The 69210-nt window shown below is 35.0% G+C and overlaps 12 protein-coding genes, 2 non-coding genes and 2 pseudogenes across 15 annotated transcripts; 9 read left to right on the forward strand and 7 right to left on the reverse strand.

The window, feature by feature from the left end:
- Window positions 1–4461: 4461 nt before the first annotated feature.
- LOC111430188 (protein P21-like) lies at window positions 4462–5302 on the reverse strand. Its single transcript, XM_023066353.1, has one exon. The coding sequence runs from the start codon at window positions 5270–5272 to the stop codon at window positions 4607–4609; it is 666 nt and encodes a 221-aa protein (XP_022922121.1). The 5' UTR covers window positions 5273–5302; the 3' UTR covers window positions 4462–4606.
- Window positions 5303–6734: 1432 nt separating this feature from the next.
- On the reverse strand, window positions 6735–7435 carry LOC111430189 (protein P21-like; the record flags this gene model as incomplete). The annotated part of the gene is made up of 1 exon (XM_023066354.1): window positions 6735–7435. A coding segment is annotated over one exon (654 nt), but the record flags the coding sequence as incomplete, so codon positions are not given.
- Window positions 7436–10059: 2624 nt separating this feature from the next.
- Window positions 10060–12052, reverse strand: LOC111430341 (annotated as a pseudogene).
- A 969-nt stretch (window positions 12053–13021) lies between these two features.
- On the reverse strand, window positions 13022–14027 carry LOC111430357 (protein P21-like). The gene is made up of 2 exons (XM_023066576.1): window positions 13562–14027; window positions 13022–13381 (listed from the first exon to the last, which is right to left on the reverse strand). The coding sequence occupies exons 1-2, from the start codon at window positions 14011–14013 to the stop codon at window positions 13126–13128; spliced, it is 708 nt and encodes a 235-aa protein (XP_022922344.1). The 5' UTR covers window positions 14014–14027; the 3' UTR covers window positions 13022–13125.
- Window positions 14028–14870: 843 nt separating this feature from the next.
- Window positions 14871–14942, forward strand: TRNAM-CAU. The gene has a single exon. It is a non-coding gene; the product is annotated as a tRNA-Met (tRNA).
- Window positions 14943–15678: 736 nt separating this feature from the next.
- Window positions 15679–25210, reverse strand: LOC111430220. Its single transcript, XM_023066390.1, has 6 exons — window positions 25170–25210; window positions 24789–24881; window positions 19159–19575; window positions 18779–19020; window positions 16298–16655; window positions 15679–15973 (listed from the first exon to the last, which is right to left on the reverse strand). Exons 1-6 carry the CDS (start codon window positions 25208–25210, stop codon window positions 15709–15711), a joined length of 1416 nt encoding a protein of 471 aa, XP_022922158.1. The 3' UTR covers window positions 15679–15708.
- LOC111430332 (bifunctional UDP-glucose 4-epimerase and UDP-xylose 4-epimerase 1) lies at window positions 22089–24400 on the forward strand. The gene is made up of 9 exons (XM_023066548.1): window positions 22089–22496; window positions 22574–22623; window positions 22703–22838; window positions 22934–23035; window positions 23156–23383; window positions 23471–23552; window positions 23643–23725; window positions 23816–23907; window positions 23999–24400. The coding sequence occupies exons 1-9, from the start codon at window positions 22302–22304 to the stop codon at window positions 24081–24083; spliced, it is 1053 nt and encodes a 350-aa protein (XP_022922316.1). The 5' UTR covers window positions 22089–22301; the 3' UTR covers window positions 24084–24400.
- Window positions 25211–25286: 76 nt separating the features above from the next.
- LOC111430331 (heat stress transcription factor B-2b-like) lies at window positions 25287–27286 on the forward strand. Of its 2 annotated transcripts, none has more exons than XM_023066546.1 (3): window positions 25287–25438; window positions 25633–25995; window positions 26103–27286. In XM_023066546.1, exons 2-3 carry the CDS (start codon window positions 25747–25749, stop codon window positions 26907–26909), a joined length of 1056 nt encoding a protein of 351 aa, XP_022922314.1. In that variant the 5' UTR covers window positions 25287–25438; window positions 25633–25746; the 3' UTR covers window positions 26910–27286. The 2 variants fall into 2 exon arrangements, with proteins under 2 accessions (XP_022922314.1, XP_022922315.1); XM_023066547.1 differs by having other exon boundaries at window positions 25686–25995.
- A 1583-nt stretch (window positions 27287–28869) lies between these two features.
- Window positions 28870–30743, forward strand: LOC111430348 (annotated as a pseudogene).
- Window positions 30744–30973: 230 nt separating this feature from the next.
- On the reverse strand, window positions 30974–32582 carry LOC111430221 (protein IQ-DOMAIN 31-like). The gene is made up of 2 exons (XM_023066392.1): window positions 32210–32582; window positions 30974–31492 (listed from the first exon to the last, which is right to left on the reverse strand). Exons 1-2 carry the CDS (start codon window positions 32489–32491, stop codon window positions 30974–30976), a joined length of 801 nt encoding a protein of 266 aa, XP_022922160.1. The 5' UTR covers window positions 32492–32582.
- Window positions 32583–35854: 3272 nt separating this feature from the next.
- On the forward strand, window positions 35855–35926 carry TRNAM-CAU. Its single transcript has one exon. It is a non-coding gene; the product is annotated as a tRNA-Met (tRNA).
- Window positions 35927–37661: 1735 nt separating this feature from the next.
- Window positions 37662–41534, forward strand: LOC111430347 (protein HAPLESS 2). The gene is made up of 18 exons (XM_023066568.1): window positions 37662–37838; window positions 37909–38052; window positions 38140–38228; window positions 38313–38352; window positions 38443–38500; window positions 38603–38663; window positions 38753–38831; window positions 38908–39042; window positions 39121–39315; window positions 39395–39475; window positions 39735–39835; window positions 39914–40031; window positions 40098–40130; window positions 40209–40302; window positions 40386–40474; window positions 40543–40658; window positions 41034–41134; window positions 41205–41534. The coding sequence occupies exons 1-18, from the start codon at window positions 37662–37664 to the stop codon at window positions 41504–41506; spliced, it is 2013 nt and encodes a 670-aa protein (XP_022922336.1). The 3' UTR covers window positions 41507–41534.
- A 4149-nt stretch (window positions 41535–45683) lies between these two features.
- LOC111430342 (protein DETOXIFICATION 49-like) lies at window positions 45684–47562 on the reverse strand. Its single transcript, XM_023066563.1, has one exon. The coding sequence runs from the start codon at window positions 47344–47346 to the stop codon at window positions 45847–45849; it is 1500 nt and encodes a 499-aa protein (XP_022922331.1). The 5' UTR covers window positions 47347–47562; the 3' UTR covers window positions 45684–45846.
- Window positions 47563–55443: 7881 nt separating this feature from the next.
- Window positions 55444–56635, forward strand: LOC111430369 (ethylene-responsive transcription factor ERF027-like). The gene has a single exon (XM_023066586.1). The coding sequence runs from the start codon at window positions 55708–55710 to the stop codon at window positions 56449–56451; it is 744 nt and encodes a 247-aa protein (XP_022922354.1). The 5' UTR covers window positions 55444–55707; the 3' UTR covers window positions 56452–56635.
- A 5919-nt stretch (window positions 56636–62554) lies between these two features.
- On the forward strand, window positions 62555–63277 carry LOC111430380 (dehydration-responsive element-binding protein 1A-like). Its single transcript, XM_023066602.1, has one exon. It carries the CDS (start codon window positions 62567–62569, stop codon window positions 63254–63256), a length of 690 nt encoding a protein of 229 aa, XP_022922370.1. The 5' UTR covers window positions 62555–62566; the 3' UTR covers window positions 63257–63277.
- Window positions 63278–65042: 1765 nt separating this feature from the next.
- LOC111430353 lies at window positions 65043–67949 on the forward strand. The gene is made up of 3 exons (XM_023066572.1): window positions 65043–66007; window positions 66849–66969; window positions 67237–67949. Exons 1-3 carry the CDS (start codon window positions 65228–65230, stop codon window positions 67734–67736), a joined length of 1401 nt encoding a protein of 466 aa, XP_022922340.1. The 5' UTR covers window positions 65043–65227; the 3' UTR covers window positions 67737–67949.
- The last annotated feature ends 1261 nt before the right edge of the window (window positions 67950–69210 follow it).

Raw genomic sequence — 69210 nt, forward strand, 5'->3', positions numbered from 1 at the left:
TTTTTTTTTTTTTTTTTTTTTTTTTTTTTTTTTTTTTTTTTTTTTTTTTTTTTACTTTATTTGATTTATTTATTTATTTATTTTTATTATATGTATATATATTTCTTCCTTTCTTTCCCGGGTCGTTACATGGCAGGCCTATTGAGTCGGCGAACTAGAGCCACTCTCACCCATGCAAATGTAAGGATAATTCCGAATAAACAGGAGTTCATGATTAGCTCAGAATTAAAATCGAGTTACCTAGGTTATTGAATGAAAAGAAAATCAGTCTCAATAGTAAACGACATTATAAAGTAAAAGTGGTTTTCTTCATGGTCCGATCTTATGCAATACTCATTGCATAAGACGCCCCCACTCCCATGTCTTCACATGTACAATTTAGTGATCACATTGTTTATATCATATACAAAAGTGGGCCGCATCCATAGTGTCCCCAGAATAAGGTACTCAACGTTATCCTTATACTATAGATCATTTTGACTATATACACTACTTGATCCACTCTTATGTCTCTACATATAGTTCAAGTAATATTACAGCCAGAGTGTTCTTAGTTTATTGGATTTAGATTAATGATCGTAAAGTTCACTTTATTCAATAACAATCTTTACTGAATAAACAACAATAATAACTTTATTGAAAATAGAATATGTTTTTGTTTACAAACTATGAGTTTTAGGACATAAAACCCAACACATTTACGGTGTATTATAGACTTATAGTTAATATAATCAATACAAAAAATACTCTGAGACTTGGGTCGATACGCTGATGGTGCAATTAGTTAATGCATCATATAATTAAAAAAAATTCAAAAATTCACTTCTAACCATTATTATGGCTTTGAGTATATATTAAAGATTTGTAAAATTATAAAATTGATATAATATAAACGATTTAGTTGACAAAATCTAAAAGAAAAAAAAAAGAGTTTTGGCGAAACAATACGAGTTTTATTAATATCATGAGAGTCGATTATTTAGTAAAGTTGTCGGGATAAATTTGTAAAAAAATATTTAAAGTGGAGTATATGGGGAGGAGTTTAATTATGAAGAGCATATTTTGAGGTCTTAAATCTCATATCAATTGGAGCAGGATGAATCGAAAAGAATCACCAAAAACATCCATGCTCTCTCAAAACACCCATGATAAGGACTTATAAGATATAAAATCGAACAAGAGAAGGAAGAAAAAAAAAAGGCGAACACCACCCATTTTTATTAATATAATATCATGTAAAAACACTTAAAAAAAAGTTATGAAAATTGTAGAACATAAACCAACCTCGTAAGAATAACAGAAGGATCCATGTTACCTGATCAAATCAAAATGTTTAATAAACACCATAATGGCTTGGAAAATAGGACTGAAATTAAAAATGATCTATCGATTGATCTCAAAAGGAAGTGAGAATTTACAGAGATAATTCGTATTTTCGAGCCCGTGGGCCGAAATAAGAAGAACTTAGAGTTCCAACTGGCATTTTCAAGATGTTTGAAAGAAAGATATTCCAAATTGTGATCTCATCGTTTTTGTAAGAGAATTGTTTGTGCAAACATATATATATATATATATATATATATATATATTTATTTATTTATTTATATGCGTCGAAAGGATCTAACGAGCTGCACGGACAATGCTCCGCCATAAAAGCAGCAATTAGACCGGTCTTGCAGTGACTTGTCATTTGTTGAAGGTCTTTCTTTGTTTGATCCAAACAATCATTATGTCCCATTTAGTCAATAGAGAAAATTTTATTCCAATTTTTTCTCTTATTTCTTATTTAAGTAGAAATTTTCTAAAAAAATGTATGTGATTTGAAATAGGAAGAGTGTTTGGACTGGTCCATGATAACGACATATAGAATATAAATTGAGCAATGACAATAAATTTTTATTAGCCATACTATGGTAAATAAAAAAATAGAAAAAGAGTTTAGGTGAACACCACCACTAATGTTGATTGACACCATAAAGAGTTCATTAGTAAATTGATGAGGATAATTTCTCAAATACATATTTAGAACCGAGCAGGTGGAAGAGGATCACGGTTATGAATTGGGTCTGGACCCACTGGGACTACGGGTAGAGATCTTCCAAAAAAATCAACACTACCCATCTACATCTCTGTGGATATTCCCCCAAAACGTCGGTAAAACAAGCTCTGGTCAGAAGTGACCGCCGGGACATGGGTGACGACCATGAGAAGTCCTATGAAAATGACAAAATGATGAGCCGCCATGAATTCCAATTATAAAAAACCAGAGGTATTTAATAGAAGAAAATAGATGATGAATATTATAAAGAGAATATTCAAGATATTGAGAAAATAATTAATTTTTGAATCAATAAAATAAACAAAATAAACAAAATCTTCTCCTAATGGTAGAATTCTTCATCACTTTAAATATGTTAACGGTTATATCTGACTGTAGAAAATAATTAATTTCTAAATCAACAAAATCTTCTCCTAATGGTAGAATTCTTCATCACTTTTAATATCTTACCTGTCATATCTTAATTGTTATATCTTCGTTGTTATGTATATACCTTATGAACCTTTGTGGTGCGCTAGTCTATATAAAAAAATATTGTTCTTACTAAGATTATATTATAAATCTTCGCTAATATGGTACCATATTTTTATCTTATCAAAATATAGAATAATATATATGTCTCGCATAGTTTCTAATACTATATTTATATAAAATTTTGATGCGAAGATTAAAAATTTTAGAAAATATTTAATTAATACAACTGAGTGCTAAAGATTTATAAGATATAAAATTGAACATACGACTATATAATTCTATTAACGACCAATCCAATAAAAAAAGAGAAAAAACCCGATAATGAATATTATAACAAGATTATTGAAGTATTTAGAGGGAAATTAGGGGACTTAAGTAAAGAAGTAGGCTCTCTTCTCATTGTTGAATTATTGGTCATTTTAATAATTTAACTATTTTTTTCATCTAAAAATCAATGTATTTAAAATTAAATAGAAAACTATATACCAAAATAACATATTTTTAGTGTATACAATATTTATGAATAATACTAATATGAACACAAAAATCTAAAATTTAATACATTTTACTATAATTATTAATAAATGAAAATTAAATTAAAATTTAAGGTATATTATTATTTTATTAATAAATTATTATAATGATATAAAATTTATTATTATATATGATAACTGTGGACTTGAACTATTACAGTTTGGACTCGTCCATTGGAACTTAACGGAGAGAATCACCAAAAACATTCATTCTCTCTCGTAACACCCATGATAACTATTTATAAGATATAAAATTTATCACATGTAACATTGAACTAGAAAAAAATAAGGTTTCCGTGAAAAACACCACCAATTTTTTTTAATATAATATCATAAAGAATCCATCAGTAAATTGGTGGGAATAATTTAGAAGATGGGGAGGAACTTGATTATGAATTGAATTTGATCCCTTAATAACTTCGTGCAGAGAGCTTTCAAAGAAAATAAACACCATCCGTCTTCATCTCGGTTGATATACCCCCCAAAGCGTCGATAAAACAAGCTCTGGTCAGAAGCGACCATCGAGGTGTGAGTGACGACGACAAGAAGTCCGATGAATATGACGAGTTGATAGTTTAGAATATAAGTCGCCATAAATTTCAGTTATCACAGACGAAATGTATTTTGGTAGAAGATTATAGGTAATGAAGTGTAAGGACAATATTTAAATATTTATAGAAAAAATAATTAACTTTAAATTACCAAATTTCTCTTGAATATTAAATTATTGACTATTATATATATTTTAGTTATTTTTCATCTCTAAATTAATTTTTTTTTTTTTTTTTTTTTTTTTTTTTTGCTCTTTAAATCTTAATTATAAGGTTATAAATATTTTAGCCGTTATGGTAAAGAAACAACGCCGGAAACATCGTCGGAAAATCGTGTGAAAACGGGTGAAGAAGATGAAGTCCACCGGACTCGGATCCGGGTCGGACTCAACCCACGGCGTAAGCCTATCTGTACATACGGCCTAGAAACGTTGACGGCCCAATGGGATAAACAGCCCAGAAGCGTGCAGCCCAGTCGGAGATTCGGATGCACCAACCAGTGAGTAGGCCGAGCAGAAGTCAATCCGAAGCCCACCTGAGGATACGGCCCAACCCACAGCCGCCTGCAACCCGAAACCTGAAGACGCGACCCGGAGTCCACCTTGACTCGGAACGACACTGACACGCGTCACCTCCTTAGAGTGAAACGTGTCACGCATGGAGACGCCGACTCCCTCATCTCGCATGACATTAATATTTCGTTTCTTAGATTTTTGACCCTTCGGAAGCCCAGGTAAATGATGTTTGTATAAGGTCCGAGTTTACTTCCTCAATTTAAATTGAATTAAATTAGAAAAATGATGTTTACTAAGAGAGTTAGGTGAATTGTTAATAGGGTCGACCATAGTTGAAACAGGCTCACACATGTGTATATTATCTTTAAAAACACAAAGCATACCACGTAATAAGGATTAAACATCATATATGAAGGGCGGATGAGCGCACCATTATTTATTTTTGCATGTTTGGTTTAAGGGCACCCCTAGATATTAAGGGCAGAAAACAACCCTATAATTGGTTCCGCCGGGGCAAGTGAAGGTGCTGGTTGGATTGTCGTTGGGGTAACTGTAAGCGCTGGGGCACCTGTCCTTGAAAAATCTCGAGTACCAGGTGGCTCCACAGTTGCCGGAGTTGCAGCAATACCGGTCGCTCTTGAAGACAGTGCACGGGTTGTTACAGCCTCCCGGAGCCCTCAGCTCGTTCGGGCACTGTGCGTTGATGTCAAACCGACAGCTGATGCCCCTGCACCGACCAGAAGTGGGACTGAACTCCATTGGAACGTTAAACCCATCGACAAGCGAGATATCAAAGAAGTCCAAGTTGTTCCATTGGTTCAATGCGTATTCAGCTAGGGTGTTGGGCGGAGCGCCGTAGCCTTGGCATTGGAGGCGACCACCACAGTCCCCAGTTTGACATCGTCCGTTGCCAGACTGGTCAAAGTTGCAGTTGGTTCGAGCCCAAATGCGAGCGGCAGCAGTGCCGGGGTTAACCCAGAATGTCCATACCTCATTACGGTTGAGCCTTCGTCCGCCGCCCGGTACAGCGGCCGCCCAAACGGTGAAAGGGCAATTGTTGCGGACTTTAAAAGTGGCTGCATCCGCATATTTGACGCAGAAAAGCGTGGAGCAAAGGAGAAAGAAAATGGTGATCTTCATAAGCTTTGTGCTTAAACAACCGATCTAATGAGGTTTATGTAGGAAATTAGAGAACATCACGAGCTTAAAGTGGGTTTGGAATATAAACACAAATCCCATTTGGAAAAGAGTTCCCCACTAACCAAAAATAGTGGTCCACGTCGATAAATTAATATCAATTTTATAATAATTTAGTACTTCTTTTTTCTTTTTTCTTTTTTTTTTTTAATGTTTTAATCAAAATTTAAAATATATATAGTACATATAGAAATAAAAGTAAAAATAATTTTTTTTTTAGAGAAAAAGCTTGTTCCCAGTTAATATTCTTAACTAAATTTTAAAGACAAAAATAAGAATTAAAAATAATGTTTATAAGATTAATTTTTTAATAAAAATCAAAACAAAAAATCTATTGTTCTTCAAAATTTAAGAATATAAAATAAAAAAATAGAAAATCTTATGAGAATTAAATTATTTTGTTAGTTTTCAAATTTTGATTAAGATTTTTAAAATATTAACTTTAAAAATCAAATGATTACAAATTTAAAATATTAACTTTAAAAATCAAATGAATTCTTCTTTAAATATTTATGTACCTAAGATTGCTTGGAAATTTAGAAAACGACTTATCGTCTGGCTTGACTGGGTACAGTGAATTAGGAGGACGACTTATCGTCTGGCTTTGACCTGGTACAGTCCACAAGCCACCACAAAGAAAAATATATATATATTTTTTTTTTCAAAATGTAATGAGTAAAATAAGATAATAATACTATAATTTATCTAAAATAGTTGGATGAATAAAATATTAATTACAATTTTAATGCTCAATTAACTCAATTTTCACACACAATTATGCTAAAAGAAATGATTTTGAGACATAACAAGTATTTTTTTTTAAATATACAACTAAATATTTTAAAATTTAGTACTTTGAATAAGTATAAAAAAAACAATATGTTCAAATTATGTGGTCCTGGTAAACGCATAATTAGATGGATAAAATATTAATCATTATCTTAAATATTTGATGGTTTAATCTTTATCTATCTGATTAAATTTCTAAAAATTTCAATATAAAATATTTTTACTGTCATCTCTCGTAGACCATTTCCATCTTCAATTTTAATAATTAGGAGTAAATATTTTTTCACTTTTTTCTAAATATTTAAGAGTATTAACGTTAGTTTCGAAAGTTTAGAAGTATTTTTTAAACATGAAATTAAGAGTTTCCTCCCTATACTAATCATAAATGTATTTGTTTTATTTTATTTTCTTATTATTATTATTATTATTATTATCATCGTCCAAAATTAAAATGGAAAACTTTAATATATATAAAAGAGACGAGATTACTGTTGAAATCGAAATATAATTAACTTATTACAATCACTCAAATACTCGCATACATATATAATAGAAGAAAACTAATGCATACGGAAATGAAGCAAGACTCATATATATATATATATATATATGAGCTCTTAATTATTTAGACTATAGTTTTGTGATTATTATAAATATATTTTTTTAAGGGCAAAACACAACCTTATAGTTAGTTCCACCGGGGCAAGTAAAGGTGCTGGTTGGATCGTCCTTGGGGTAGCTATACGCATCGGGGCAACGATCCTTGAAGAACCTAGACAAAGGGGTCGGCCCACAGTTGCCGGAGTTGCAGCAGAATTCGTCCGTTTTGAACACGGTGCAAGGATTGTTGCAGCCTCCAGGAGCCCTCAGCTCGTTGGGGCATTGTCCCTTGATGTCTACGCCGCACCGGATGCCCCTGCACCCACCAGAAGTCGGACTAAAATCCATTGGAACGTTGAACCCATCCACAAGAGAGATATCGAAGAAGTCCATGTTGTTGAATTGGTTTAACGCGTATTCGGCCAGGGTGTTCGGCGGAGCACCGTAACCTTGACATTGGAGGAGGCCTCCACAGTCTCCGGTTTCGCAACTGCCACGACCAGAACCGTCGAAGTTGCAGTTGGTTCGAGCCCAAATGCGAGCTCCAGCAGTGCCGGGATTCACGTCGAATGTCCAATCCTGATTGGAATCGAGTTGTCGTCCTCCGCCGGGAGAAGCAGCTGCCCAAACAGTGAAGGGGCAGTTGTTGTGGACTTGGAAAGTAGCTGCATTGGTGTGAGAATAAAGGGAGAGAAGAGAAAGAAAGTATCGGAAATGTTTTATGATAATATTTCAAATAATTATTTTAGCAGAAAATGATTATGTTATATATACGGTAGCGACTTTAAGTTAAATAAAAATTTAGGATGGCTACATTATAGTGTCATCATAGAGTATGATGATAATAGGATGATGGTTAGTTAGGATGTCAGTTTAGAACTAACACAAACTTCTGACATCATTTAGGATGACTGTAACGCCCCATGCCCCAGCTCAGAATCGGTATATGACGATCCAGACATTCTCTTGCAACACGAGTCATTCTAGCATGCTTTGTCTTCACTCACATGCATCTTAAGAAAATTTCTATTAGGTCGCCCAACATAGAATTGCTCCAAATAAAACATTAATCATAAAGTTTTTATGATTGAGCCACCGAAAAGGAAGGTGCAGCTCATTAGTACAAGTAGTGGTTTTCAATTATTTTAACTCTATTTTAATAATTCTATTCTCGGCATCGCTCTCATTTGAATCTGGTCTCTGACTCTCTATTCATTAATGTATTCCTCGTTTACTCGAGTGTCACAATTACTATTTGCAACAATGTCAATTTTCAACTAACCATGGTATTTGTTAAAATTTAATCAATAATATTGAAAAATAATAATAATAAAACCAAAATTAACAATATATATACATTTAAATTAATAAATAAATATTTTACAATTTTTAGAATACATTATAATACTTGATATTAACTTGAAGAGAGAGAGGGAAAAAGGGGAAGAAGAGATAACAAAGTTACAAATTGAGCAACAAATTGATACTTAATAATTTAGAAACATATTTATTTCTTAAAATTTGAGAAACAAAACAAAGTTACAAATTGATAACAACAACATCACAATAATTGATCTACGTAAGCTCGCCACCGGAGGAGGCTGCCACGGCCACGATCCACATAAGCTTGCCACTGGAGGAGGCCGCCGGGGTCCCTAGTTCCGACCGAAATCCAGGAGCTACCGGAGCTGGGATCCACGACGAATGCCCAATTATTATCTTTGTCACTTATAAGCTGCCGTAAGGTTTGAGTGTCGGAAATGGCTTGAGACGAAGCTGCGTTGGAGTGGACATGGAAGGAGAAGAGATAAAGGAGGAAGATGAGGAAGCAATTAATGGAGGCTCCCATGCCCAAGTTTGGTGCTCGGAAAGACAAAAATGGGCTGGGATTTAAAGATGAACTAGTACAATCAACGCGTTAAGAGTATTAAATGCTTTGAATTTTCATTGAGAGTGAAATTTGGGGTATTGGCTTGACTTGGACTATGTCTTGGTCTTTGGATTCATCCAAACAAGGTGCGGACCTTTCCACGTTGAACCAAATAATATTTCTATATAGTTTATATCGACATTATATAGTAATTTAGATATACTAATATCTAGTCATCATATCGACATTATAATAATATATTATTTATTCATAAAAAAAATGGATGCAACATCAAATACAATTTTTTGAATTTCAATTACTCTAAAATGGGAACAACTAACACAAATAACATCATCTTCACTAAATTGTGGTTAGTCAAGTTATTTAATTGGTTGGACACATATTTGGCGATGTCCTCAGAGTAAGAGTAAGCTCGCCACCAGAGGAGGCTGCCACGGCCATCGGTGTCAGAGTAAGAGTAAGCTTGGCGCTGGAGGAGGCCATCGGTGTCCCTATTTCCGACCGGAATGCAGGAGCAACCAGAACTGGGATCAATGTGGAATGTCCGACTATTATTATTGTCATTTATAAGCTGCCGTAGGTTTTGAGTGTCGGAAATGGCTTGGGAAGAAGCTGCATGGGAATGGAAATGGAAGGAGAAAAGATGAAGGAGGAAGAGGAGGAAGAAAACAATGGAGGCTTCCATGCCCAAATTTGGTGCTGGGAAGGAGAAAAATGGGGGAAGGATTTAAAGATGAACTAATACAATGAACACGCTAAGAGTATTAAATGCTTTCAAGTTTTCATTGATTTGACTCCGACAAAGTCTTGGTCTTTTGATTCACTTAAACATGGCGTGGAAAATTATTTCCCACTTATATTATAGCCTACTCCAACTTCATTGGGTCGTGTCCATTTATTAATTGTCTTAAATCACAGTTTAAACAAACGAGTGTAGAAAGGTTTTTCTTTATTAGCTTAATAGGATCGAAAGTACAAATTATATTTTATGTCCTTAACCGGTCTCTAATCCCACGTTATATACATATATATACTTTTTTTTTTCTTTCCGAAGTAAAAAAGAGTAATTATATATACTTTTTTTTTTCAGTGAGTGCTAGCCCAATAAGCTAGGTTTAGGGTGATTTAACTCGAAGGTAATTCGGGTTGTGGGATACTTTCAAAAAATTTCAATCTTCCAAGAAAATATGTCAAACATTTCATACCAAAAGTCTAATAATTGTATGGATACATTACTTTATTGTTCATATTATTTTGTGTTCTATAAAGATAAATACAATTATTAGCTACATCCACAAAATTTAAAGTCTAAATCGAGTTAAAAAAAGTGTTTATTGTTTATTGAAGATATCATATGTGCTAATTTTCGAATCTATCAAGCTCTTATTACAATTGCTCCATATGGGAGCTCTTATTATGAGCCAAGTTTTGGTTTTTATATTGTAGCGTTCTAAGGGCAGAAAACGACCCTATAGTTGGTTCCTCCCAGGCAAGTAAAGGTGCTGGTGGCATCGTCTTTTAGGTAACTGTACGCATCTGGGCACCGATTCTTGAAGAATATGGAGTATTCTGTTGGCCCGCAGCTGCTGTTTGGGGGCAGTGCAGCAGTACCGATCGCCACCAAACGTCGTGCAAGGGTTGTTGCAGCCTCCGGGAGCCCTCAGCTCGTTTGGGCACTCTCTGTTCATGTCAGCTGAGCACCTTTATTAAGAATATGAATAAACCACCAAACTTTTTAAAAGTTTAAAATATTTAAAAATAAAAATATATTTAAAGTTTACGACTATTTTTATTATTTCAAATTAATATAATATACCTGATGCCACGAGTACATCCGCCAGAGGTCGGGCTGAACTCCATCGAAACGTTAAATCCATCAACGAGAGAAATATCAAAGAAGTCCAAGTTATTGAATTGGTTCAACGCGTACTCGGTTAGGGTGTTCGGGGGAGTACCGTAAGCTTGACACTGGAGGAGGCCACCACAGTCGCCAGTTTGACATCGACCGCAACCCGACGCATCGAAGTTGCAGTTGGTTCGAGCCCAAATACGAGCGGCAACAGTGCCAAGATTCACGTTGAATGTCCAAACATCATTTTGATTAAGCCGTCGTCCACCGCCGGGCACTGCGGCAGCCCAAACAGTGAAGGGACAGTTGTTGCGGACTTGAAAAGCAGATGATTATGAACATGGGTTTCTATGGAGTTTTTAAATATGTAGAAGATAATATTTTTAGTGTTCGTCTTAAATTTTTTATAAGAACGTGTTAATTTCTTTAATTTAACCGTTTTTACTTCAACAAAAGCTTAAATCGTAAAATATTGTTGCTACTCGAATCCCTGAATATGAGAGTACTCATTTGAGAATAAAGAATTTATTATCCATTGAAAATATCATATGTGCTAGTTTTCCAACCCATCACGCTCTTATTCCAACTACTCCATATATATAAATATGTGAGCTCTTACTTACTCTGAGCAAAGCGTTGGTTTTTATATTGTAGGGTTCTAAGGGCAGAAGACGACTTTATAGTTATAGTTGGTTCCTCTAGGACAAGTAAATACATTTTTGGCAACGTCGTCACGATAACTATATGCATCTGGGCATAGATTTTTAAAGAATCTAGAGTAACTTGTAGACCCACAACTGCTGTCTGGGGCAGTGCAGCAGTATCGATCGCCACCGAACACGGTGCAAGGATTGTTGCAGCCTCCAGGAGCCCTCAACTCCTTTGGGCACTGTCCGTTGATGTCCGCCGTGCAGCTTTATAAGAATATGAATAACACAATAAATTTACTCTATAACTTATTCAACCTAACTTAACCTTAATTTAATATGTTAAATTAATTAAAAAAAATTAAATTTTGTATTTCATCTAAAATTATATTAAAAAAAAAATTTAGTAATAATCTTTTAAATAAAATATAAAGTTGAGAGGTATTTTATTAACTTAATCTAATTTAATATACCTGATGCTGCCACCAGTACACTTGCGAGAAGTGGGGCTGAACTCCATCGGAACATTAAACCCATCGATGAGAGAAATATCACCGATGTCAAAGTTCATGATATCGAACAGGTACGATGTATATTCGGCGAGGGTGTTCGGGGGAGTACCATAAGCTTGGCATTGGAGGAGGCCTCCACAGTCACCAGTCTCACATCTACCGCGACCAAACACATCGAAGTTGCATTTGGTTCGAGCCCAAATTCGAACACCCTGGAGGGCAGGTTTCACTTTGAATGTCCAAACATCTGTTTGATTAAGCTGTCGTCCACCGCTTGGTACTGCGGCAGCCCAAATAGTGAAGAGACAATTGTTGTGGACTTCAAAAGTAACTGTACGAGTGTGGGAACAAAAAGAAAGAAGAGAAAAAAGAAGGAAACAAATAGTCATAATTATTGCCTTCATCCCCGTCCTCGTTCCCATCTTCCTAACTTGCATCTTTACACGGTCGTAAGTCGTAGTTAACTAGAGATGAAGAACATTTTAATAGTCTAATCCAAAACAATTATTTAATTTGATATTTATTAGAGATAAATAACATTACTTTATAATTTATAATAATAATAATAATAATGTCTTTGAATTATATTTACAATTCTTCTACGATGACGATCATCCTTTGGTGGGAATGAATTAAAAAAATTCTATCTTTCTAGACTTTTAGTGAGTCATGGTTAACTAGAGATGAAGATCTTTAAAGAAAGTTGAGTTGGAAACTGATATTGAGTTTGATCTTTATTTGAGATGTGAGGTTAAAACTTTCAAGTTATGATAATAATATTTTTTTGAATTATATTCATATCAACGATAGAGTCCGTTGGAGGACAAAACGAAGTTGCTCGCTAGAGTAAGAATCTCATAAAACAACGACGTGCACGAGACTAAAGAAAGGATAACTATTTCCCATCAATCAATTTGGTTGATTCAATTGGACCAGTCCAATTTAGTTCGAGACAAAAGAACGGTGCAAGACTAAGACATCTCACCAAGCAAACCAAGCACACAATATATTTAGAGATTTGGAATGACCCTTTGGAGTTTTGGAAGTCAAAGTTTGCAAGGTTGAAGTGCAACTTAGGTTGTCATAAATAGCGATATTTTATTTATTATTTTAATTTCATAAATTATGGCATGAGTATTTGAAAGGTGGTGTGTGTTGGATGAAAGTCCCACACATCGGCTAATTTAGGGAATGATCCTGAGTTTATAATTAAAGAATACTATCTTCATTGGCACAAGGTCTCCTGGAGAAACACAGAATAGTCATAACTTCTTTCAATGGGTATTTTAAGGCAGTTTCTCTTGCAAGAAGAGGTAAATTACATGAGATTCAATAAAAATCAAGTTCAATTAGGATTATGGTTTGATCTAAAAGGATAATCTAGTTCTAATATTGTGTGAAATATTGTTGCTACTCACCCATCCAGCTCTTATTACAACCACTCTATATATAAATATGTGAGCTCTTACTTATTCTAAGCAAAGTGTTGGCTTTTATATTATAGGGTTCTAAGGGCAGAAGATGACTGTATAGTTATAGTTGGTTCCTCCGGGACAAGTAAACACAACGGGGGCAATGTCTTTTGGGTAACTGTACGCATATGGGCACATATTCTTGAAGAATCTGGAGTAACCTGTCGACCCGCAGCTACTGTCTCGGGCAGTGCAGCAATATCGATCACCACCGAACACAGTGCAAGGATTGTTGCAGCCTCCAGGAGCCTTCAGCTCCTTCGGGCACTGTCTGTTGATGTCCGCCTTGCAACTTTATAAGAATAAATAACACAATAAATCTACTATATAACTTATCCAACCTACCTTAACCTTTTGAATTGTCGTATGCTAAATTAATAAATAAAAAATAATAATAATAGTAATTTTAAATAAAATATAAAATTTAGAGGTATTTTATTAATTTAATTTAATTTAATTTAATTTAATTTACCTGATATTGCCACCCGTACACTCGCTAGAAGTGGGGCTGAACTCTATCGGAACATTAAACCCATCGGTGAGAGAAATATCACCAATGTCTAAGTTCAAGATATCAAACTGGTAGGATATATATTCGGCGAGGGTGGTGGGCGGAGTACCATAAGCTTGGCAGTGGAGGAGGCCACCACAATCACCAGTCTCACATCTACCACGACCTGACGCATCGAAGTTGCAGTTGGTTCGAGCCCAAATACGAGCATTCGTAACGTCGGGTTTCACTTCGAGTGTCCAAACATCAGTTTGATTAAGCTGTTGTCCACCGCCTGGCACTGCGGCAGCCCAAACAGTGAAGTCACAATTGTTCCGGATTTCAAAGATAGCTGCATGGGTGTGGGAACAAAAAGAAAGAAGAGAAAAAAGAAAACAAATATTCATAATTATCATCTTCATCTTTGTTTCCATATTCCTAACTTGCATCTTGACACGATCCTAAGTCGTAGTTAACTAGAGATCGAAGAACATTTCAATCTTTTAAAGAAAGTCCAACCAATTATTTGATTTGATATTTATTAAAGAGGAATAATATTAGGGAGAGAACATTCAAACTTTCAAATTTATAATAATAATAATAATTTCTTGAATTATATATATCAATAATAAAGTGCTCTTTTTATAAATTATTACTTCTATAATTCTTATTAAATATATAGAAGGCTACGTATATCTTATTATAATGGTCAAAATAATTTAAAATAAAAATGGTTGATATTTAATTTACTGTGTATTTAGTCAAGGTAATATTTGAAAAATTGAAAACTACTTTTAAATAATAATAATAATAATAATAATTCTCAACCATCTATGATCTATAATCGATCGAAGACTCTAATAGAGACTTTCTTCCCATTTTGTCCCTTTTTAATCAATACTGTTCAATATTTAAATAATTGAAAGTTTATTTAATAAATATATAATTATTACGACAGTTAGATAACTTTCTTGAAAAAATATATTATAAATTAATTAAATTCAATTTTTTTTAAAAAAATCATTAATTTGAATAATAAAGAAATAATTGAGTTTAGTTTATAAAAGGTTAAATTAATAAAAATATTCAATTTTGTATGAAGCAAGAACCAGGAATATAAAATGTTAGTAAAAAATATATATAATAGAAATAAATAATTGGAGGTGAAAAAAGGATTTAATTTTGTTCTCACTTTGTTTAGATTTATAGACAAATACGTGAAATTCAACGAATTTTCATATTTCTAAATTAAAATATATTTATATAATAATTTTAACCATATAGTCAACAAATCAGAGTGGCGCAGCGGAAGCGTGGTGGGCCCATAACCCACAGGTCCCAGGATCGAAACCTGGCTCTGATAGAGAAAAGCTTCCGAACTCTATTTTTGCTTTACCTTGCCTGTTTTGGGTTTTGACGAAACATGGCCCATTTGGGCCTGTACATATTGGGCTAGGCTTGGTCTGATCTCTTTTGGGCTTTAACAAAAGTGGGCATATTGGGCTTCTATATATTGGTATGGGTTTAGGAATGGGCTCAAAACTGGGCCCAATATAATGGGAAGGGTTTCGTCTGCTCTGTTTTTGGTTTTAACGAAAGTGGGCCCATTGAGCTTATATATTGGACTCGGCTTAGTCCTTCGGCTCGAAATTAGGCCCATTCGAGCAGCGCGTATTGGACTTGGGCTAGTCTGATCTGTTTTGGATTTTACGAAAGTAGGCCCATTTGGGCGTATAGGTATTGGGCTGGGCTTTGTCTGATATTTTTTGGGTTTTAACGAAAGTGGGTCGTTGTACTTATATATTGGGCTGGGCTTAACCTAGACTCGAAACTGGGCCTTGTGTTTTTCAATTTTGTACAAGGTAATTAACGTTCTTGATTCAATAAATACTTGAATTGTGAAGTATATTGCTACTCCGTTTAGATTAGATTGATACAATTTTAGTTTGAAATTTCAATATATACTTATAAATTGAGGAAAAATAAATGTTTTTATGCTCCATTTGAAAATATTATAATGTCCTAATTTTTCAACTCAACTGGCTCTTATTACAACTCCTCCATATATATATAAATATGAGGGCTCTTACTTGTTCGGAGCAAAGTGTTGGTTTATACATTGTAAGGTTCTAAGGGCAGAAGACGACTGTATACTTATAGTTGGTTCCTTTGGGACAAGTAAATACATGAGTGGCAATGTCTTCTGAGTAACTGTACGCATTTGGGCACAAATTCTTGAAGAATCTAGAGTAACTTGTCGACCCACAGCTGCTGTCCGGGACAGTGCAGCAGTATCGATCGCCACCGAACACGGTGCAAGGATTGTTGCAGCCTCCAAGAGCCCTCAACTCCTTTGGGCACTGTCGGTTGATGTCCGCTGTGCAGCTTAGCTTTATAAGAACATCAATAAGACAATAAATTTATTTACTATATAACTTACCCAACGTTACTTGACCTTTTGAATGGGAGGATAATTTAATAGGCTAAATTAATAAAAATAACAATTTTATATTTTATATTTCTTCTAAAAAAATATTTTTCAAAAGGGTTCGAGATATGAATGAAATTTTAAGAGAACTTAATTTTTAATTGTTTTGAAAATTAAAAAGTTAATTTTCATCCAAACAATAGATCAGGGAAACTTTTGAAAATTTAAAGATATTTTTTAATAAAATATAGATATATTTTATTAATTTAATGTACCGGATACTGCCGCCAGAGCATTTGCTAGAAGTGGGGCTGAACTCTATCGGAACATTAAATCCATCGATGAGAGAAATATCACCCATCTCCAAGTTCGTGATATCATATTCGTATGATAAATATTCTGCGAGGGTGTTCGGCGGAGTACCGTAATCTTGGCACTGGAGGAGGCCACCACAGTCACCAGTCTCACATCTACCACGACCCGATGCATCGAAGTTGCAGTTGGTTCGAGCCCAAATACGAGCACCCTTAATGTCGGGTTTCATTTCGAGTGTCCAAACATCTGTTTGATTAAGCTGTCGTCCGTCGCCTGGCACTACGGCAGCCCAAACAGTGAAGAGACAATTGTTGCGTACTTCAAAGATAGCCGCATGGACATGGAAACAAAAAGAAAGAAGAGATAAAAGAAGAAAACAAATATTCACAACTATCATCCTCGTCTTGGTCTTCATCATCTTCCTAAACTTACATCTTTACAGAATCGTAGTTAAATAGATATTATGAACATTTAGATCTTTAAAGAAAGTCGAAACAATTATTTAATTTGATATTTATTAGAGAGGAGTAACATTATTGACGGAAGATTTAAACTTTCACATTTATAATAATAATAATAATTTCTTGAATTATATTCATATCAATAATGGAGAATTTTGGTATTTTCTCTCTTTTTATGAATTAATACTTTTATAATTCTTATTAAATATATAGAAGGCTACGTATATCTTATTATAAAAGGTGTTTTGTTCTCCTCTCCAACTAACGAAACTGATTGCAAAAGAGGGAAAATCGGCCACATTAAAATTACCTTATGGAGAGGTCCATTTGATATCCAAAAATTGCTCAACAACAGTCGGACAAGTGGGGAATGCAGGGTAAACCAGAAAAGTTTGGGTAGAACCGGATCTAAATGTTGGCTAGGTAAGCGTCCTATAGTAAGAGGAGTAGTTATGAACCCTGTAGACCATCCCCTAGGGGGTGGTGAAGGGAGGGCCCCCAATTGGTAGAAAAAATCCGCAACCCGAGTTATTCTGTATGGAAGAATAAGTAGAAAAAGGAATAAATATAGTAACTGTGTTTTGTTCTCCTCTCCCACGAATGTGGGACATCATAACTAGGGGTATAGATGGTCCGGGTTGGGTTGGGTTGAGGGATTTTTTTGACCCAACCCAAAAGTTCGGGTTGGTTGGATTGGTAATCCAACCCAACCCAAAACTTTTCACAACCCAACCCAACCCAACCCTTTATTTTCGGGTTGGGTTCGAGTTGGGTTGTTAATTTTTTTTTTTTTAAGTTTTATTAATCCACGATTTATAATTGTTTGGATACAATTTTTATCTAAAATATATTAAAAGTTCACAAACAGACACAAATCAATTTATAATTATTCACAAACAAAAATAAATAAATTCAGTAAAAAACAAGGAGAGAAAATTCTTAAATATTAACATAGTTAAACATTATCACAAAACTAAAGACGACTAGATAGCTATATTTTTTTAGAATTGGTTAAGGTAACAAAAATAGAACGATAGAGCATACAATTAAATAAACAATAAAAATGATTAATTTAAAGATATTGTATATAACAAAAATAAAAAATATATAAAAATATTTGAATCGAAATATGTGCATGTGACGTCACCCAATCCTAAATTATTAAAAAACTAAAAATGTATATAAATTGGGATATAATAATATTATAAAAATAGATAATAAATCTATTAAAATTTAGATTACGCTTTAAAATTATTTATGTATATATAATTTATAACCCAAACCTTTAACAAAATAATAGGTAAGAAATTAAACAAAATAATAAAAAGAAAAGAAATAGGTATAAAAAGAAATTAAACAAAATAATAAAAAGAACCAATACAACAGAATTCTTAATATAATTTATATATTGTAATTTGAATCGGGTTGCTCGGGTCAACCCGAGGGTTGTGTCCCACAAACCCGAAATCAAATCGATTCAGTTCGGGTTCATAAAAATGAACCCAACTCTACCCGAAATGTTAATCCAATCCAACCCAACCCTTATAGTTCGGGTTGTCCTGTTGCCCGGTTGAATGTACACCCCTAATCATAACCTCTGAATCATGAAATTAGATTCTAACACGGCTCAAATTTAAAACAAGATTCTAATTTTAGTATTGTTAGTTGATCTCAATTTTGTAGGAAATGTTAATTTTTTTAATTTAATTGTTCTTACTTCAATAAAAGCTTAAATCCTGAAGTATGGGGGTTAACTCTGAATGTGTACGAGAGTTGCTTAAAGTTTAGATTGATATAATTATTAGTTCGAAATTTCAATATATGCATATAAATTGAGGAAAAAAAAATATTTTTATGGTCCGTTGAAAATATTATATGTGCTAATTTTCCATCCCATCCCGCTCTTATTACAACTGCTCCATATATATATGAATATGGGAGCGGTTACTTATTCTGAGCAAAGTTGTGGTTTTAATATTGTAGGGTTCTAAAGGCAGAAGACGACTCTATAGTTGGTTCCTCCAGGGCAAGTAAAGGTGCTGGAGGCACCGTCTTTTGCGTAACTGTAAACATGTGGACACCGACTCTTGAAGAATCTGGAGTAATTTGTCGACCCGCATTTGCTGTGTCGGGCAGTGCAGCAGTATCGATCGCTACCAAACACTGTGCAAGGGCTGTTGCAGCCTCCAGGAGCTCTCAGCTCCGTTGGGCACTGTCTGTTGATGTCCGCTGTGCAGCTTTGTAAGAATATGAATAAAACAATAAGGCTTTTGAAATAAAGTACGAGAGGTGTATATTTGAAAACTTTTATTATAATTTTTAAATAAAATATAAAGTTTAGGAATATTTTATTAATTTAACCTAATTTAATATACCTGATGCCACTGACCCCACCACCAGTGCATCTGCAAGAAGTTGGGCTGAACTCCGTGGGAACATTAAAGCCATGGGCGAGAGATATATCAAAGAGGTCCAGTTTGAACAAATTGAATTGGGTCGATGTGTATTCGGCGAGGGTGGTGGGCGGAGTACCGTAAGCTTGGCACTCGAGGAGGCCACCACAATCACCAGTCTCACATCTACCGCGACCTGATTCATCGAAGCTGCAGTTGGTTCGAGCCCAAATACGAACATCCTTAAGGTCGGGTTTCACTTCGAATGTCCAAACATCTGTTTGATTAAGCTGTCGTCCACCGCCCGGTACTGCGGCAGCCCAAACAGTGAAGACACAATTATTGCGGACTTCAAACGTAGCTGCATGGGTGTGGAAAAAAAAAAGAAAGAAGAGAAAAAAGAAGAAAACAAATATTTATAATTATCGCCCCCAACTTGTATTTTTACACGATCATAAGCCATATTTAACTAGAGATGAAGAATGTTTTGATCATTAAAGAAAGTCGGAGTGGAAAACAATTATTTAGTTTGATATTTATTGGATATTAATAGCATTATTGTTGGGATTCAAATTTCAAACTTATAATAATAATAGTAATAATAATAATAATAATAATAATAATTTCTTGAATTATATTGTATAGGTAGAATTTTGGTTTTTTCTCTCTTTTTAGTATCAATAATTTTATAAATAATAATAATAATACTAACATATATGTTGCAATATTTGTCAACCATTTATAATTTATATTATTCAATATTTGAATAATTGAAAGTTAATTTAAAATTTATTATATATATATAATTGTTGCAACAATTAGATAACTTTCGGTGAAATGTCAAAAATATGTTATAAAATTAATTAAATTTAATTAAAAAAAATCTCATTAATTTGAAATAATTAAATTTAGTTTATAAAATGTTAAATTAATAAAAATAGCCATTTTGTCCTAAAAATTCCCAAACGTCACTATTGGATCGAATTATTAATACTTTATTTTAAATATATTCCAAAACTTTCATTAATATTTTAAATATTTTTTAAAAAAATTACAAAAATACCATTGTTGTAAGTACGTAGTTAGTTGAGTCAAACTATAAATTTTGGGGTTGGATTGATGACTCCAATGATAGGGTTTGACAACTTAATCCAAACTAATCCAACTCCACCTTCTATTTTCGGATTGAATTGGATTAGGTCATGAAGCTGTTAATTTTTTTATTATACTATTTTGCTATATTTATTTTATATGAATATTTCAAAGTAATTATTAAAATTTTAAAAATAGAAAATATTGAAAAACTTGCCATGTAATTTTAATTATTTTTAGTTAACATTAATTAAAATATTTTAAATTATTCTGCCATATTTATTTGATACAAGTATTTTAAATTTATTATTAAAATTATAAAATGGACAATTTTGAAAAACTTACCATGTAAATTTTAATTATTTTTAGTTTAATCATATAACATTTTAAGTTAATTCCAGAGATACTCAAGAGCCTTTACCCCTTTTTTTTTTTTTTGATTTAATAATGTCTTAATTATATAATACTAATTAATTAAATTATTAAAATGTATTTTTAAAAACTCTTTTAATTTATGCGTTAAAAAATATCACATGTAAGTTATTTGCAATTTAAAAATATATATTTAACATTACCACTCCATAAACACATAAATAACATGTAAATAATTCAGTTTCATTTTTCAATTAAAATATATTAATAATTTATTTCAATTTAATTATTAATGTTAATTTAAAACAATCATATACTTAATTCTAAAATTTGAAAAAAAAAATTGAATTTATAAATACGTACCCAAATATTTAATTTTTTTGAATAATAATTAATATTAATCTAAAATGGACATATCATTATGATTTTCAAATATTATTAACGAATAAATTATTCTACATTGGTAATTACAAATCATTTTAAAAGTTTTTAGAATAATATTTTTAAAATTATTTAAGATTTTATGTATCAAAATTTTATTCCATTTTGGCTCGAGTAATTTTACTTATGGTCTAAAAATGTGAACTACAAATATATAAACTAAAATAAATTAAAAGATATACCGTTTTAAATATTATTTTAACTTTAGGTACAACACTAAATACATTACCCTAAGAGTGCCTCAAAGTTTCCTCGTCGTCTCGTTCGCTATTATAATAGAGCTTAAACTCTTACGATCCATTATCTAAGAATTTTTCGATAAACTATTTATAGTTTAATATATATTTATAAATAGGCAGAAAAAATGATTCTATATTATAACAAGTTACCATCTTTATTTAAATACTATAATAATTATATTTTTTTATGGCATGTGAAACATGTGGTTTTATATCATTAGAATTATTAAGAAAGGAGGAATCTAAAATATTTTTTATGGCATGTGAAACATGTGATCTGACCTGGTAGAGGATAATCACAAGTCAAAAATTTTGTTTATTTTATTTTAATTAAGAGAAATTAAGCCACAAATATTTTTAATTACTCTTTCAAAATTTTGTGAATTTGGCACGTGAGAGTTAAGTGAGGAATTGTATTTTTAGATGACCTAAAATTTTGGTTTGGTGACACAAATATTTTTAAGTACTCTTTTCAATAATATATATTTTTAGAAAATTTCATATAGAAAAAATTAGAAAAGTAAAAATGAATTAAAAATTAGGGAATCTAAAATTAAGGAAACCAATAACAACTTTTTCTCGAAATATGTGGATAAGAATTATCCAAAAGAATCTTCGGATTTTGTCAGATGCGGTATTGATACGTGAAGTACACGCGCGCAGAGCGAGTTGGTAAGTTCATGGACAACGTCCACATTAATTAGCGCGCCAACAAAAACGAGCTCTGTAAAAACAGATTTTGAAATTTTCCATTAAAAAGCTTTTTTTTTTTTTTTTTTTTTTGGGCGTTCTTATCCCCCAAGAAAAGAAAATCGAAACTAATTCTCTTGCACCGTTGGTTCGAATCTCGGTGGTTTCAAATCCCCATAAATATTTCCTCATTCTCCTTCTACCATTTTCATCTCACAGAAGATATTCTGTAACTTTCCCGAGACAAAAAGTGATTTTGGATCTTCGAATTGCTGTCATTTTCTGTGTAAAATGGGGAGCTTAGAGCGGACGATACTCGTCACCGGTGGGGCTGGATTCATCGGCAGCCACACTGTTCTTCTGCTTCTTAAAGAAGGATTTCGGGTTTCGATTATTGATAATCTTGATAATTCGGTTGTTGAAGCTGTTGATCGTGTCCGGGAATTGGCTGGCCCTAATCTTTCCGACAGACTCGAGTTTAATTTGGTATACTGTTTGTTACGATTAACGATTTTGCTATCTTCTTTCGTTTTGATTTTGAATTTTCTCGTTTTTGTTTGTAGGGGGACCTGCGGAATAAGGAGGACTTGGAGAAATTGTTTTCAAAAACGAGGTACGAATGAATGATCCAGAGAGCTTTGATGATTCTGTTTTGAGTTAATGTTTATGAATTGGGGGTTTTCTTGTGTAAGATTTGATGCTGTTATACATTTTGCTGGCCTCAAAGCTGTTGGGGAGAGCGTTGCTTTCCCACGACGATATTTTGATAATAATCTTGTTGGAACCATCAATCTCTATGAGGTTATGGCAAAATATGGTTGTAAGAAGGTAGATATTCCTGTTCTAGATGCTTTAAAATCTTTCTGAATTGATTATGCTTATGCTTATGCTTTGATTTTTGCTCCTGAATGTGTTGGGAATAGATGGTTTTCTCGTCTTCTGCAACTGTTTATGGTCAGCCTGAGAAAGTTCCATGTGTTGAGGATTTTGGTTTAGTGGCACTGAATCCTTATGGACGAACCAAGGTTCGATTACACTTAATCATGTTCGTGTTTCTATCCGCCCGTGCGAGAATTGGATCTTAAAATGCTGGGAATTTTCTGATTGGAAGTGTTGTTCCTCTCCTATTTACGTTTTTTTTACAGCTTTTCTTGGAAGAGATCGCTCGAGACATTCAAAAAGCCGAGCCCGAATGGGGCATAATCTTGTTGAGATACTTCAACCCTGTTGGAGCTCATGAGAGTGGTAAACTTGGCGAAGATCCAAAGGGTATTCCTAACAATCTCATGCCTTACATTCAGCAAGTTGCAGTAGGAAGACTGCCGGAGCTTAATGTATATGGTCATGACTATCCAACAAAGGATGGCAGCGCTGTAAGTACTTTTGCTGTTATGAGTTCCAATCCAATGGTAGCCATAGTCGCTTAACTTACTTGAAATTCGATACTTTTCTACGAAAAGGTTCGAGACTATATCCATGTTATGGACCTAGCCGATGGTCACATTGCTGCTCTTCGAAAGCTTTTTACGAACGAAGATATAGGTAGCCATTTTCCTTAAACTACATATCGAACTAGTTTGAGAAATTTCTGTTTAAGAACGTTGGTTGACGCATATCGACCTATTCTACTAGGGTGCACAGCCTACAACTTAGGGACTGGACAAGGCACGTCTGTGCTAGAAATGGTTGCAGCCTTCGAGAAGGCCTCCGGCAAGGTCTATGCCCGTCCTGTCCTCTTTCGTCTCTCCCTTTATGCTTTGCTAAGAATTATACATAATCTTGTGTTGGTTGTTCTTATTGTCCAGAAAATCCCTGTTAAACTATGCCCGAGGAGGCCTGGTGATGCAACGGCGGTGTATGCGTCAACGGAGAAAGCCAAGCAAGAACTCGGTTGGACGTAAGTAACTCAATCTAGTCTTTGTCGAGGCAGCCTCCTCGAAACACATTGTTCATTTGGTTTTGGTTTTTGCTTGGTGCTGTGATTTCAGGGCAAAATATGGCGTAGATGAAATGTGTAGGGACCAATGGAATTGGGCAAACAACAATCCATGGGGATACCAGAAGAAAGCTTAAAAAGTACATGTACTTCCATACATAGTGCAGAGGTATTGAACAAAAAGCTTACAAGGAAGGAACCTCTCACACCACATCTTTGGTTCATCATTATTCAATATATACTTTAATGGGTATTTATCCCCTCCTCTACTGGTTTTTTCTGTTTGAGTTTCTGAAATGGTTATGAGAATTTACTTCATTCTTATAACCATGTATCTATTGGTCACACAAGCTGAATGTTGTTCCTTGTAGACATGTATGTTTGGATATCTTCTCTTATGCTTGTTTTATTGTATTAGAAAGAGCTACAATTGGGCTCGATTATTTGCGGTACTTCTCGGGTCTGCTCTTTGTTTTAAAAGTTGTCATAGTATATTTAATCATCCAAGTTCATTGTCAGCAAATACGGTCCATTTTGGCCCATTATGCATAATTGTCCGTCTTACGGTTTTAAAATGCATAATTGTCCGTCTTACGGTTTTAAAATGCATAATTGTCCGTCTTACGGTTTTAAAATGCATAATTGTCCGTCTTACGGTTTTAAAATGCATCGAGAGGTTCTCACAATCTTACAATAAACGCTTCGCTTCCCTCCTCAGTACATACAATGATATATATATATTTCATATTTTAATTTTCATTTAAAAAGATTTTTTTTTTTTTTTTAGAAAATGACAAAATTTCGGATATCCTTCTAGAAATGACAAAATTTCGGATATCCTTCTAGAAATACTTAATAATAGACAAAATTTTGAATATCCTTCTTGAAATTTGACACATGAGTCTTTGTCTTCGACCAACTTTTCTAAAATACATCTTCGTGTAAGAGGGGCAAATGGTAAATATTTATAAATTATAATGGGGACCAACTTGCAAAATTTATAAATGAAAAATCAATTTTCATATCTACCAAGAACAATGGGATTCGAAGGGAAGTGTAAAATTAGAGAATATATTAATTTAGCTCAATGGGTTAGGTTTCATAATTGGGCCAATAGTTGGACTCTAAGCCCACAAAACGGCCCAAACGAAAAAGGGTAAATAAATAAATAAAGAAATAAGAAAATCCACGAGGGATAAAGAGACATCGCAAGCTTCTGGTACCTTCCTATCCCTATCCTTTCTGTTGTGGTCCCCACCTCCATTTTTTTATTTTTTTTTTTTATTTTTTAAATTTCCCCTTTCCTTCTCGAACCTCCCTTCTCTTCCTTATCATATTCTTTTCCTTACCCAGAAACTTCTAGAAACAACATAACTTCTCTCTCTCTTTCTCTCTCTCTATGCGGAGCTTCTGGCGCTGCAGTGGCGGAGGTTCATTTTCAGGCACGGCGGTGTTTTTACTCCTCTGATTCTGATTCCACAATCTTCTCGGGGTAATTGCTATGGCAACTTTTAATTCGATTGATTTGACGTCTATTTCTGTGTTCTTATATCATTCAACTTCAATTCGTTGTACAAGGACACTGGGTGTTTTATCATCTCCGGATTCTGAGTTCTTCGAGTTTTTCGAGTAACTGTTGAAAAACTATTGCTCCATTGCCCGATTTTGACTATTTCTTCTTTTTAGTGTGTTTTTTTGTTTCTTCGGATTCTAATCCGGAGGGAGGTTTAATTGATCAGATTGAGGCCAGAGTTGTCCTGAATCGGAGATCCTTACGGTTTAGATCTGGGAGAAGAGGAGATGGCTCCGTCGACGGCGGAACCGATCGTCGACTCTGGATCAGGAGATTCTCAGAGATCTATTCCGACGCCGTTTCTTACGAAAACTTATCAGTTGGTTGATGATTCGGCTGTCGACGACTTCATCTCGTGGAACGATGACGGATCTACCTTCATAGTTTGGCGACCTGCCGAATTCGCTCGAGATTTACTTCCCAAATACTTTAAACACAATAATTTTTCTAGTTTCGTTCGTCAGCTTAACACTTACGTAAGTTTCTGCCGTTTCAACCGTTTCCCAATTTTTTCTCTCTTTTGGAACAATGGTTGTTTGTTTCTGGAATTTTCCGTCTTATTGTTCTTTAAAATACGGGTTAGGGATTTCGAAAGGTTGTGCCGGACCGATGGGAATTTGCGAATGATTGTTTCCGGAGAGGTGAGAAAGGACTTCTCCGAGACATTCAGCGGCGGAAAGTGGCGTTGTCTTCAGCGACGACGACGACGACGACGGCCGTATCTGGGCCGGTGTTAGTTGCGGCGTCTCCATCAGTGGTGGCTCATGTGATATCGCCGTCGAACTCTGGGGAAGAGCAGGTGACATCCTCGAACTCATCGCCGATGGCATTTCAGCGAGGTACGAGCTGCACCACCTCGCCGGAACTTATGGGGGAGAACGAGCGGTTGAGAAAGGAGAACATGCAACTGAGTCACGAGTTGACTCAGTTGAAAGGGCTCTGTAACAACATACTATCGATGATGACGAATTACGCTTCGGGCCACCACCACCAGTTGGAGTCGGTGAGCGTCCGCGACATGAAGGCGCTGGAGCTCTTGCCAGCGAGACAGGCGATGAAAGACGACGGCCCCGTCAGCGACGGGGTTCAGGAGGTGAGACTGAAGGTTGAGGAGACAACGACGGCATCGCCGGCGAAGCGAACGGCGCCGAAACTGTTCGGAGTTTCAATCGGAGTGAAGCGCAGGAGAGAGGAGGAAGAAGAAGAGGAAGAGGAAGAGGAAGAGGAAGAGGAAGAGGAAGAGGAAGAAGAGATGGTGGGACAGAATCACGTACTGTCGGAAGAAGGTGAGACCTTGTGGGAGATCAATGCTGAGCCGTTGGATGAGAACTCTGAAAACCCAGATGGATCTGCGTTGCCATGGCTTGAACTCGGAACTCAATGCTCCTGACATTAAACCGCGTCGTCGTCGGAGGTCACGAATGAGAAGAAGATTTAGAGATTTCAGAGACAAGAGGAGACCACAACCGGGTCCCGACCGGACGATGAATATCACGTGCCGGACACGCGAGCTGGAAAATATACAAATTTAAAATATTTATTTGTTTTATTTTGTAATTTTCTTTCTTGAGCTTTTGGGGATGGGCTTAGGTTGGGTGGTTGGTCGGTTGGTCCTTGTAGAAGACGAAACCGTGGAAAATGAACCGGGCTGGGTCGGTTGGTGAACGAGTAAAATGACGGAAAACCCCTGGAAGAATGACAATCGGTATTTTGTAATTGTTACTTCCTAGTCTCTTCAATTTTAATTTCAATCTTTTAAGTTATTTACTCCAACAAATTAAAAAAGAAAAAAAAGATATACATACATATATATATATATATATATAATGTAAAATCTCGAAAAAATTTATCATACAATATTCAGTATAATTTCTAAAAATTTAAATTTCAATATTACAATATAATTTAATTTTCGTGTGAATAACCTAAGATTGAGAGTTTAGGTTATAGGTTATTACTATTGAAAAACCTATCAGTTAGACACATGAAATTGATGTCTTCTTACTTGAATTTATTTGTACTTGCTATTGTTACTTTTTCTTTTTCAAGTGTGTCTGAGTTTGCACGGTTGGTGATAAGTGAGGTACTAGGAGTCAAATGGGCTTAAAACTCCAGATTGTATACATTAAAATACATAAAATGTCTCGTTGTAAGCTTTAGTTGAGTCAGTGCACGATGCTTTGATCTATCTTTGTCTATTGAGGTCGTTCGGGCTTCTGAGCTTGATTAGGTTTGGGATGAGTTCTATGGCTCAAATGGGATGCTTGCCAATCCTTAGGTTCGAATTTAGGCTAGGATCTCAAACCTGAGGTACGAACCTACAACTATTCTTTTTTAGTTTTTTTTTTTACCTGCCCCGATTTTTCTCTAGTTCTTTATTGGTTATGCCAACTTTTTGCCACTTTTGGTCAAGTTTTGACCGGTTGTCTTCATAATGAATCTAATATGAGATTTTCTAGAATTCATAGACCAAACTTTGGTATTATTCTACGTCTAAAGCCTTAATTTACCATTCAATTTGTATATATATATATATATATATATATTTCTAAAAAATAACATTAAATTTATTTTTGTAATTTTATTTTTTGAAAAACAGTTGAAGAATAAATAATTATAAAATATATAACGCGTTATTGGCGCGTGTGAAAATAACGAACCCCCACCACCTACGTTATGTTCTCCATGGTATTTGACTTCCATTCGTTTATCAATTACCATAAATGCCCTCTCCCCTTTAATCTCTCTCATTTATTTCAATTTTTTAAAATTATTTTTTTGCCACGTGGCTCAAAGATAATATCGTATAATTTTAAGGGATTTATGGTAAATATATTATAGATTTTATTTGAAACAGATATTTTTTCAAAATATAGTATTTACTAAATTCACATCGATTTTGAATAAAAATTTATAAAGACTAAAATATTTATAGTAAATATTTCATCTAATTTCTATATTAAAAATAATCATTTAAGAGTTTGACTTTTTTTTTTCTATGAGAATAAAATAAATATTTTATAATAATTGAGATAATTTAGCTTAAATTTTAAAACTTGTTTTAAATATATAAAATTCTTATATTGACTATATATATTGAAAATAATTAAAGCAATTTTCCATTAAAATAAATTCCGCTTCCTGTGATTATTCCATCTCAAGTGAGGGGTGTAATCGTAAATTCCTCTCCCAATAGTCACCATGAAATAACTTACAGAGCTCGGCTATTCCAGCTCCAACTGATTCACTGAGAAACCTTAACTTCTGTAAAAAACAGAGAAACAGAGTGTTTCTGTGGGAACGTAGTGACTCGAATGCGAGCTATTCTTCTTCTGAGAAGCAATGGACGCCATGGTTGGTTCCTATGTTTGTTGTGGCTAATATTGCTATGTTCATTATGATCATGTACGTCAATAATTGCCCCACTTCCAATCTGGGTTATGGAGATAGGGTGTGTGGCCACTTTTCTTGGGCGGTTTTCGTTGCAGCCTTTCAAGGAGAATCCCCTCTTGGGTCCCTCTTCAAATACGTATGTCACTGCGGCTGCTCTGTTTTTACCCCCTTTATTTCATCTCCATCTGCTCTGTTTTGGTTTGATCCTTCGTTCCTCTTAATTTCATTGATTTTCTCTAAAGACTGTTGAAATTGGAAGCTTTGAAATGGGATAAGATTGTTCGTCAGCATCAACTATGGAGACTTATGTCCTGTATCTGGTTGCACGCTGGAATCATTCATCTTCTTGCAAATATGTTGAGTTTGGCTTTGATTGGGATCCGTCTTGAGCAACAATTTGGATTTACAATATCTGCTAACTGTGGACTCGTGTGTTAGTGAGGAGGCTGAGCTCAAAATGGATGGATATGAGGCAATGTGCTAGCAAGGATGTTGGACCCTCGAGGGGGTGGATTGGGAGGGTTCCACATCGATTAAAGAAGGAAACGAGTGACAGCGAGGACGTTGGGACCGAAGGGGGTGGATTGTAAGGTCCCACATCGGTTGGAGAGGAGAACGAAGCAATTCTTATAAGAGTGTGGAAACCTCTCCCTAGTAGACACAATATCTTGTTGGGAGCTTAGTTTTATTTTCATTCTTATAAAACTGATTGATTCTTGCAGTGAAAATCGGGATAATATATCTTGTTACTGGAGTTGGCGGGAGCGTAATGTCTTCCCTGTTCATCCAAAACAATATTTCTTTGGGTGCTTCGGGTGCCCTCTTTGGACTTCTTGGAGCTATGCTATCCGAGCTTTTAGTGAACTGGGCAATCTACTCCAACAAGGTTAGCTGCCAGACATTGAATCCGACATTGAATATTTGTGTTTGTAACAGCTTTGTCTGTTTACTTTTTGGTGTGATGTGTTTTTATAGGCTGCTTCACTCTTCACCCTCATTGTGATCGTAGTAATTAACTTGGCAGTTGGTGTGCTGCCTCATGTGGACAACTTCTCCCACATTGGAGGATTCTTAACAGGATTACTTCTCGGGTTTGTGTTGCTTATACGACTGCAGTTCAAATGGGCCGAGCGCAACCATCTCCCACCGTGTACTCGTCGTGTATCCAAGTATAAAACTTATCAGTATATTCTCTGGCTGGCTGCTGCAAGTCTACTAGTTGCTGGGTAAACCCTCAAAACTCTTGCCTTTTGATCATTTAGTAGACTCAAGCGATACATAATGGGCCAAAACAGATAATATCTACTAGCGGTGCGCTTGAGCTGTTACAAATAATATCAAAGCTAGGCACCGGGCGTTGTACCAGTGAGGACATGGCCCCCAAGAGAGGTGAATTGTGAGATCCCACGTCGGTTGGAAAGGGAAACGAAATATTGCTTATAAGGGTGTGGAAACCTCTTCTTAGAATACACGTTTTAAAACCGTGAGGCTGACGACGATACGTAACGAGTTAAAATGGACAATATGTCCTCGCGGTAGAGATGTTACAACTTATTACTTTCAACAAGATAGCGTTGGATTCTTTGTTGCTTCCTGTATCCCGTTTACGACATGTTCGAATCGAGTTAACTAATTCAGTTTGTTGTGTGTTGCACAGCTTTACCATGGGGCCGGCTATGCTATTCAAGGGGGACAGTGGACACAAGCACAGCAGCTGGTGCCATTAGCTAAGCTGTGTGCCAACTTCAAAATGGGACTGTGCAAATTAGCCATTCTTGATGAGGTTTTTTATCCATTCTTTTGGTATTTTGTGTTTGTTCTAAAACTTTTGGCAAATCGAGGCAGATTGAATGATCGTCGCCGAGTCACTTTTCGGGGTCAATAAGAGAAAAACTAAGGCAGGTAGAGAACAAAAGAATATACATTACCAATACTAACATGAAAAATTGTAAGAACAATGATGTATATCTAGTTCTAGAGATATAAACTCGACCATTCCCGAGTCTCAAAGTTCGACTCCGATCGACATCGACACACCAATTATTATTATTAGGACTGGCATCAGTATCTGTAACTCACAGGCATGCCATGTTTGTCCAGTAGACCAGAACCAAGGTAGGCTTTCCCAACAATATTTGATTGTAATCTCGAATCCTCAACGACGTATATAGAACTCTGCTTAGCGGAGCTCGATCTCTCATATTGAGGATGCTGTCTCGGAACGCTATGAGATCTCATTTTGGCTCTTGAGGATTCAGTGCAGGCCATGTAGCTCGGATATTCCGAGTCGCCACTGAAATAGCTCCTCGTACTGGTCGGGGTGACGGGGCTTTTCTTTGTACTCGTACCAGAAAAGAAAGAGCTCTCCTCAACTTCATGAGGGAATTCAAATGGACTAAAGGACTGTGTTTCACACAACTCAGAAGCCGATCGACTCCAGCCCGCTCGTGCCCGTGTTTGTGCTCTTAGCAACGCCTGCATTCGTTGTATCCATTCAGCCGTCCGCTTCCTCTCGATATGGCCTCGAACCAATGCCTGAAGTCTCACCAACCCTCTTAGTGCCCTCAATGCCTTCCTTGCCTTCGTAAAATCATGCACAACAACAACCAAACAATCGAACCATATTGAGATCTCAAGTTGGCTAGAGAGGAGAAGGAATAATTTTTTATAAGCCAAAAATGAAAATATCTGCTGTACAGCAACCACAACCCTTGGCTTCAAATTTTATTAGGTTTGACCCCTCAATTATTGCTATATCTCAAATGGGTCCCTATAATCCTTGATATTTTCAGTTGGGTTAGTGTAAAAAGGGTGAAAGGTAAGTTATTTACCCTAAGAATCACATTTTTTTTTTTACTTTACTTGAAATAGACCGGTGGCCATTTGGATTTTACTCTATCCAAATGAAGAAAAGAGGGAACTTTCAAAATGGATTTTACTTTATTTTTTTACTTTTACAGAATTTTCAAATAAATAGATAAATAAATGCGGTGGCCATTGGAAGGGATTTGAAGGTACAGGGAGCAAAACTGAAGGGAGGTTTCCATAAGGTTAGGGGTAAACGACGCCGAAACGACGCCGTCCAGAAGAAACTTTCATGTTTCAAAATTCCAATTAATTTTATTTATTTGATTTGATTTGAGATGAGTGTGGATCACACCCAACAGCTAAGATTGAAAGAAAAAATGAAAAAAGGATTCATTTTGGTAATCCCAATGAGAAAGGATAATGTAAGTTAATTAATTGAGATTCTAAACAAAAAATAAAAGAGAATGAAATGGTAGAATAATTTCAAACCAGAAGTCCACGAAATGCAGCCTGAATTTTGGTGGCGGCAAAGTCGGCCTCGTGGAAGGTGAGGGTGTGAACCGCCGTGATGGGCACGGTCTGTCCGTTGCTGGGCAGCTTGACGACGGCGAGGGAGGGGGTGAGGGCGTCATGGTGGCGGAGCTTGTTCTTGTCTTTGAAGGACTTGGTGAAGTGGCACTTGGGCTTGCGCTTAGAAGGAGAAGGTGTGAAGGGTGGGTCGGGTTTTTTGAGACCCAGAAGGCCACGGAACCATTTGAAGGCCTTGCCCATTTGGGGGTTATGAATTATGGGTGGCGGTGGTCGGAGCAATGGTTGCAGTGGGTGGGTTTTGAGAGAAGAAATGGAGGATGGAGAAGAAGAAGAAGAAATTATAAATAATAAATATGGAAAAGGAGTAAAAGGTAAGGGAAGGTGGGAACAGCCGAAGCCATTTTGGGCACGTCGGTGACTGTACTACCTCCCACGTTCCCTATTTTGTTTTCCACACCTTTTAATCACAATTGAAAATACCTTCTTTTTATTGCATTAATTTAATCCTTAAATAGACTCGTGTTGCAATAACCTTTGATGTCGTTACCTATGATGACAAGTGAGGAAGATCCAAAACGACAACATCGATCGAGGCGGCCGCACCAAGTGAGTTCACTGACTCAACCTTGTGTTGCCCCATTGACGGTCTTACAAGTTATGGAGGAGACATCAATGAACCGATGTTATACTAACAATATCTTAGAAGATAACAAGTGAAAAAAATGTGCCCGGTGTGTTGACTTAGTCTTACTTTGACTTCTTGATTGGCTATGGCGTGAGAAGATCTATGTTCTATGTTATACCAACAAATAGAGCGAACTAATGTCGCAATCAAAAGAATATGTCATTGTTGGGAGGAGGCTCGTGTGAATTCATGAAGGCCGGTATTAAAACTTCATACCAATAGAGATAGCATTCATTGATTATAAACTCATGATCATTCCCTAAATTAGCCGATGTGGGACTTTCATCCAACATCTCCCCTCGAACAAAGTACGCCTCCCCTTAATTGAGGCTCGACTTCTTTTTCTTTTGGAGTCTTAGTCATTTTTTACTATGCCTTCGACTTTTTCTTTTGGAGTCCTTTGTTCGACATTTGAGAATTCTATTGGCATAGCTAAGTTTAGGGCATGACTTTGATACCATGTTAGAAGAATGGTTCTGATACCGTGTTAGATGAATACAACTCTCCATAATGTATGATATTATCCACTTTAGGCTTTCCTTTTCGGGCTTCTGTTCAAGGTTTTTAAAATGCATGACCATGCCCTAGCTTAGCCATGTCAAATCCTTAAATGTCGAACAAAGAACTCCAAAAGAAAAGGAGTAGGCATAGTAAAAAATTACTAGGACTCCAAAAGAAAAAGAGTTGAACGTTAATTAAGGGGAGACATACTTTATTTGAGGGAAGGTATTGTGATAAGATAAGAAATCAACTACAAGGGGAATAAGATTCGGATTACCTTGTTGATCGAATATCTCAAGACAAGAACATTGTTTGAGATTCGAATCACTCCACAAGCAAGATCGATCATGTCTAGCTTAAATGATTCTTGTTGATCAAATATCTCAAGACAAGAACACTTGATTGAAATTCTAATCACTCCACAAGCAAGATTGATCATGTCGAGCTTGAATGATTCTACATGCAACCTAAACTTCATAGAATTGCAAAAAAACTTAGTCATTGGCTTAAGAAAGCACAAATGCTCCTTTTACTATATCTTCCAAGTCTTCTTACAAATACAACATACATGACTTTATATAGCCTCAAAATGAAACTATTAAAGGCATTTCAAGAGTTGTATTCATACGTAATGGTCATAATAAACCATTATGTAATTGTAACCTAAAGTAAATTGAAAGTCTTAAAATACAATAATGAAATACAATAACTCTAAATTACTCTAAATTGTAACCCACCCAAAATTTACAACAATCAAACTTTATTCTTCTTCAATGTAGCGTGAATTGAAACATCTTTTCATAATTTTGACAATATTTTCTTCATATCTTCATTGAAGTATATTGTATGATTGATGTCTCTTGGTTCATATCATATTGGATGAAAGTCCCACGTCCGCTAATTTAGGGAATGATCATGAATTTATAATCAAGGAATACTATTTCCATTGGTACGAGGTATTTTGAGAAAACGCAAAGCAAAGCCATGAGTACGCGTCTTTACATGACAAATTTAATACCATGAGTACGCGTCTTTACATGACAAATTTGTTTCATTTTTTGTTTTGAATTTTTAAAATATTTATTTTGTGAGTCCTTTTATCTTGATATTAATTAGCCACCCAATATTTGTTTCCTTGACCATTGCCTTCCAACATATTTGGAAACATAGGAGTTAGAATATTTTTATTTTGAAACATTTATAAAAAATTAAAATAATTTCGCTAATCTCATTATTATTTAATATTTATTTCGTTTAATTTATCTCAACAAGCCATAAAATATTATATAAAATTGCTGAAATTAAATAAATAATATCTTTTTAAGGATATATTTGGTATCTTATTGTATTTTTTTCTATCATAATAATTATATGACAATTTTCTTACTATTTCAATACAATTTTGAAACAACACTAATTTTATTTACATGATTTTAAACTGACTTTAAATGGAAATAAATTGATTCAGTATGAAAATTTATGATTTAAATTTATATAATTATTAGTCTAAATTTTACGACATAAATTTTTTAAAAATGTCTTAGCCCGACTTAATTCGATTCTCACACATATATATAATATGATATGAGTTTAAATAGATGAAACGATATCATATAATAAGATAAAAACAATATTTTAAATGCATGGATGAATTAAATGTGTCCTACTAGCATTTTGGCATTATAATAAATATATAAACAAGTATCATATGATAAAATCCAAACACCCAGCATAGATGTAAATGTGAACAAAATCAATAAAATTCTTCTATGAATATTAATTGGGTTGTCTAATGACTTGACTAATATAAGAATATTAATTGGGTAGTTTAATAATAAAGATCGACTAAATACTATTATATATTTACCCAAATTTTAAAATATGATTTTAGTGATCGAGTTTTTACTTTAATTTATCGAGTTTTAACTATTTTTTTTAGTTCAATAATATGTGGGTGAGAGATGAAATTTTTTTGATCTTTTGGTCAAAAATATCTACGTTAAAAGTGAATTTAGTTTATGATTAGATAGTTTATCAAAATTTGACTGTTGTATATCAATTTAATTTTAGACTAAAATCGGGTTAGTTTTGATTTAATCCAATTTCATTTAAATAGAATTCATGAAACAATTCAATGGACAAAATTTTCATTTATTCAAATACAAATCACTCAAACAGCATGAATTTGGATCGAGTATTTTGAGTTATCAAGTTTTTAAGAAAATTAAAAATATATATATATTGAATTTTTTTTTTTTAATAATATATATTTTATGAATCAAGAACAAAGCAATATAAAATATATAATATAAATAAATAATTGAAGGTCAAAAAAAGGATTTAATTTTATTCTCACGTTGCTTCGATTTATAGACAAATACTTAAAAATTAATGAAACTTTACCATTTATTCAACAAATCAGAGTGGCGCAGCGGAAGCGTGGTGGGCCCATAACCCACAGGTCCCAGGATCGAAACCTGGCTCTGATAGAGAAAAGCTTCTGAACTCAATTTTTGCTTTACGAAACTGAGCCCATTGGCCTTATATATTGAGCTGGTCTTAGTCACTGGGGCACGAAATTCGGCTCATTTGGGCTTGTACATATTGCGCTAGGCTTGGTCTGATCTCTTTTGGTTTTATTAACTAAAGTGGGCCCATTCGGCTTCTATTTATTGGTCTGGGCTTAGTCATGGGCTCGAAACTGGACCCAATGGCTTATATATAATGGGAAGGGAATCGTCTGATCTGTTTTTGGGCTTATAGATATTGCGCTGGGCTTTGTGTCTGATCTGTTTTTTGTTATACGAAACTGAACCGATTGGGCTTACACATAGTGGGCTGGGCTTAGTCTGATTTGTTTTGGGTTTTAACCAAAGTAGGCTTAAATATATTGGGCCGGGCTTCATCCTGGTCTCCGAAATGGGCCGGGCTTATATGTTGGGCTGGGCTTTGTCTGTTATGGTTTGTGATTTAACGAACGTGGGTTTATTGGGCGGGGCTTAACCGTGGGCTCAAAACTGGGCCTATTGGGCCTATAGATATTGGGATAGTCTGTCTGATCTGTATTGGGTTTTAATGAAAGTGGGCCATTGTGCTTCTATGAGATGGACTTAGTCATGGTTTCGAAACTGTGCCCGTTGGGCTACTAGATATTGAGCTGGGGTTGGTCTGATCTGTTTTGGATATGCTGGGCCCATTGTGCTTCTATATGGGCTGGGCTTAGTCTGATCTTTTTTGGATATGCTGGGCCCATTGGATCTGTTTGGATCGAAGCACAATAAACCGATAAATTGAACCTTTCTTTGTCCTCATCCTTCCCGTCAAAATTAACCAATTCTATTCCCTCTCCAACAGACGTAACGCAAGGAAGACGACTTAGATTCCTGTTATCAGAAGCATCAGTCCTCCGCAACCGACGCCACTGCCGTTTGCAACTCCGATGGTAAAGTCGGCCTCGTGGAAGTTGAGGGCGTGAACTGCCGTGGTGGGCACGGTCTGTCCGTTGCTGGTCAGCTTGACGACGGCGACGGTGTGGTGGTCAGGGAGGGAGGGGATAAGAGCGTCATGGTGGCGGAGATTGTTCTTGTCCTTGAAGGACTTGGCGGAGTGGTACTTGGGCTGGACTTCGTTTGATTTATTTTGGGTCTTAACGAAAGTGGGCTTATATCTATTCGGTTGGGCTGAGTCCTAATCTCGAAAATGAGCCCATTGGGCTTATAAATATTGGGCTGCGCTTAATATCGTGTTCGAAACTGAGCGTTTTAGGCTAATAGATATTAGGCTGGGCTTCGTCTAATCTATTTTGGGTTTTAACGAAAGTGATCCCATTGGGCTTATATATTGGGCTGGGCTTAGTCTGGTCAGTTTTGGGTTTAAACTAAAGTGTGTCGATTGGGCTTATCTATATTGGGCTGGGCTTAGTCCTGGTTCGAAACTGGGCCGTCTGGGGCATATGATATTGGGCTGGTCTTAGTCTGATCTGTTTTGGGTTTTAACGAATCTGGGCCCTTGGGCTTTGGGCTACTGGTATAGATAGAACAGAGCAAAAAAGAAAATGAAATTAGTATGGTTAATCACCTTGATTATTAATAAAAATAATTGTATTTTATTACTTAATTTGAAAAAGGACAAGAGTAGTTATAAAACTGCCATGAGAACCGCCCCTTCTTTCTCGTTATTTCAGAACTCAAAAACAGGAGGATCACAAGTTCAGACAGCCAAATAATGGGTAACTGCACTCTCCTTGCGTTATGCCTTCTGAATTTTCTGGCAACTCAAGACGTTGCCGGAGTTCAAATCCTGTCCAAGTCAAAACTTGAAAAGTGCGAGCGGAATTCTGCCTCCGACAGCCTCAACTGCACCAAGAAAATTGTCCTAAACATGGCCGTTCCTAGCGGTTCTGTAAGACCCTTACATAAGTCTCTTCATCTTTTTATTGGGTTAATTTGTAAAGAAGATTTTTATGTTGCAGAGTGGGGGCGAGGCCTCCATTATAGCAGAAATAGTAGAGGTGGAAGAGAACTCCACCAACAAGATGCAAACCTTGCGAACACCCCCTGTTCTCACTGTCAGCAAATCAGCCGCTTATGTTTTGTATGAGCTTACGTACATTCGTGTAATTCCCCACTTATGATTTTGATTCCATATAATATCTAATCTCTGTGTGGTACATGTTTAACGTGTTTAAGCCCAATATGCTCAGGATGTTCCATATAAACCCCAAGAATTTTATGTTAGAACTCGCAAATGTGAGCCAGATGCTACCGCCAGAGTGGTACACATATGTGAGAGGTAAGGCAAACCCATTTTTAGCTTCTTTTCCACGCCACCCCAAACCATTTGATCCACAGTAATCTACTTCATTCTGTCTTGCAGGCTAAGAGACGAAAGTGGGCATATAATTCAGAGCACTCAGGTACCAATTTCAGAAGAGCCTCTACTATTTTCATTTATTTCGACCCAGTTATTGATTCATTCTTGTCTGTGTGGTATTAACTCTGTTTAGCCTATATGTTGTCCTTGCGGGGCAAAGCGTCGGATGCCTACCTCATGTGGGAATTTTTGTAAGTTCCCTTAAATCTCATAGGTAAACATATGTACATTTTAGAAATTGTTATGGTACAAAAGCACCCCTGATTTGCTATTCTAAATCCTTTGTGCATAAGTTGACAAGATGATTAAGGGAAAGGCAAACACTGCACATTGCCTACGTTTTCCAGGTGACTGGTATGGCCTATGTTTCAATTCTAACATCTTTTCCTTTTAATCACGAGTATAATCTCTTCAATTAAGCTCTGTTTAAGTTTCTGTCTTAGGTTTCATGTTTTTAGTATTGGACAATGGTCACTGGGATTCAGCGTTCAGATTCATGTGAAGTCAGGATCTAAAGCTTCAGTACGTTTTCCTTCATACTTAATACAGATAACTCCAATACTTAACACACTGATTCATATCAAGTTTAACTCTACAGGAAGTGTCTGTGGGTCCGGAAAATAGAACAGTGGTGTCAAATGATAGCTTCTTAAGGGTTAATCTCATTGGGGACCTTGTTGGGTATACAAATATACCATCATTCGAGGACTTTTACCTTGTTATTCCCAGGCAGGTACGTGGTTACAGAAATTTTAATGAAACCTTCAATGAAATCTTGTGTTGCTAAGCTGAAATTGCCAATTGTTGGAAGGGTGGCCCTGGTCAACCTCAGAATATGGGTCACAATTTTTCTATGTGGATGCTACTGGAAAGAGTGAGATTTACTTTAGATGGTCTGGAATGCAACAAAATTGGTGTTGGTTATGAGACTTTCAATAGCCAACCTGATTTCTGCACCTCGCCATTTTGGAGTTGTTTACACAATCAATTATGGAACTTCCGGGAGGTAAGCATTTACAATCAACAAGGTATCATTAACATTACCAACATTGATATGATCCGATGCATTTTCTCGAATTTGACAGGCCGATCTAAGTCGAATCGGTCGAAATCAGTTGCCATTATATGGAGTGGAAGGAAGGTTCGAGAGAATCAATCAACATCCAGTTAAGTATGAGAGTTGAGCATCGATTAAGGGAAGACTCTATAGTCTTTGTTCGAGGGGAGGATGGTTGGGAGGGAGTCCCACGTAGGCTAATTTAGGGAATGATCCAAACAAATACATCTCCGTGGGTATGATGCATTTTGGAAAACCTCAAAGCAAAGCCATGAGAGCTTATGGTCGAAGTAGACAATATCATACCATTGTAGGGGGTCGAATTCTTCGTTATATTGCTAAACTTGGTGTTCCTTGGGTGCATGCAGAATGCTGGGACACATTCATTCTCCATAGGAATCACTGAAGTTCTTAATACAAATCTGGTCATAGAACTGCGAGCGGATGATGTTGAGTATGTTTACCAAAGGTTAGTAACTTCAGCAATCATCAGTAATTAAAGCAATCATCTCTGTTCTTCAATGGGCTATGTATTTGTTCATCCTAGGAGTCCCGGGAAGATTATGAGCATCAACATCCCAACTTTTGAAGCCCTTACACAATTTGGAGTAGCTACAGTAACAACTAAGAATACTGGAGAATTGGAAGCATCTTATAGCTTAACGGTACATACAAATCTTTTATTACACTGAAACCTCTGTTCTTCTGCAAATGATTCTTCTTTTTTGCAGTTTACTTGTTCAAAAGAAGTCAGTCTCATGGAGGTACTGTCCTTAATCTTCACATTTTGGTGTAATATTGTTCATGTTAACAATTGTTGAAGAGAGTTCAGGTGATTCCAGGAACAGTATTTCCTCATGAAGCCAAAAGAAGTTGCTAGCCGTTCGTTTAAACTCTACCCAACAACTGATCAAGCAGCAAAATATGTGTGTTCTGGTAAGATATAAGTACTTGTTTATGCTTCTGTTCTTGTTAAATTAAGATTATTTAGTGCAAAACTGCCTTTGTTCATAGTGCAGCCATACTTAAGGATGCTGATTTTAGTGAAGTTGACAGAGCTGAGTGTCAATTTGCTACTACTTCTACTGTCCTTGACAATGGATCACAGGTTGTTCCTTTTGTAGTTTTAGAATCACTGTGGATCCAATATCCTTGAGTTTGGTCATTTTTCAACAGATTACCCCTTTTGAACTCCCCAAGAAAAAGGAAAATGGTTTCGTCGATTCAATCAAGCTCGCTTGGAAGAGGTTATGGGGAAACATCGTCGACTTTGTCATCGGGAAATCTTGCAGGTATTTGATATCAAATTCTAGGCCATAAACTAAGTATTGGGCTTCCCCAAAAGTTCTCGTACCTATGGAGAGTGTATTCTTAGATTATAAACCCATGACCATTCCCTAAATTATCCAATGTGGGACACTTTCATCCAACACCTCTCCGCGAACAAAGTACGTCTCCCCTTAATCGAGGCTCGACTCCTTTGGAATCTTAGTCATTTTTTACTGCCTTCAAGGAGGCTTGACTCCTTTTTATTTTTGGAGTCCTTTGTTCGATATTCGAGGATTTGCCAATCTATTGGCACGATTAAGTTTAGGGCATGGTATTAGGAAAAAATATTAAGATATAAATAATATATCTCAACTGTTATGTTTGACACTTTTGAACAGAAAAGAATGCGCTCGATTTTTCGACTTCAGCTGTCACATACAGTATTTATGTTTGAGTTGGTTGGTGTTGTTCGGTCTCTTTTTGGCCATTTTCCCGACAGGTAACTATTTCGGTGAACTAAAGGCATATTTGGAACGACTTTTGTGAGACATTTTAATTTGTTTGTGCAGTTGTTGTAGTAATATGGATCCTACATCAGAAGGGATTATTTGACCCTGTGTATGAGTGGTGGGAGGGTATGTTTGGGGCCAAAAGACATCCCACAAGGCCAACATGGAAGCATAGAGGTGAAAGAAAACATACCCAATCACATAGGCATGGTAGTAGGCATTACCAGAATCATGGAAGTGGATACCACAAGAGAAGAAGCCATGAATCACACAAAAAGCACAAGCATTCTGACAGAGACACTCATTACTTTCTTCACCATGTGCATAGGACAAGAGATAAAGGGGGCCATAATAGGGTGTAGAATGCTTACCTTGGTTTACATATAGAACAAGGAGGCTGATTCATCACTTCCTCTTCCTTACTACACCTATCACTTCAACGTTCTTCGTCGACTTTCTTAACAACAGTGTGGAAACCTTTATGATTAGTACCACGTTTCAAAAATATTCATTAATTTTTAAGATAAAAATTTTGAACTTAATCTATGAGAGTCGATGTGGAAACCTTTATGATTAGTACTACGTTTCAAAAATATTCATTAATTTTTAAAATAAAAATTTTGAACTTAATCTATGAGGGGTTGATAGACCGTTTTTCTTCATATATTAACATTCAAAAAATATTTTTTAATTTATTACTGGAGTATTTTTTTTTTAAGTAAAATAAGTACGAGTAGTAGTTTTTATCCGGAGTTAATGGTAATTATATTTTTTAACCATTATAATAATGTACTTAATATACCATATTCCTTGGTGAATAATATTTTATCATAGGAGGTGAATAAAAAAGTTATTACCAATTATTTTAAACATTTCTTAACCATTAAATCACAAGAATGATGGAAGGGAAGAGCGCTTGGGAGACTTGGCGCTCGACTCTGTCCAGTCAACGTCCAACTCAATCAATATCAACAAGATGTTGTGACCAGTTACTCTCATTCAAACGTAGTATCGATATCATTCTTATTCGAGCATCACAAAAAGAAAAACTATAAAATTTTTGTGAATGAACATTTGTAAAACACACGAAAAGAAACTTCACAATGGAATGATATTGTCCATTTTGAACATAAGCTCTCGTAGCTTTGCTTTTGGCTTCCCCAAAAGGCCTTGTATCAAGGGAGAGTGTATTCTTTGTTTATAAACTCATGATCATTCTCTAAATTAGCAGACGTGGGACTTTCATCATCCAACCTAATAATTAATATCCAAACCATAACGACTTTTTATTATATAAAATGAACAATTAAAAAAATGTGATTATATTAACAACTAACAATATTATTAACCTAACTTAACCATAAATATGATTTGGATGGGAATAACAACGGGACAAAATTAATTAATATTAAATACACAAAAGTTAAAATTTATAATCACAAAATCAATATATTATTATTTATTCACTAGTTGAAATTATTAATTGTGGGAACATGCATGCATAAGCAAATAATTTAAACTCGTGACTAATCATTAATAGATCTAGAATTATACCTCTCTAAAAAAATAAAATTAATAATAAATAATGTTTTAAAAAATAAAATATTGCTTAAATAATATTTTCGACGTCATTTTCACGTGAAACTTGCATTAATAATCCATATGGGAATTAGTGTCCATAGCTTATGAGCTTCAATTTTATCTAGATGTGCATTTTTAAGCCGCCTAAAAAGTAAATAAATAAATAATAGAAGACAAATTTTGGAATAAAATTTTGCCGGCTGTTTTATTTGACATTTTCTTAGGCGATCAATGTCGGCTGTTGTGAACAGTTTTATTTTTATTATTATTATTGTGATGAAATAATAGACTTGTTCAATGCATGAATGGATATGTTCTCCAACTTACTGACTTTTAAAATGAAAAACATCGCTTAGAATTCTTTGAAGTAGTAAAAAATTTAACCTTTTAAATTTTTAATTTTTAGCTAATTTGTTGTTTAATGAGTTTTTGAATGCCCAACTCCGACTAAAATAATCTGCTAAATTAATAAAAATATTCATGTATTTTGTCTCAAAAATACCTTTAAATTTAAAATATTAAAAAAATCTAAAAAATAATATTCATAGTCGTATTTTGTTTAAAAAATATTATTAACTCGAGAAAATTCCATTAATACCCTTTTAATTGATGTTTTTAAAAAGTGAAAAAGTATTATTACCATGAGTACTATATTAAAAAATAAAAAAAAAATACCCAAAGTAGTATTTACCTCATCTGCCTCTATTTAAAAAAAAAAATTCAAAAAATTTATGAATAATTTTAAATGCAATACTAATGGTAAGAGGAAAATTTAAAGGAATTCTTAAAAAAAATTTAAAATGTAAAGGTATTAATGGAACTTTTGAAAATAAAAAAGTATTTTTAAAAGTTAAAATTGGTATCGTTAAAAAAGTATCTTTTAAATAAAATTTTATAAGAGTTTTTTTTTTTTTAAAGCTCAAAGATAATACGAAATTTTTTGAAAATTTAAGTTATTTTTTTAGACTAAGTATGTATTTATATTTATTTAACTTTTTTAAAAAATTAATAAATAATCAAACTTACCAAAAATTCTATACTATTAAAATTCTTTTTGGTCTATTCCAAATGGTCTTGAAAAAAAAAAAAACCTGAAAAGACCGACAGAAAAAATTAGTTTAATTATGGGAAGTGAATTTAAAATATGTTGGAATTAGAAACCACAAAACTTTGCCACGTGGAAATATGTATTGCCACGTAGATAGATGTCGATAGCTGAGTCCACGGTGTTGGATTTTAGCTTGGTAGGTCGCGACACGGAAGAAGAAGTCAAAATTCCATGAAAAACAAAAGGAAAAGGAAAAAGAAAAAGAAACTTTTATTATTTATTATTTTTTAAATTCTTTTTAGGCATATTAAAAACGTGGTTTTTTTTTTAATATGGATAAATACGGATTTTGGTCTACGTGGCAACTAAAATTAAATAAAGTGACTTAATTTTTCATCTACGGTTATTTTTATTTTTAGGTGAATTTTAAAATAAAGAAATAAATGAACATTATTAAATTTATATTTGAGGATAAGATCGGCCATTTTTAAAAAAATATTTCAACCAAAATGTTTGACTAGGTAAGAAATTTGGATTAAATTTTGACTTTTATTTTTCATTTAATTTATTCGACGACTTGTCTAGTTGATGGATAGATTGAAGGAAAGTTTTGGTAAGTAGCTAAAATAATTTTTTGTACCATATTGATTGAGGAGAATATCAAACCACTATTTATAAGAGGGTGGAAATCTTCTCCTAGCAGATACGTTTTAAAGCATTGAGGGAAAGTCAGAAGGAGAAAGCTCAAAGAGGACAATATATGCCTGTGGTAGGTAGATCTGGGTCGTTACATTTTCCGACCATAATGGGTATCGATTTTTTAGGGGAAATAGAGAATCCCCAATTTAAAATATTATAATTTTTAAATATGATCGGTGAAGAATAAGATTCTTATTTATTTATTTTTATGACATGGAATAATAAGCCAAATGGCAGCATGCTTCAGCCTTTGCCCATTACTGTTCCCATGCTTCAATTATTTTATTTATTTTTTTTTTTTATAATTTTGTTTCTTTTATTTTTTAATTAACCCAAAAAAATCAGTGAAGTAGAATAACTGAAGCATGGCTCTTTACAAAATACAAAAAAGAAATTAAATAAAGTAGAAAAACAGAAGCATGGGTTATTGGCATGGCTCGTTGATTATGTGTGGCTCGTTTAAATACAATGAAGGGTCGTTTTAATAGACGCATTCTTTTGGAAAGCTACGTTAAAGTTTTTAAATTGTGTCTCTAAAAAATATCCGTTCAAATAACGTGTACGTTTGGATACGATAAATGTGTGACTTGACATAGAAAATAATATGTAAGCCTTCAAGATTCTTGCCTCAATTGGCCAAATCAAATTTCTCGTATTTATCACCTTAAGTACACATTTCTTGATTTGCGTAAACAGGAGCCGTCTTTTATTGCATGTTTTTGAATACTAAAACTCATATTTGGTAAAAGAATCCACGCTATATCAGAAAAATGTCGCTCGCTCAAGTTAGTTTACCTTGATACTCATTTCTCGACGTATCTAGTACCTGCACGCCCAGACGTTCATACTCAACGATCTCTCTCATTTTAATGACATCCAACATTTTAACATCTTTACCTCCTCTTGTTCAAGATTTTCTACAACCGTAAAACACCCAATACACATTTTTTGTCTTAGTTTACCTTGATACTCATTTCTCGACATATCTAGTACCTGCACGCTCAAGTGTTCATCCTCAACGATCTCTTCCATTTTAACAACATCCAACATTTTAACATCTTTACCTCCTCTTGTTTAAGATCTTCTACAACGGTAAAACACCCAATACAATTCCACTGTTATGTTCACTATTGATCATTATCGTGCGTTCAAATTCAATATATAACGTCACTTTGTTTTCAAAATAAACAAACAAATAACGCTCACTAAAAAAACGTAAGAGTAGCTGAATTTTGTATTCATCATGCTACCAATGATAACACTATCAATAAAATTGGTCCTTTTTTATCTTATCTATGTTGTACTCTTCTATCCTATACAAAAGAAGGGCCAAAAAAAGCTAACTTGTTTACTAAAAAAACAAAAGAAGAAGATCTACGCATTCAAAAGCTCTGTTTTTTCATCATCATCGTCCGACCCACTTCCAGTCAGCTCCTTAGCCCTCTCGGCCTGTTCTTCCCAATTGGTCCGAACCAGAGCCATCAGCATCGCTATGGCACAAGACACTTGCGCCGCCAACAGCCCAATCCACAGCCCTTTGAAGTCCCACCCGCCGTAAAAGCTCAGCCATATAGCAATTGGCATTCCCACCATGTAAAAACATCCCAAATTTATGTTCGCCCCCAATTTTGGCCGCGCGGTGCCCCTCAATACTCCACAGCTTGTCGTCTGTGGGCAGTTCCCCAGCTCGCAGAGTCCGATGATTGGGAGAACCAGACATGTCAATTCGATGATTCCTGTGTCATTCGTGAACATTTTCGCCCATACTTTCCGGACATTGAAAGCGAACGCCAAAGCTGATAGCCCAAGGAAGAAGCTTGTACAGAGCCCAACAATGGCGGCTAATTTGGCTTTGTTTGGACGATTTGCACCCAATTCGTTTCCCACTCTGGTTGATACTCCAAAGCTTAATGACGAAGGGAAAATGTAGATCAAAGCAGTGGTTTGTATCAGAATCCCCATGGAAGCCACTGTTGATTGAGGATTTATCATGAACCCACTTAGCAAAATCATGATTTCATACCACCACCATTCTAAACACACCGAAATACAGCTCGGAATCGCCAATTCAAGTAGCGATTTCCATTCCTTCAAACACTCCGACGACATTCCCGGCCAGGTGTTCTCGTACACGCCGGAGACTACGATGAATAAAATCAGTAATCCGACAAGGTTGAAATTGGTCCACACAGCTCCCAAAGCGACGCCGTAAATTCCCAAATCGAAAACAGAGACGAGTAGGTAATTGATTGGGATATGAAATATAATGGCTAGTCCAGCGCAGTATGTGAGAGGGAGGTTAATTGATTGACTGCGAAGATAAATCCGTAAAGGGTGGAGAAAAGACAGAGCAATTAAATCAGGGACAGAACAGAGTATGTAGGAATGAGCTTCACTGGCAATATCATCGTTTTGGCCGCAAAGGAGGAGGATTTTCTTCATGTTAAACCACAAAAACGAAATGGGTACTGAAGAAAAGAGGAGAAGAACGACTGTTCTTTGAAGGGCAAGGCCCAAAAGTTTGAATTTTTTAGCCCCAAAAGCTTGGCCGCAAATGGGCTCCATGCCGACGGCGAGGCCAGAGAGAACAGAGTAGCCAGTAATATTAGCAAACCCAATCGCAAGCGAACCACCAGCCAAGGACAAACCACCCAATCGCCCGAGAAACAACATGGAGATCATCGAACGAGAGTATATCAAAAATCCGACAAGAATCATCGGAAGTGCGATGTCGGCTATGCATTTGAGCTCTGTCAGAACAACACACAGATTTGGAAATCTCTCTGTTTCGGAGATCAGAGGAGCATTAAGCGAAGTAGTAGTATTGGTCGGAATCTTTGGCTGGTCGGAAAGTACAGAACCAGAACCAGACATTGTCGGAAACAAAAAAGGCGTCTTTTTTGGATTGAAATCGAAATCCGTCACAGTTTCAACTGAAATATGGTTTGAATCTTTCTTCACGCGGCCTTATATGACCACCAAATTTGTCACTGTTAGGGCCTGCAACGGAAGAACTACGAAAATTCCGAGTAGAGAGAGAAAAACAGAACAAGAGAGAGAAAGAGAGATTTCAAAGACCAAATCTTTTATGGGTCAGAGCGAAGGAATCAAAAGGGTTATGATAGTATTTATAGGCAAGAAAATTCTTCTTAAATTTACGAGTCAAGCCGAACAAAGACCAGTAAAAAAAAAGAACACCCTTCTGTCACCAACAACGTCATGAGCGCAGGAAATGCTGCCATTGGTGGTTCTGTTAGTGGACAAATATAAGGGATTGGACGGTTAAGTCGGTCCCAATTTTTAATTGTTTGATATTAAGTTGGTTCCGAGGAGGAACCGTGTACGTGCATGACATGCCCTGTTTATCTTGTTTTCCACTAAAATTTCAAGAATTATAATTCATTCAAGTGTTGATCATAATTATTATAGCTTTGGACCCACGCCGTTTTCCTTTTCCTTTCTCACTTACTTTATGTTTTTTGCATTTTAATTTATTATCATAATATTAATAATGTACAGTCACAATTCAAAAAAAAAAAAAAAAAGTTTTTCTTTCTCTTTCTACGATTCACTATAACCGTTCGACCTTCATCGACATTGATGTCTACAAATCTTAAGTCCTTCTCGTTCACTCTCGCTTCTCCTATGGTGAGAGCCATAACCACGAAACTGGACTCATCACCTATCTTTGTCGGACTCTCTCTATTTTTCTCTCGTTCATCATATGCCAACTTCTATCGTTCACCGTACGGGTGTCACTGTCATTATTGTCTAGTTTGTCGACATTGATCTCTCTCAATATTTGTGGTTAAATCGAAGGGCTTGACCAGCCCAACTTAAAAATATAATGGTTGGGTTGAATTGTCCTCAATAAATTAAGTTGGTCTAAGTGATATTTACGAAATATATATTTAATTCATTTGAATCTCATCCAAATTTTAAATATATATTTTTATTTAATGTAATATATTGTTTAATTGTTATTTAATGTATCAAATATATTAAATATTAATTTTAACGCTTCAAATTATATATATAATTGACAATAAGTTCGGGTTGGTTCGGTTAACCCAATAAGCAACTTAATTTATAACTCAATTCAAACCATACAAATTCTGTTGGATTGGATCAGAGTTTATTATACTTTTTCGGCTAAATGATACAAGTAACCCTTTTTATTAAAAATAAGTAAATTAAAATACGTAGAGAAAAATATATTTTCTCAAATTAAGTTTATATATTATTATTATTATAGAGACGGCGGAAAGGTGGCCAAAACTATTTTCATGTCACGACAATATTTGAGGTTTTGTTATTTTTGTTCTTGTCTATGTTTTATGTTCTTAATTTTCGTCCCAAAATTACACCAAAAGACAATTCAAAACCCTAATTTCATATTGATAACATTTTAAATGCGATTTACGACCAAATTGTTTTGGTTTTAGTTGTAGTTTTTGTTTTTACTTTTGTTTTTTTTGGCTTTTATCTTATTGGTTGAAAATATATTTCAACCCAACTTTATGGATATATGTACATATTTTCATTAATGGTTCAATAGTCGACCAATTATTTTATTCTCGATTATTTTATTTTTTTCAATATTAATTGCATTGACTATTTTTCTAAAAAAATTCTTGGACGTATATATTTTTTTTTACTGTTAATTAATTCATCCGATCCAGACTAATCTAACAAAAAAAGAAAATTATGGTTGGATTAGGTTCATACGGTTGAATCTAAAAAACTGAACCGATAACTCTAATAATATATGTTTTTAAAATGATTAATTTTTTAAAATGAGAAGCATTAAAATATATCTTTAATGTCAAATTATTTTTATATTTTAATAAAAGAAGTACAAAATCAAATTCTTTTCAAAATAATGGTTTGAAATAGACTTTTTAAGTATATGATATGTATGAATGTGCTACTAAATAACATAATCATTTAAATGCTTTTTTGAATAAATTTGACTTTTGATAAAGTAAATACCATTGTTTTAACGTGCAATAAAATTTTAAATTGTATATGTACGTTGTACCTATTTTTTTACTAATTAAATAGGTCGATGACCAATTTGAACATAATCTAATATAATATGTTAAATTGAAATTAAGAACGGATAATTACTTTTACTTTCCTCTTATCTTCAACTTTCGAGTTAACGTGTCTATTGCAGTGCATCGATTAGCAAATGTCTATTGTCGGTCAAACGTCTCAGGTCATATCAACTAGTTGATTTGATGGGACCGAGTCATATCAAGTGGTTGATATTGATGGAACACGCCTATTTAGTTCCAGATGTTTATTGAAAGATTGTATATGGTTGTATCCAGACATAAACCTTATGCCTAGCTATCTTTCGTAGAAAGTCACCTCTAACTATTGAGTATACGAAAAATTTCAATATTTTAATATTTTACTTTTATTTATAAATTCTATTTTTTCTTTGTAACTTCTTGGTCGCAAAAATCAGTTGACACCAACAAGCACAACTGTTTGGATAAAGTTGATTATGTGTTCGAATAACGACATTCAAATTTTCAAACCTTTGCCTTAGAATTAGTTCTTGGATGAGGGCGAGGGAGACAATATAACTAGCGGTAGGGCGTCGTCTATAACGAAGGGTATCAGTTCAAGCCTGATTATCTTCTAAAATCAAGACTCGAACATTCATGAAAACCGAAACGAATCTAGTACGTAATAAACAAACAAATAGAAGCTCGTAGATGCGGATATTGAAAATTTAATCCATGGGGATGCAAATTTCAAAGGGAATTCATCTCCCATTAAATTTGTGGATGGTGGGGACTTTGAAGAACAAAAAATGCCATTAAATTTATGGATCAAATATTTAGAAAGGTTTGACTTTGATTAACTTTTTCTTTGTAGGTGAAAGAGAGAGGATTTTGTTGTTTGTGCAATGGGGAACTCATAGCATTCCCTTTGGTATGTGCATGAATTTGTTTCATTACATTCCCATTCATCTTTCTACTTTAAGTAAAGACATTGAGTAAATATTTCAAATGGGTAATGTTATATTTCCTCTAATCTTTGTATGTTTAAATCTTACATGAATACTTATCTATTTAACACGTTAGAGCGTCGATTCAAATCTTTTTAGAGGTGTTCATATGTGATGAATCACCCTCGTGGAAACCTTCTCCTAGCAGACACATTTTAAAGCCTTGAGGGGTAGCCCCAAAGAGGACAATATCTGCTAGCGGTGGATCTGGGTTGTTACAAATGGTATCAGAGCCAGTCACCGAATGATGTGTCGGCCTTCTCGTTGTTCTCCGAAGGGAGGTAGACACGAGGCGGTGTGCCAGTAAGGATGCTGGGCCCCTAAGGGGGGTGGATTTGGGGGCGGTCCCACATCGATTGGATAAAGGAACGAGTGCCAGCGAGGACCCTGGGCCCCGAATGGGGGTGGATTGTGATGTCCCACATTGGTTGGGGAGGAGAACAAATCACCCTTCATAAGGGTGTGGAAACTTTCCCCTAGCAGACGTGTTTTAAAGCCTTGAGGGGAAGCCTGAAAGGGAAAGCCCAAAGAGGACAATATCTACTAGCGGTGGATCTGGGTCGTTACATCATATGACCCGAGAACTCGATCAACTCGAACTATCTAACCTAAATCATAAATATTGAGTTGTGTTAGATTTTTTCAATTTGCATGTTGACGTTTTTGAAAATAGAGTTACAATCTAATCTTGTCATACTCTACTTTGAAGATTAAGAATTTGAAGATTAAGAATATTTGACATTTGTAATCGATATTACTGATGATATCTGTGACTTATGAATGTTTGATATTTGAGTTCTATGAGATTTTAGTTATTAATATAACATGTATTGTGAATAAATATGATTTTTTTAAATAATTAAAAAAATAATCTAATAATTCAACCCAACCCAACCGGAAAATAAAGGGTTGAGTTGGGTTAGGTTGTGAACCCTACTCGGGTTGCTTAGGTCACCAACTCAACAAACCCGAAATTTCAGGTTAGCCAAAAAGATTTTTCCAATCTAACCCATGTATACCCCTAAATTTTTTACCTTTGGTTTTGTAGTAAACTCTGAGTATTTTCGTCATTTGATATTTTGAACGTTTCATTGACTAATTTGTGAACTATTTACTGTTTTGATATTTGAGGATAAATTATACAAAATAGTTCAAAGTTGAAGGTCTTTTAATTGTGATGTTCGTTCTACGCCATAACTATTGATTTTTTGAATGGTAATTATTATAACGAGTGAAAATAAAAAAAAAATAAAATTTTTTTGAAAAAGAACATGCATGCATTCTTGGGGCAAAATTGGTAAGTATTGAAAAATCAAAATTAACCAAAATTTGAAAAGGTAAAAGGTAAAAGGCAAGTAGGTCATTCATGTATCTACACGTTCATATTATATACAAATAATTGTTCGGTGAATCATTTCCATTTTCGCTATGTAAATCCATATTTTGAGTTTCACGGTTCTGTCTTTATACGAAATGTATGACACTTTGACGACAAGTTTGAATCAAGTTGTTGACTTTTGAGAAATCGTGATGATTATTTTCTCTATTGAACACGGTTTAATAATAAATAGAGATTTGAATCTATGAACTTTCGACCAATGTATTATGTTTATGTTAACAATAATAAAATTTGTGTATTTGAAGATTTTAACTATCGAGTACAAAAAATAAACATATGTCAACTACGGTTGCAATAAAATTGTTGTATTTAAAGATTTGAACTTTCAAGTTCAAAGAAAGGAATTTACATAGGTTACTGTTGAGTTTTGTTTACGTTGATGACAATAAAACCTTCGACCAAAAAAGCAAATGTTTCGTCCAAACAAATTATTGGATGATTTCGTTGTGAAATTAATGGTTAGGTTATAGAAAGTGAAATACAAAGATAAGGTTGCTGAAATTATGCACTTTTCAAAGGAAGAACTAATAGGGATAGCTATGTAGCTTAGAATGACTTGTGGAAGTATACAAAATATAAAGTCAATTATTGACATGATCACGTACGTATCAAACGAGTTGGTACATACAAGATCATGCCTTAGATGCATATGATATGTAGTGTCATCAAGTTATTACGAGGGAATGGTTACAGGGTCTCTAAAGTAGTAAACTGTTTGAATCGATAAAGTTCTGTACGGTGTTTTAGGAGTTAGGAGGCACAAAAGTCGCTCCCTCCAAATTATGATTAGTATAGAGAATCGACAACTAATCCCTAATAGTAAAGTGTCACGATTTACATGGTTCATATATGTTGGAACATTTACGAGGTTGACCCTCGAACATTTGGGAGCTCGAGAGTCACCAATGTCTAATAATGAACCCTTAAGTTTCATCACGCATTTTCTGCGGGCTTTGAAAGTTCAATAGCTGTCGTTCCATAACCCATTTTATTGTCACCCTGGAATTTTTGTCTCCGACAAAACATGTTTCAACATTCTAGGAATGTTTGGTTTTATACTTGTTTGAAATATATGGTTGAAAAACACGGCCCATTTCAACTTTATCCAAATCTTGGCCCAATCCATGGCCCAAACCATTTTAACTATTTTCTTTTATTTTTATTTAATATTTTTTTATGAATTAATCTGAATTTATTGTTAATTTTAAAATATATACTAACATTTATTTTATTTTATAATTATTTATGCTTTAAAATAATCTTTAATTATTTAGAAGGTCAATTAAATGTCTGAAATTAAATAAATAGATGTTTTAAGAACTAACGTTCTACTTCTGAATCATCGACTAACGTTATGCTAAGTTGATCAAATTCTTTGAACCATCGACTCTTTTGAACAGTTTTGTGTGAACGAATTTCAATTTTTTTTTTTTTTTTTGATAACTCTGGAAGTAATCCATTTAAATGTTTTAGATGAAAAAGAATTCCACAGTAAAACACCAACCCCACCAAAGGTATCTAAACTAAAAGGCATTGTTTAAGGAAATAAAAAATAAAAATAAAAACATTGAGGGATGGGTTCAATGCATAGAAATTATTATTTATTTTATTTTATTTTATTTTTTGAAAAATTAAATGGAAAGCAATTTGAAATAATCTACCTTGGTGGCTAAATAATGGCAAAAAAGATAGCCACCATAACCAACCCAATCACTAACCTTGACCTCACCAACTTTATTATTTTTAATTACTTTTTTATAAAGAAATAAACTTTTTATTAATATATAATTTTTAATTACTTTTTCTTTCACCTTTTTTGAATTAATACTGGGATTATCTCATTAACCCCGATCTCTGTTCTTTTCGAAATTTATTCTATTCATCATGCTTCTTCGATAACGGTTTTTTCTCTTTTTCTTCCTTTCAAATTCTCGTCATAAAAGTAGAATTTGTCTCATAATAAAATCATCATTCTCGTAGGAAGTAAGGTCAGGTTAATAAGTAAGTTTCAGTAGCAGCTTTTTCGTTTGCTTCTTTCTCATCTATCTTTCAAACGATTCTTCTTGAATTAGGGTTGAACTGTTCTTTTACGAGGTAGAGCGTCTCGAATCAAATATATCCCTTCAACGTCGGTAAGCTCTTGAACCTTTATAGAATTTGAAGAAGATAATTAAATCAAAACCAACCAATACAATTGAGACAATTAAATCCTCTGTCTATTCTTTTGGTTGAGTAGTTTCTATTCCAAACCTTTATTTAACCGGACCTTCTTCAAAAATTCTATTCTCTTTTTATTTTTAAATGTTAAAGGGTATTTTATCCATTGAATTATCACAGTACTTACATTAAAAAAAATATTATTTATTTATTAAAATAATTAATAACCAATAAAGATTAGAAGTTTATCTTTGAATTTATAAAAAAATCATGTGGTTTTTAAAAAGTGCTTCCACTAATTTTTCTTAATTAGGAAAGAGTTTCTAAAAAGAAGAGGAAAGAAAAGGAAGATTCAAGAAGGGAACAGAAGCATGTGGTTTTGTGTAGCATTTAAGGCCCTATTCCTTATGCTTTTTCAGTAAAAACAATTAGGTTTATTAATAATTAACCCACATGGAGGCTTCTCATTTGGTAGCCGCCGGCAGCTCCCGCCGGCAAATTCCCGGCCAGCCGGCGATATGGGTTATTAATGGAACTGAACTACTAAACAAAATAGATATTGGTTTGGTAATGGTAGGAACAGCAAACTCGAATTCCACACAAATCTCATTTTTTGGTAGTACCAAAGAAAAATTGGCCCAAAAATTGAATAGGGAGCAGTCGAGCACCCACACCGTACATCACAATCCACCCCCTTCAGGGCCCAGCGTCCTCGTTGGCACCCTTTCCTTCCTCGAATCGATGTGGGACCACCCCCAAATCCATTCCCCTTTGGGGCCCATTGTCCTTACTGGCACACCGTCTCGTGTCTATCCCCTTCGGAGAATAGCGAAAAGGCTGACACATCGTCCTGTGTCTGGCTCTTATACCATCTGTAACGATCCAGATCCACCGCTAGCAAATATTGTCCTCTTTGGGCTTTTCCTTTCGAGCTTCCCTTCCAGACTTTAAAACACCTCTGCTAAAAAGAGATTTCCCACGCCAAGAAAGGTTTCGTTCCGCTCTCTAACTAATGTGAGATTTCACATACACATACACGTTGTAAGAAATCACAAATCTAAGGAAAAGCTCAAAGAGGACAATATCGGCGAGCGGTGGATCAAGGCCGTTACACCCTGTAACCGTGCGAAATGGTAGCCTAATACATGGCTCACTAACTCTAATCATCAGATCATCAATGGTTTATTATTGTTGTAAAATTCGAGATACTTTTCTCTCATACATCCAACGCTGAAAAATTTACCAGTCTCATCGAATAATTTCTTCGAAATTAGACATAAATGATCGAAACCCAATTCTAAAAATGAAAACTTTTTGCAAAATTGAGTAGATTGACAAAGAATTTTGATAGAGACAATTACACATACAAAAGCCCTAGTGTGGAATAAAGCTTGCTTTTTTAGTGCGAAAGGGATAGAGGTGGCCCTTATTGAGTCCATATGGAAGGCAGCCGTATAAACACAGCTAATTGCTAGCTATCCAAACCCCTTGCTAAAGCGTGTGCTTGTTCTTCACTGTCTCTTAAACCCTAAATCGCTGCCCACGAATTCCCCACGCTTCTTTCTTTGTTCTTAAATATTTGGTGTCTAAATCTCTCCTCCTAATACCATTCTCCACCAAACCCTCTTCCAAATCCCTCTCTTTTTGAGTATATATGGGTGACCAAAAGCTCCCAATGAACGAGCTGAGCCAAACACCCATTGACCCTCTTGTTCCTTCTGTCCCCACATCCCAAAATCCTAATCCAAATCCAAATCCAAACACCCAAGTGGCTGAACCACGAGCTTTGGTTCAAGAACTGCCGCCGCCGCCGCCGCCGCCACCACCATCTTCCATGGCTTCTTCAATTACTTCTTCTTCTTCAACTAAGAAGCATTCTTTGTATAGAGGAATCCGGTGCCGGAGCGGCAAATGGGTGTCGGAGATTCGAGAGCCACGTAAGACGAAGCGGATATGGCTCGGTACATTTCCGACGCCTGAGATGGCTGCTGCTGCTTACGACGTCGCTGCACTTGCTCTTCGAGGTGACGACGCTGTCCTTAACTTCCCTGCCTCCATTCCCTCCTACCCTATTCCTGCCTCGACTTCTCCTATCGATATACGCGCTGCTGCTTCTACTGCTGCTGCTGCTTCCGCTGCTAATACGTTGAAGAAAGTTGAAGGCGCTTGTAGTAATATTGATGATACGAAGATTATTACGGTTGAAGATTGTAGCAATACAACGTTGTTGAAAACGGAGGAGTTTGTGGATGAAGAAGAGATTTTTGGTATGCCGAGTTTGCTGGCTGATATGGCTGAGGGGATGATGGTGTCACCGCCGAGAATAAACTCGCCGCCACCGTCCGATGACTCGATCGAGAATTCAGATGGAACGGAAAGCTTATGGAGCTACTTGTGATGATAATGAATTAAGATTAACTACAAAGTTTTGATTTGTGGTATACTTTTTTTGGTCTATTCATTGGTTGTAACTATGATGGTAACTAAAACATTACAACATTAAAACATTACATTACAACAACCTAGGACCAAAATTCGGGTATGATTCCAACATTCTATTGCAGTTTTACGGTATAATCAGATTACATGTTTCTCTTGAATTATTTTTAAGATTGACGAATCATTTTAACATATTTTGTACTGTTTCTGGACCGTTATAGGAAATAATAAAAGTGGTTTCGGGTTGATGGTTTTAGGGGATAACAATAAACTCTGGTATAATGGAAACTTTTTGAGATGCTTATTGTACCCCCACCCACAATATATTTCTACACAATTACTTATTGGAAATTTTCATTCCAATCAATCATCATCATACCTCACACACTTTATCAAAATAATAATATTATTAATTCGGGTCGATTTGATTTTACGTTAAATTAATTAAAAAAATATAACCTAAACTTCGTACTTTATCTCAAAACTACTCGTTATTATACAGATGAAAATCGTCTATCAATAACTTATGGCTAGGATTTGGATTAAAGTTTGGTATCTGAATTCGGCACCCGATAGTCTGGATGTTCCCTTACATTTCTAATGACATGGTCACGTTACTTACTCTCTGCTTCTAAGAGGGAAGATTATTCTCATAAATTAACACGAGTCCTTCTAACATTTTTTTGTCTTCACTTACATGCATTGTAGAACAATTTCCAGGAGGTTATCTAACATAGAATTGCTCCAAGCAAAAGAAGGCGACACAAGAAGTCACCCAACATAGAATTTCTATGTGATGTCCCACATTGGTTGGGGAAGAGAACAAATCACCATTTATAAAGGTATGGAAACCTTCCCCGAGCAGACGCATTTTAAAGCCTTGAGGGGAAGCCCAAAAGGGAAAGTCCAAAGAGGACAATATCTGCTAGCGGTGGATCTGGGTCGTTCACCAAACACGAGTACTTTGAAGCAAAAGAGGCAAGGCAAGAAGGAGAGAAAAATGAATATTAATAGTTTTGTTAATCAAAATTTGAGTCGTGACAGATTGACGTGTATCATACATGTGTGTGTATATATATATATACACGTATATTTATTTATTGGTGAAGTAATCAAGATCCCGTCCCACAAATTACGTAGTAAGGGTTTATGTAAATTAAAAAAATGATATTTTGTGTTGGAAAAAGGTGAAGAGAAAGGATGATGAGTCAAAAACTTCATGGGGTCCCATTGTTCCATTCAAAAAGTCAAATTATTTGATTCATAAAAAGATTCTTGTACTAAATTAAAATTATTTGTCACAAACCGTTTTTTTTTAAATAAAAATAATTATTTGTCACAAACATTATTATAAAACTTTATTCTAACTGTTTCACCGCTCAACTGTCATCAGACAACACATAGACATCACATCACTACCCCTCCCTATTCATCCTTAAAAAAACAGGGATTAATGTTTATTTTTATTCTTTTAATTAATAGTTAAATTTTCTCTATTTTTCATGTTTTAATTTTATCTATTTTTAAATTTTGTGTTTGATAAATTTTTAATTTTTAAAATTATCTAATAAATCTTATATTTTCTAATTTTTTAATGAGAGTTTAAAAGATTATTAAAGTTTTGTAAGTTTAAGATCATACAAACACAAATTTGTAAGGTTATGAGCAAAATTTGTGTGAGATCCCATGTCGAATGGAGAGAGGAACGTTGGCCCCAAACGAGGTGAATTGTGAGATCTCGTATCTGTTGGAAAGAGAAATGAAGTATTCGTTATAAGGGTGTGGAAATCTCTTTAGTAAACACATTTTAAAGTCATGAGGCTGATGACGATACATAACGGGCTAAAGTGGACAATATCTGCTAGCGGTGGGTTTAGACTGTTACAAATGGTATCAAAACTAGACACCGGGCGTATACCAACAAGGACGCTTAGCCTTCAATGGGAGTGAACTGTGAGATCCCACAACGATTGGAGAGAGAAATGAGAAGCATTACTTATAAAGGTGTGAAAACCTCTTTCTAATAGTGATAAGTAATGGGCCAAAACCGACGACATGCTCATATAACCTGGTAGGGTCCTCACATTCCAAAACAAAATAAGAAATGTGCTCACCACTCACAATAATCTTTGACCCTTTTATTTTGTTCCCTCTTTAGATTTGAACGACAAACCCACCGACATGTCGACTTTTAAAAACGATAACTAATTTCTGCACCCATGGTGCCACCAAACCATGATGCATCGTCTGCATATTCTCAGACCTTCTCTCTCTCAGGAAGGTCAGCCATTAGAATAACGAAGCTCAGTTCGGCCCTTTCTTCTTTTTCAAACTTCAAATAAGATGTGGTTCGGGGGACGAACCAAAGAAACTAGTGAGCATGTGACATATGAGTAAAGAAATGATACATGAATGAATCAATATCACATCCAAACGAGAGCTATCACGAGGATAAGATTACTAAAGAAGGCTTGAAAAAATTAAGAATCTCGACCTATATCAATAAAGTGCATCTTCCCTCTCGATAATTTAATCATAAAAACTTTATAATTAAACGTGCTTCCCTTGAAAGACAGTGTACTACGTCAAATTCGTGAGAGGGATCATGTGAATACAACAAAATGAATCCAAAATGGAGATTTATGTAATGACTTTTGAAAGTTTGACTAGAGAGAGAGAGACATAGAGGTTGGCCGACATCCCCACTTTCATACTTTCATTCTTCCATTTGACGTTCAATTTCTCTAACGACATGACCATGTTCAGAGTAAAGAGTGTCCTCACAAACCTCTTTAGAGAATAGACACAATTCTTGCTTCACTTAAGTTTCATGTATTTGATGAGAGCCTTGACGTATTTCTAAGAATAAAAAGTATCCCCCACAAACCAATACGGGTTCATTTAGCATGTCTTGTGTGAGATTTCACACCGGTTATAGAGGGAACGAAATATTCCTTATAAGGATGTGGAAGTTTCTCTCTAGTAGACGGGTTTTAAAACCGTGAGGCTGGCAGCGATACATAATAGGCCAAATCAAACAATATTTGCTAGCAGTTAGAAATGGTATTAAGCCAGACACCAAAAGGTGTGCCAGTGAGGATGTTGGGCCACAAAAGAGAGCGGATTGTGAGATCCCACATCAGTTGAAAGAGGGAATGAATTATTTCTTATAAAAGTTGAGACACTCGACTATAGTTCAAAGGTTTGGTGGTCATGGAGGAGTTGATTTTTTATAGGTGGGAACGAGATCGCGTAAAATATATTAAAAGTTGCGAAGAAAATCAAGTAAAAAGTCGAGATTTTTTTTTAATTTTGATATCTAAACTTTCATCATGTCTATTTTATTATAATTTTTCAAACTTTTAGATATATTTTTAATCATTTTAATCTTTCGTCTTTGTACAAAGAAAATATCGACATAGAATTTAAAATTCATGCGTAAAATAAGAAAAACGACAATTCACTTAATTCAATAAAACTTAACAACGTGAGATTCAATAGATTTAAAATATGAAAGTTCAATACCAATTCGAGCATAACTCAGTAGACACGACATCAATCACCATTTCAAGGCATAACAATTTGCTCGAGTTAGGGTTTCTGAGTATTTCAATAATGGGTCTCGAACTTTTTAGTTGCATTCTTTATGTAAATCATCAATATATATGAATCTTGTAGCATATCTAGTAATTAAATTGATCAAAAATTTAAGAGAGCGTTCTAGTAACAAAACACTAAAGTTTTCAATTACGAAATACCATATTCATTACCAATAATGTTGGTTATGATTATAATCAATTTCTGAATGGTTAGGTAAACCCAACTTAGAGGGGACACTTTTAACTAAATTAACTATAAACTATCTACCCATAATAAATTGTTTGAGGAAAAAATAAACAAAAAGGTCAAGATCGTTGAATATATTAAAGCATTTAGTCAAACTTTTCGCACAAGAAAAATAAATAAATATATATATATATATATATATATATATTATATTACCGACTTTAAATCTCAACTTTTCAAGACAGGTATCAATGACTCTTAACAAAAGTTGGTCGGAAAATATCCATTTAAAAAAAAAAAAATGGATTAAAAACAAAACTCTTTTAAAAAAAAGAAAAAAGTTAGCTTGTAATTTAGGGTTTCTCAAAATTTGTGTTAGAAAATGTGGAATAAAAGTAAAGGGAGGTGGGACAAAGCATCTAATGAAAGATTTGACAAAATATTGGATTATTAGTAATAATCTTCGATAATCTCGTCTCAGTGCTCCCGTTTTGAACGACCTTTTTTCAGTTGAGCTTCTATAATTGGTTATGTTGGGACCTTCATTTGATTCCGACAACTACGAGAAAGAGCTCCTAACTTCCGTACAATCAACATCTTACGACTCTTTTTACTTAATTAGTCCATAGAGTCTCCTTCTCTAGAGCTCTCTAATAATCTCTAGAACCCTCGAACAAATTATATTTTTTGTTCGATACTTCAGTCACCTAAGTTAAGGGTATCGGTTCGTAAACTAAAAAGAAAAGTTAGCTTGCAATGTTGGGGTCCTCAAATTGTGTGCAAGAAAAAGAGGAAAAGAGGAGAAGATTGACCCAAAATTGTACCTATTTGGGCATTTTTTATTTGAAAAGCCTAAAAAATCTCTCTTCAAAAGGTCCCTCAAATTTGGTAATACAACCTCTCCCTTACCCCTTCCTCTCCCTATCAATTTCAATCATTACTTCTTTGGGCCTTTATATATATATATATATATATATTTCTTCTATTTTCTTTGCTTTGCGTTCAAGAGTTTTGATCCTTTCGTGCACTTTTCAAATGTTTAGTCACATGCGCATCTTTCGCGACGTGTCGTTTTTCGAAACATTATGACCCAATTCATTTTTAATTTCAATGTTTTTGTATGTTGTGGGTTGGGTCGGGTTAGGTTGCTAGAATTAAGACAGCAATCGGTTAAAATGGTTATTAGTGTTAGTTGGGATACACTAATTCATTCCACTTTAAGTGGGCCCAACGATCTCTTTCAATGGGCCAACCTTGGCTTGACCAATGAGATCACGGCCCAAAATAGTCTAAAAGGCTTTTTTTTTAAGCCCAACTTAAACTATTTTTTAAATTTTAGCCGACGTGTTTCCCGTAACTACGTGGGCCAACCGTATGACAGCTGTCTGAGGTCGCGTGTGAACGCGCAGTAAACAAACAAACAGCTCATTCCTCAATTTAAAATTTAAATATGATTATTACCATTTATTAGTATGTTAAACATGAGATATATAATCGGAGACAAGGTTTTTTTTTTTTTTTTTTTTTTTTTTTTTTTGGTATAAAGCGGATAATATCATATTATTATGAAAATAAACAAATGGGTCGTTGTTCTTAACGGTTGATATAAATGCTATGGTCTAAACCTAGCTTATATGTCGGAGAAAAACTCAAGATTAAAACAAAAAGATACGTGGGTCTTAGTAGCACACTATCTAGGTGTCTCCTGGTGTCTCACCGACCTTAAAAAGTGAAAGACCTCTTTCTCGAGAGGGAATGAATTAACAGTCATTTGATGGTAGTCATTAAGTTTGTCTAGAGTAAACTCTCCTAGTTAACGAGAGTTACCTTAGGTATAATTATCCGAAGAATCGTAATACGCATGTAATCGATTCAATCATGCTAAAATAAGCAGATTAGGTCGAAAATTTATAATTATTCCAATATGAGAATAGCCCAATTTTCGACCAAATTCCCTAAACTTGAATAATTAAAAACCCGACACAAAACCTAATCAAGTACCAAATTTGATCATTTCATGCTCATGTTTCATCAAAAGTAAGCACGTCAGCAACAAAATTAAAAAAAAACTGGGTCAAACGGTCAAACTCCTGAGTGTGGTCCCCCTTTTGTAAGGAAAAAAAATAAAAGGAAGCCTTTGTTCCCTCTTTTGTGGGCATTTTGCGTGTGCATTTCGCTGCTTTGCACCACGTGTTAAAATCCCCTGCAGCCGAAACTATATAAACTTCTGAGCTCTAGTGTCTCCGATTTTCAAACCAGAAACCCAATTTCTTTGAATCTGATATCCAATGGATTTATTCTCTCAATTTTCTGATCCTCTTCCTTATTATGGTAATTGTAATTACAATTCGGAATCGTCGTCGGCGTTTTTTGACGCCGGAACGCATCCGCTCACGGTGGCTACCTCCGACGAGGAAGTGATACTGGCGTCGAACCAGCCCAAGCGCCCGGCGGGTCGGCGGGTTTTTAAAGAGACGAGGCATCCGGTCTACAGAGGAGTACGTCGGAGGAATAACGACAAATGGGTTTGTGAGATGAGGGAGCCGAATAAGAAGACCAGGATTTGGCTCGGGACTTACCCAACGGCTGAGATGGCGGCGCGTGCACACGATGTGGCTGCACTCGCGTTGAGAGGGAAGTCGGCTTGTCTCAATTTTGCTGACTCGGCATGGCGGTTTCCGATTCCGGCTAGTGATGACCCGTCTGTGATCCGAGCGGCAGCAGCGATGGCGGCGAATGAATGCAAGGATGAGGAATGTAATGCGTGTCGGGAAGAGGACGACGTCGTTTTGTGTCAACCCACGGCGAGTCCTGACCAGCCGGTTTATGTCGACGATGAGGCTTTGTCGAATATGCCAATGTTGCTTGCCAACATGGCGGAAGGACTTCTTCTTTCTCCTCCGTCTTTTTGTGTAAATGATGACGTGGAGTGGGATGATGTGGCCATGAGTCATGACGTGTCATTGTGGAACTTTTAGTATATTATAGAGTGAGTAACCGGTGTATAGACTTTTTCTCGAAGAAGTTTTGATTTTTCCAACTGATTCGAACCTCTAATATTTTAGTTGATTGTATTAGTTTATAAATTTAGTCTTTGTGCTTAGATTATAAATTTAGCGTTTGTGGTTACCCTCAGATCATCTAATTTCATGTATATAAGTCTGCGTCAGCCCATTTTTGTACCATAAAATCTTCATTCCATATTAAACCATTCGAAACATTTTAGTTATTAAAATTTTGTTAAGAAAGATACGTCTCAAAACATTTCATGTATATAAGGTTGTTGAATAACTCGTCTTAGTTCGTCCTCAAACCATCTCTTGTTAGGAAAGATACCACTCTAACATCATTGCCGACTAAATAATATGATTTAAAATAATAATTTAACCTTCCAATTTCAATCATTTATTTTAGTTTTTTTTTTTTTTAATTTTTTTTATTTAAGTAGTGGGAAGTCAAATACCATATCCACTAAGAAATTTAATTAACTTAAAATGGAATAATAATAAATAAATAAATAAATAATAAAAAGAAGAAACCCGTTTTATGTGTTGGAACCGTGGAGCATGTAGGTGGCAGACGGCGTCTCCGTTCCGTGTAGAATCCGTGGCAGGATGACATGATTTTACGATTATACCCTTGTATCCTCTTAGTAATCAGAAACGAAAACCGCTTTTCTGTTGGACAGACAATGTCATTTGGCTAACGACCAAAAGTTGAAGTACGTGAAGAGATTAGACCCAGTAAAAGTGATTCTTAAACTCATTAAAAATGCTTTTTGGGATTATATATATTAAACTAATAAAAATCTCAAAAATTTTAATAATATCCTTAAAAGTCTTTACAAAAATAATTTTAGAAGGAAATAATTAGTATTTTACTTCAAAAAAAAATATATATATATCAATACCCTACAATTTTTTTTAATACAAAAATACCTTTACTATTAATATTATACTTAAAAAATACTCATACAATTTTGGAAGTAGCGTTAACCCTCTTTACCTTTATGAAGAAAAAAAATTGGCATTAAATATGGACGAAAATTGTTTAGGGACAGTTCAAACAATATCTCTAGGGTGTTACTTTTGAAAGTTTATGAATATTTTTAAAACTTATACTAACGGTATATATATATGTATATATATATATATATTATATATATATATATATTATATATATATATATATATATATATATAAATACTTATGATATACATGATGAACGATTAATCATCTCATATTCCTACGACATGAACAAAAATAATTTGAAATCCATAGTTTGATTCGAACTTTGATCTAATGAACAAAGTTCAAAATTTACAATATTACCCTTCGTTAAAAACCATTTTTTAATTTAAAAAACTCTAAAGAGAGTTTAGGGTTTATAAAAGTTTTAGTTGAAACTCTTAAAAAGATAATAAATAATTATAAATAAAAAAAAAAGGAAAAAAGGGGTTTTATTTAATAGGGCATGCATCATGCATGCACACGTGCTAACGCGCGTGAAGAGTGGAAATAGTCAGTAAAAAAGTGTATAAAATAAAGCGAAGAAATTATATAATATTCCTCATTTTAGCTTTAGAAGGTCAACTAGGGGTCTCACCTTTGTCCATTTCCAGCCCTAATTTTCAAATATTTATTTTATTTGTTTATTTTCTTCACTGAAATTCAAAAACAAAAAAATAATCATATATATTTCCATTTCAGATTCAAATTTTTTGAACTTCACTCCCACTAAGAACCATCCTCTCACCTTCTTCTTCTTCTTCTTCTTCATCTTCTTCATCGAATTAATGGAACTTCACTCTGCTTTTAATGCTCTCAGTACTGAATGTTTCTCTAATTAGTACTCTTCTGCTCTCTCTCTCTCTCTCTCTCTCATCGTTCTTCACAAATTCAAATCCTCTGTTTCTCCCTTTCTCTCTCTAAGATTTGATTTCTCTGTTCATGGCGTCCATTGATTCTTCCGCTTGGAGCATCATCTCCAAGCCTCCGCCGGAAAAACCTACCTCCTTCATGCTCAAGGATTATCTTCTCGACGATTTCAGTTCCTGCTCCTCCAATGGCTTCCGATCCTTTCCTCGCCGCCAATGCTGCGCCACAACCGTCCGATTTCTTCTCGAAATCGATCTCAAAGTTAAAGATTCTGCCCTAACTAAAAGATTCCTTCCTCGAACTGCCTCCCGAAAAATCGCGCTCTCCACGATCTCCACTTTGCAGAGAGCCTCCGATGCCGTTGTCAGAGCCTTCAAGAAATTCCCCTTGCCTTCTTACCCGAAGCCGTTTTGTTCGAGGAGTTTTTCACGGAAGGTGATTCTGCGAACGTTCTGGAAGAAACAGGATTTTGTGGATGTGAACACCAGACGGTGTAAATCGTTTCAGGAATTTCTCGATGAGAAAGAACCGCCGTTGTCTCGCTCCGATTCCGCTGTGTGCACCGCCGTGACTGTCGTCGGAAGAAACTCGATTAGTAGCTGTAGTAATAGTATCAGTTGGACGGAGAGCGAATTTACATCGGAGATGATTCCGTCGTCTTCGAGCGGTAACTCCGAGAGTTGCAGCGAAAACGACGCCGTTAAAGTCGATAAGGATTCGCCTGGTAATCTCATTGGCAAAAGAGATGGCGTAACATTCGGTAAAGATTCCATGGAGGAAACAACCACCGCCCCTTCCGCCGCCACCCCCACCACCCCTACCACCACCGATTTCCGAGAGGATATCGTTAAGGTCAGGATTTAGTTTTCAATCACATGCTTTGCGTGCATTTGATAACCGTCTCTGATTGATATCTCCATTCGATCTCCACCGTTGATGTTTTAAATTTAAATTGTTTTATTTTTTAATTAAATTTCGGGAGAAAATTGGTCTTTCAAAATAATTTTTAAAATATTCATAAAAATTAAATTATAGAGTTCGCGTAGATAAAATAATACATAGAGAAAATACAGCTGGACTGCGGGAGTCTATTAATTTCACGTGTGGGGTATATCTTGGGAAAAGTAAAAATACAACTCAGGAACACGCAAATTAAATAAATCGAGTTCCTCGAGGCTTCAGATCTCGCCATGTGTCCATACATCGTGATCTACGGCTTTCAAACCTGCAACACCTTTCTATTTCATGGTACGCGTGATACGAGATTTCTCCCCATGTCTTAACTTATGCCATTCCATTGAAAACTAATCTTTAATATTATTGGTCTGTCATCTGCTGGCTTTTATGTGTCGGTAAGAAAATCATTAGTATTTTTTTCTTTTTTAAAAAAATAAAAAAAATCAAATTATTATTAAAAAAAAAAATAAAAATGAGGGCATTCCTTTTTTGTCTTTTATTGTATTATTATTATTTTACTAATATTATCTATTTTGTGACATTTTTTTATTTATAAACATTATCTATTGTTTTTATAAGAGATGTTAGAACCTTGTAAGACAAGTTATCGATATTCATGGCTGATTTTCAGATGAGTTATGATCAAATTGGTTAATTTTTAAAAATAAAAAAATTTATTTTATTTTATTTTTGTTTGTAATATTTTAATATTTGTGTTTATTTGTTATGATAACAGCCATGGCCAAATGAAGAAGAAAAGGAACAGTTGAGTCCAGTTTCAGTGTTGGATTTTCCTTTTGAAGATGAAGATCAAGACACCCCCTCGTCTTTCAACTGCAACCTTCACCTCGTCCAAGGTCTCTCTCTCCTCTTCTCTCTCTAGGATAATTATATATTTTCAATTTTGTCCCTAACCCCGAACGTTTAGGACCGATAATAGCTTTCTCGAGTATTTGGTCGTACGAGATTATCATCCGACTATTTTCTTTTAATTAAAAAATATTGCGTGGATAAATACAAAGTTTGAAACTTTTAATTAGGAGTATTAAAAAAATTTGATCAGTTGGGTTATGAAGAATTGAGTTGGGTCTAACAAATGTCCTACGGATTCATTGCTTTAACAGGTAAGAAGCAAAAACATGCACATAAGCCGAAGCGATTCGAGAATGGAGTTGAATTTGAACCTCTAGACTTAAAGAAACGATTTGCAGACATTGTTGTTGGTCGTCAACATTTCGGCTCAATCTCGAGAAAAGAAAACCAAAGGGAACAGAAAGCATTTGAGCTTCTAAAGCTCGTCAAATCAACTACGACATCGACAGAGAATCTGCTTCTCGATTTCTTCCACGAGAAGCTCGAAGAAAACGACGCAATTGCAAGAACAGGAGCTGATTTTGATCAAGCACAGGTCTTGAAATTCACTGAAGATTGGATCAATGGGGATGCCGGAGAAGCCATGGCGACGGGATGGGAGTCGCCGGAGGGACGGGTTTTGTACATTAAGGACATGGAGAAGGCCGGAAAATGGAGAAGTTTGGCCGGAGAAAAGGAAGAGTTGGCGGCGGAGTTTGAAGCTGAGGTTTGGATGTCTTTGTTTGATGAGCTATTAATCGACCTCTCCTAGCTTCTTGGATTATTGTTGTTCCCGTTTTTTTGGAGCTAATTAGCAGCCAAATCTACTTGTCTAAGTAGAAGAAAGGATAAAGAATGGAATTTTGAATTGGATTATGGCGGCGTTGCCATTGTAACAGGTGGCAAGTAGGCTTGGCTGCTGACTAGGATTTTAAATTTTCAAACTGCATTTCATAAATCTCAATGAAATTGGAATTGATTTTTTCATTTTCTTTTTTAATTTGATTTTTGGTTCATTGTTGTTCTTTAAATGAATAAATTGATGTAAATATGGGTTTGGACTTAAAATCTTGTTAGTAGTTCCAAAGCCTTAAAATTGTGTTATTATTTAAGGAAAAAATGATAGGCAACGCAAGCAACCTAGTAAGAGTGTGTCACTCGAGTAAACGAGGATACATAATTTTTTTTTTTTTTAATACTTCAAATTCATATTTTTTTTGTGGCTCAATTATAAAAACTTTCAAATTAAACATGTTTAACTTGAATCGATCTTTTGCTCGAGAAAGCATGCACGTGAAGATAAAATATACTAAACTAATTTCTCCGAAGCATGTGAGTGATAACAATGAAAATATTTACTAAAAACACCGTACCTAAATGACAATAGTGAATACTCCTTATTTAGAGTCAAGAAATAAATTATAAAGAAAATGAAAAAAAAAAAATGGAAAGAAATATTTACATTAAATAAATTACAAAGGAAATAAAAAAAACAATAAATGGAAAGAAATATTTTATTTACCACAATAAATATCGGTAATAAAATGTCAAATATGGTATCTGTGCAGTAAACCATAATAGAATACTAAATATCTTAATAAACCGAACTTGCTAAAAGAACTAAAGCTTGGTATGAAGAGAAATCTTCACTCAAAGCGGAAGATAAGTTAATTAATAATTAAATCAAATTTTTGTAACGTGCGATATCCAAGATTTAGGTCAAGATTTAAAATTTGAATTTGGTACCTGTGTGCTTCGATATTTTTTGGTGCATCCCTGTAACTTAGTACCAGTGTGGGTAATTTTTAGATTAATCTATAATAGATGAATTGGTGGTCATATGGGTTGAAACTTCAGTGTTCAAAAACTAAACAACAACCTCAAGTCCAGCAATAGAACAAGACCGGTTGAAAGCTTCAACAAGGTGAGTATGAGCAAAATTAGTTCAAACATATCTTTGGTTGCAGCGGTCAGCATAATGGCCCTCCATGTGACATATTTGGCAGCGAGATGGTCGACGCCCTTGACCTGAGTGGGTTTGTCCTCGGTTGAAAGAGTTGTTGTTGTGAAAATGAAGACGACCTCGCTTGTTGCTAAAGGATGCATGGTGACTTTCGTAGGTACGACCACAATTAGTGGGTGTGAACATCATGCAAGTGGAGTTAGAAGATTCAAGGGAGAGTTGAAACAACTCAAAACTTTCAGCTTTAGAGACTAAATCTTCAAAACATGGAAGAGGGGTGAGA

Source organism: Cucurbita moschata, unplaced genomic scaffold (assembly GCF_002738365.1).
Source record: "Cucurbita moschata cultivar Rifu unplaced genomic scaffold, Cmos_1.0 Cmo_Scf00033, whole genome shotgun sequence".
Taxonomy (NCBI): Eukaryota; Viridiplantae; Streptophyta; class Magnoliopsida; order Cucurbitales; family Cucurbitaceae; genus Cucurbita; species Cucurbita moschata.

Excerpts from the sequence above, each read along its gene's own strand:
- LOC111430188 (XM_023066353.1), bottom strand. The coding sequence starts at position 5,272 with ATGAAGATCACCATTTTCTTTCTCCTTTGCTCCACGCTTTTCTGCGTC.
- LOC111430357 (XM_023066576.1), bottom strand. The coding sequence starts at position 14,013 with ATGGAAACAAAGATGAAGATGATAATTATGAATATTTGTTTTCTTTTT. Across the intron at positions 13,382-13,561 it reads TGTACGGGTGGCAATATCAG|TTGCAAGGCGGACATCAACA; the intron begins GTAAATTAAATT and ends ATTCTTATAAAG.
- LOC111430332 (XM_023066548.1), top strand. The coding sequence starts at position 22,302 with ATGGGGAGCTTAGAGCGGACGATACTCGTCACCGGTGGGGCTGGATTC. Across the intron at positions 22,497-22,573 it reads ACAGACTCGAGTTTAATTTG|GGGGACCTGCGGAATAAGGA; the intron begins GTATACTGTTTG and ends TTTTGTTTGTAG. Across the intron at positions 23,036-23,155 it reads ATCCTTATGGACGAACCAAG|CTTTTCTTGGAAGAGATCGC; the intron begins GTTCGATTACAC and ends TTTTTTTTACAG.
- LOC111430220 (XM_023066390.1), bottom strand. The coding sequence starts at position 25,210 with ATGGAGGTGGGGACCACAACAGAAAGGATAGGGATAGGAAG. Across the intron at positions 24,882-25,169 it reads GAAAGGATAGGGATAGGAAG|ATGTATTTTAGAAAAGTTGG; the intron begins GTACCAGAAGCT and ends TCTTACACGAAG. Across the intron at positions 15,974-16,297 it reads CCCACTTCTAGCAAATGCTC|AAAGCTAAGCTGCACAGCGG; the intron begins TGGCGGCAGTAT and ends TGATGTTCTTAT.
- LOC111430331 (XM_023066546.1), top strand. The coding sequence starts at position 25,747 with ATGGCTCCGTCGACGGCGGAACCGATCGTCGACTCTGGATCAGGAGAT. Across the intron at positions 25,996-26,102 it reads TTCGTCAGCTTAACACTTAC|GGATTTCGAAAGGTTGTGCC; the intron begins GTAAGTTTCTGC and ends AATACGGGTTAG.
- LOC111430221 (XM_023066392.1), bottom strand. The coding sequence starts at position 32,491 with ATGGGCAAGGCCTTCAAATGGTTCCGTGGCCTTCTGGGTCTCAAAAAA. Across the intron at positions 31,493-32,209 it reads CTGCATTTCGTGGACTTCTG|GCAAGGAAGGCATTGAGGGC; the intron begins GTTTGAAATTAT and ends GATTTTACGAAG.
- LOC111430347 (XM_023066568.1), top strand. The coding sequence starts at position 37,662 with ATGGGTAACTGCACTCTCCTTGCGTTATGCCTTCTGAATTTTCTGGCA. Across the intron at positions 38,501-38,602 it reads TACCTCATGTGGGAATTTTT|TTGACAAGATGATTAAGGGA; the intron begins GTAAGTTCCCTT and ends TTTGTGCATAAG. Across the intron at positions 39,043-39,120 it reads ACCTTGTTATTCCCAGGCAG|GGTGGCCCTGGTCAACCTCA; the intron begins GTACGTGGTTAC and ends AATTGTTGGAAG.
- LOC111430342 (XM_023066563.1), bottom strand. The coding sequence starts at position 47,346 with ATGTCTGGTTCTGGTTCTGTACTTTCCGACCAGCCAAAGATTCCGACC.
- LOC111430369 (XM_023066586.1), top strand. The coding sequence starts at position 55,708 with ATGGGTGACCAAAAGCTCCCAATGAACGAGCTGAGCCAAACACCCATT.
- LOC111430380 (XM_023066602.1), top strand. The coding sequence starts at position 62,567 with ATGGATTTATTCTCTCAATTTTCTGATCCTCTTCCTTATTATGGTAAT.
- LOC111430353 (XM_023066572.1), top strand. The coding sequence starts at position 65,228 with ATGGCGTCCATTGATTCTTCCGCTTGGAGCATCATCTCCAAGCCTCCG. Across the intron at positions 66,008-66,848 it reads TCCGAGAGGATATCGTTAAG|CCATGGCCAAATGAAGAAGA; the intron begins GTCAGGATTTAG and ends TTATGATAACAG. Across the intron at positions 66,970-67,236 it reads CAACCTTCACCTCGTCCAAG|GTAAGAAGCAAAAACATGCA; the intron begins GTCTCTCTCTCC and ends TTGCTTTAACAG.